General features: G+C 32.6%; 1 protein-coding gene across 11 annotated transcripts; it reads left to right on the plus strand.

Annotated features, from left to right (window-relative positions):
* The first annotated feature begins 427 nt into the window (after positions 1-427).
* LOC127725529 (protein mono-ADP-ribosyltransferase PARP14-like) lies at positions 428-55144 on the plus strand. Of its 11 annotated transcripts, none has more exons than XM_052232567.1 (25): positions 428-671; positions 14436-14545; positions 15381-16032; positions 17440-17619; positions 18094-18393; positions 26942-27178; positions 28786-29022; positions 29816-31546; positions 31902-32372; positions 32943-33025; positions 33570-33800; positions 37218-37439; positions 37822-37906; positions 40399-40587; positions 41676-41741; positions 43672-43881; positions 44719-44763; positions 44899-45033; positions 45079-45123; positions 45259-45495; positions 48510-48754; positions 49343-49757; positions 50302-50453; positions 52775-52952; positions 53704-55144. In XM_052232567.1, the coding sequence occupies exons 1-25, from the start codon at positions 482-484 to the stop codon at positions 53997-53999; spliced, it is 6942 nt and encodes a 2313-aa protein (XP_052088527.1). In that variant the 5' UTR covers positions 428-481; the 3' UTR covers positions 54000-55144. The 11 variants fall into 11 exon arrangements, with proteins under 11 accessions (XP_052088527.1, XP_052088526.1, XP_052088531.1 ...); XM_052232566.1 differs by having other exon boundaries at positions 44899-44943; positions 44989-45123; XM_052232571.1 differs by having other exon boundaries at positions 44899-44943.
* Positions 55145-72089: the final 16945 nt, after the last annotated feature.

Here is a 72089-nt window from a genome sequence, read left to right on the forward strand (position 1 = left end):
CTATTTAGTGATGTTTATTTGGGTATATGCCGATCAAAGATGAATCATAACAATAGAGACACAAGTCTGCAATGAGAGGGACACAACAAGCCTTTAATTTAATATTATAAAACAAGTCGTTGTCCATTCGTTCGATGTGTTTGTGCTTTTGATTTTGCCATTTGATTACTAGGGACTTTCCGTTTTGAATTTTCCTCGGAGTTCAGTATTTTTGTGATTTAACTTTTTTCTGTATGCATTTAGTTATTTCACATCTTATAAAACACTTTCAAGAATTTTTATTACTTGGAAAAGAAAAGGCATTGCACATATAAATCCGATTTTACTATCAGAATATTTTTGAAATCTCAGTTTTTCTCCGACTTCCAGTATCACTTTCTCCAAGTCATTTATATTATATAGTTAGTGTATAAAAACGAAAGTGAAAGTATGAAGTGCGCACCTTGGTCTGGCCTGATTTGATGTTAGTCCTGAAGCTAAGATGAGCAATGCTGAATTACGACAGAAAATATGTGAAAAGTGTATTCTGGTCAAAGGTTTCAACAGAGAAACTGCTTTTAATGATATAAGGCAGATTTTTACTAACGCCTGGAGAGGAACCAGAGCAACTCGGACAGCAAACTATGATTTCAAACATCAGGAATGGATAGTTCAGTTTTTTTCAACAGAAGGTAATGTTTCTGAGTTACATTTCATACAAAATAGAATTAATCTAAAACTTTGATTTATTCTAGATAAAAGAATATTTAATTTTTTTAATTTTTCTACTTTCGTTTTATCGTTAGATTAATTCGTTAAGGTGGCAGGTACCAGTTTTGGTGTACCAGAACATGTGTCCCACGTAAAGAAATTTGGTTATAGTTAAGCATTGAGGTATATAATTGCATCATGTGGACTGAAAAAATAAATGAATGTAAATTCTAGGCTATTGTACTACACAAGTAAGTAGTTGCATACACAGATTGGGGATTTCCTTCACAAATGGGTCCAATCAGAAGTCAAAATTGTGGTCTCCTCACTTGACGGCATCCAATCAAAGTGGGGAAAAACTTCAGTTTTATGTAATGCATTTATAAATTTTAAAATATCCATGCTGGACAGACACCCAAATTTAAAGGTTTTCTATATATTCACATAAGCACGCACACATCTTAGTTACTTGAATCCATACATTTTATTTGTATATAAGCTTGAATGAATTTTCAAGAAAATAAAATCATAAATCCATGAAATTCTAAAGATTTATTGTAAAATAACTGGTTTCTGCCACCTAACTTATATTATATATATATTAAAAATAAAGGAGAAATACAAAGTTTTACTCAAAATTAATATTTTAAATAAGAAAATATAATTTTCTCAATGCTTTCAATAAAAAATAGTCTTGTGGAACTTGAAATCTTATATTAATATCTATATATGTTGTATTGTACTTCCTGGATCTTTCATTATTGCCTCCTCCTTGATCTTTATCAGTTTTCGCTGAAATAATAATATATATACTCATACAGTCTGTCCATGCAGTTGACCATTACATTTAAAAAAAACTAATAATTAAACATTTTAATTACTTAATTCACAGCATTTTGAAGGGACTCCATTATACATGTACATGCTATAAGCACTTTTCAGAGGACCAAATAGGGATTGGAATTTAGCTTAAAAACCAGATAAATATCGTTTCATCTCGGCCTCTAGTAAGTGTTCTACAACTGATCGTTCAGTGCTTTTAACTAGTTCTTTAACTAATATCAGAGATCTTTTCATAAACTTTTTTAATAAAATATATGAAAATAGTGGAATTAACTATTTTTGAGTGTCAAAAATTCTTTGGATGTTTTAGATAAACTACATGCTTTTGATGGTCATTTTGATTCTGTTGAAAGTTTTGACTTTTCAACTCTTTACACTACACTTCCACACAATCTCATAAAAAAAATGTTTTCCTATTCAAATATAAAATGGTCTTTTGATAAATCTGAATGCAAATATATTTGCTGCAACTCATTTAAAGCCATCTTCTCTTATGAGAAAGGTAAATATACTAGATATACTTACTGGAGGTGTGATGAGATGATTGAAGCTGATATTTTTCTCCTTGGTAATATTTATATACGTTTCGGCAACAAAGTTTATCGACAGGGTGTATAGGTATTCCTATGGGCACTAATTGCGCTCCTTTAATAGCAGACTTGTTTTTGTACTGTTATGAATCACAGTTTATGACCAAACTCAGTAAAGACCCGTCTAAATTGCATTTAATTGATAAATTCAACAACACTTACCGTTATCTTGATTATATTTTTTCGTTAAATAATCAAGAAGTTTCTAAATATACTACCGAAATTTACCCAAAGGAATTAACTTTAAAAAAATCAAATGTAAACGGTAATAACAGTTACTGTCCTTTCCTATATTTAGATGTTTAAGTTTTACAAGGGAAACTCCACACGAAAATTTACGACTAGAGAGACGATTTTTTGTTCCATGTTGTTAATTTTCCCTTTTTGGATGGTGATGTTCCTTTGTCACTATCTTACGGTGTTTATATTTCACAACTCGTTCGCTATAATCGTGTCTGTTGTGACGTTTTGACATTAATGAACGTAATCTATGTATTACTGGTAAATTTTTTAGTCAGGGATTTCGTTACCACAAATTAATTAAAACCATTACTAAATTCTTCCACAGATATAAAGATTCGGTTTTGAAGTTTGGTTGTACCTGTACAAACGGGATAACACACCCTCATTTTTACAGAGATGTTGTTAACGTGCCCAGAAATTTAGAAACGATCCTGGTAAACTTATCGATCCTTTAAATAAAAAATTCTAAAAGGTTACCAATTCAACACTGTAATTAGATCTTTTAATATTGTTTTTATTGGTATTAATATTGATTTCGCTATCAGTAAATTAAATGCAAGCTAAATATTATTGTTATATACATTATTGAAGGCCGTACGGTGACCTATAGCTGTTAATTTCTGTGTAATTTGGTCTCTTGTGAAGAGTTGTCTCATAGGCAATCATACCACCAATGGCGTAATAAGGCCACTTTTAAGTGTACGTCCTAACCTTGGTGAGGGGTTCAAAGGCTCCAGCTGACCCAAGGCAGAGGACCTCCGGTTAGGGGACGAGACCCCTGGAAGCTCACGCGTTATCGTGAAAAGGATACCTTTTCAGTCACTCGAAATTCATCAATAGCAACATACTTGGTCGGTTGAGAACAAAACTTTACTATATAGAGATGATTTCAGTTTCCAAGTTGTGAACTTTCCATTTCTATGTAGCAACATTCCAGTAGAAACTGCATATGATAGATATAAGAAGATGTGGTAGGAGTGGCAATGAGACAATTCTCCATCCAAGTCACAATTTGTAAAAGTAAACCATTACAGGTCAAAGTACGGCCTTCAATACGGAGTCTTGCCTCACACGGAACAGCAAGCTATAACGGGTCCCAAAATGACTAGTGTAAAACCATTTAAACAACAAAACCAACAGTCTAATTTATATAAAACCGAGAAATAATTATGAACCACATCAACAAACGACAACCACTGAACATCAGGTTCCTGACTGACAGGTGCATGCATGAGGATATATCTCTCATTTGATACGATATTTCAGTACTTACATTTCCCATCAATAATTTCCTTTAATGAGGTTGCTACTTAGAATGAAGCTATTAAAACAACAACGCCGTGGCAAAAAAAAAAGAAATGGATGCTTCGGAAGGGTAAGCAGATCCTTTTCCACATGTGGCACTCAATGTGTTGCTCATATATAAATCCGCTATCACGAGTTGGGTGACTGTTTCACAGATGACGACGCACATATTTTATTGTTGTAACCACAATTCAAGCCTCTTTTCCTCGAATTTGACCTATCGAACTAGTTTCATCAATGATTTTTCTTACATGAGAAACACGACGGGTGCCACATTTGGAACAGGATATGCCTACCCTTCTTGAGCACACGAGTTCACCCCCGGTTTTAGGTATGGTTCGTCTTGCCTTGTCTTTAGTTTTCTATGTTGTGTGTTATGTTCTGTTATGTTCTGTTTGTTTTATCGACGTTTTACGTCTTATGAAATGGCATTGTCAGCTTGTTTTCAACTGATGAGTTTCAATATACCTTTGGTATCTTTAGCCTCTCTTTTAAAATCTTATTAGAGTTTTTGTCATGTTGATTTCATTGTATTGATTTTGAATCTAATTGTCCTTTGTTTTAGATACAAATGTCCAAACCAGTGATTTTAGAATATGTTTAAACGGAGATGTTGGGTAAACCAATCAATCGACAAAAAATCAAAACTTTATAAAAATATTTCACACCCTTTTTACGGGAAAATTTCGTTAATGGAAGCATGAAATAATTCATTTTCATATATATATATGGTGACCATCTATAAAATATAAAAATGCAAGCCACATACTAAATTGTTTTAAACAAAAGTAGTCTGAGTAGAATATTCACTGTAGGCAGTGAAGTTTGACAGAAAATGAACAAATATATAATATGATAGCATTTGATTAAAAAGTAAATTTCGTCACTTTTATGGCTTCAATTGTATTCTTTATTTTAAGTTCTATATGTTTAACATAGTCACCAAACTTTGAATTATTCATCCACAGGACATCATCTAGGCTAATGCAAGCTTCTTTTTTTGTTCTCTCTAAGAAGCTTCTGTATAAATTCAGCATCATGCAAATAAAGAAACAAATTGGAAAGAGGAGCACAGTTGGTTCTCATGGGAATGTCGATTGTTTTTTTTTCTTATATATAAAAACCCGTCTTCCAAACGTAACAACTGTGTTGTCAACTTGAAAAGCTATTTCTCAAGAATAAATTGATTGTAGAGTTGTTAATCGAAAAAAAATTATCAGGTGATTTTTTAAATGAAAAAAAAATACTTTATAAATTTCGTGTGTCCGAAGCGCTTTTCTTCGTTTACCTTCACCAGGAACGCTCAACCCTAAACACTTAAAAGCCAGAGAAGCGTAAATATTTTTCTATCATTGAGAGCTATATGAATTAATAGGGCCAAAACAAAATAGCCAAATTCATCTAACTTAAAAAGGTCAACTTAATACTATCACCTGCTGTATACATGTTCTTCACAAAATACTGAACAAACGTATGTTCGAACACCAGGCATGACATTTTCGTCAAATAAAAGAACAGATCAACTTCAGCACCGACGCCGTTACCATAGTTCAGCACCATTAACATTATCAAAAACTTGAATAAATCGCCAAATTTTTTATAGCTCTTGATACACTGACTAAATATATCTCTTTTGGGAAAAAATGGGCTGTTATATTGGTGAATGTTTAAAGAGATCAGGGCTGAATAGTGATGCTAGTAAATATATTTTTATAACGAATGCATATAATGTAGTTTTACTATGATTATTTAATTGTGCGTTCATAATTTATGTGGTTGATGGCTCTGATTCTTGACCGATGCTTATATTATATATTAAATATAATTGTACACTGTGTTGTTTATTTTTGTAATTATCAATTATGTAACTGATTTTTATTCCCTTTATGGGACCTCTAATTTGGGAAATAAACCTTGAATATTCTAATCTATTCTCATGATGTATCTTACGAATAAGTCACTTCCCATAAGGAGCACCATTGGGAGATAAAGTGTAAAGGATGACATCTAGCGCACTATATCATCACATATTTAATGTAAGTACTTACCTACCCAGTTCCCCAGCCTGGCCGTGAGAGGACTCACTAACAGAAAGTTAACTTTCCCCCGTGAAAACATGAAAATATACAAATATACGAACACACTCACTCACCTGATTCGCTCATCCTCAAAATATAAAAAGTGCAAAATATACATATATGATAAGAGACAATTAAGGCCAGACACCCAGATGCAACAGAAATGTCATCGCAACCGATTAGAACATATTTGCCCATGATTCCAAACCGATACCGCTAAATGTCAAGCTGTATTCCTGGTAGAGGAAAGTCGAAAAATGTAAATGATCCTACGACAAAGGATCTCGGAAAGAACAGCAGATCCATTACGGGAACAGCTAAAAGATTGGTCTGATAGTTTCAACTACTAATGTATCTCATCTGATTAAGGTTCATGTGGACCCTTCCTCTAAAATGGCTGCATTTTCACCTCAAAATTTGTTCTGCAAAATCCAGTTAAGTTTTAAATTTTATAAAACATAAAATATATTTGAATTTTATTTATCTGGGGCATGCTATGCCTTAAAACTTTTCAAGATGTACAGGTTTGTCTGTACTCAGAGTAAATTTTGAGGTAAAAATGCAGCCATTTTAGACGAAGGGTCCAACTAAAACCTGAAGCCGGGAAAACAACATCCTTGGCTTATTTCTTACAAACCATCAAAGTCTTGTAAAGTTATGTAACACACTACCTGGAATATCAGATCACAACATGATTGTTCTTGATACAGACTTAAAACCACAATATAATAAACCAAAACCAAGAGAAATATACGTCTACAAGAAAGCAAAATGGGAGGAGGATCAAAGCTGACATTATAAAATTGGGCTCAGACATCATCAATAGTAACGCCTCTGTCAATCTTAATGTACCAAGGAAAATAACAAATAAGAGACATAGTCTACCCTGGCTATCAAACAGCGTAAAAAAGAAAATTAGGAGAAAACACAAACTGTTTCAGAAAGCTAAACAGACAGGAAAGCCCGAAGACTGGACAAAATTTAAACAACATAAAAGAGCTACACAGAAAGCTGTACGACAAGCTCACTGGCAGTATGTCAACTTAATACTAGACGCAGCTTTGGAGGAAGGTAATAGTAAACTTTTTTGGCAATACATAAAGTCTAAACGTACTGACAACATAGGTGTAGCTGGAATTAAAAAAAAAAGGAATTTTACATCAGGACAGCAAATCTAAGGCAGAATTACTTAAATTAACGAGCAATTTAAGTCAGTCTTCACCAAGGAAAACGCATCAGACCAACTACCAAAGACCCATGAATCAAAATACCCAAGTATGAACAACATTAACATCGAAGTACAAGGAGTAGAAAAACTATCGAGAAACTTAAACATAAACAAAGCTAGTGGACCAGACGGCATCACACACAAAGTATTAAAACTATGCTCAATTGAATTAGCACCAGTAGTGAGTCACATATTCCAGCATAGTCTAGACTCAGGTACACTTCCATCTGACTGGAGAAACGCTAACATCAGTCCAATATTTAAAAAAGGAGATAGACATACAGCGGCAAATTACCGATCTGTATCACTCACCTGTGTTTGCTGCAAATTCCTTGAACACATAGTTTGCAAGCATATCCTGAAACACCTGGAAGCACACAATATACTTACCTCACTTCAACACGGCTTCCGTAGTGGCCATTCATGCGAAAGTCAACTTCTTATTACTATGCATGACATCATGAAATCTTTTGATGCCAAGAAGCAAATTGATTTAACCATACTGGACTTTAGTAAGGCATTCGACACGGTGCCTCATCGAAAACTCTTACACAAATTAAAGAACTATGGAATTGATGGTATTCTAATATAAATGCATGGATTAAATCATTCCTAATGCAACGCCACGAACGAGTTATTGTCGAAGGAGAATTTTCTTCATCTTGATCCGTCGACTCAGGGGTGCCCCAAGGAACTGTCCTCGGTCCCCTTCTTTTTTTTTATGTCATATTAATGACTTGCCGCTCTGTGAAAAATCACAAGTACGTCTGTTTGCCGACGACTGCTTCCTGTATAATACCATCAACACACCACAGGACCAACTTCAAATACAGAAGGACCTAGACTCATTAGACAACTGGGGTATGCGTTTTAATGCCAGAAAATGCTATATGTCATGTCAATTCACCGTAGCAGGTCCCCGCTTACATACAGCAAGGAATTGTATATTTAAATATACAATTCCTTGCATACAGCTATTCACTAAGTAATCACGTCTTAGAGCAAGTCAGTGAAAATCCATATACTTAGGTGTAATCATTAGCGATAATTTGAAATGGTCATCTCACATTAACAAATTCTGCAACAAAGCTAATTCTACACTGGGATTTATTAGAAGGAACCTTAAACACTGCAACACACATTTTAAGGAAACCGCCTACATCTCTCTTGTTCGCTCAGTCTTGGATTACTCAGGCACTGTATGGGACCCATATCTACAAAAACTCGGACATTAACCGCATAGAGAGCATACAACGAAGAGCAGCTAGGTTCGTTTGTAAAGACTATAGGCGTACTAGTAGTGTCACCTCCATGATGAAGGACCTTTGATGGTAACCTCTTGTAGAAAGAAGACAAGAACAACGTCTGGTACTACTGTACAAAATAGTGAACGACCTGGTAGCCATCCCCACTGAACCGTGATCACATAGAATTTAATACTAGACCATCCAGAACTTCAAACGTTAAACAAATAAAACTTTTATCAGCAAATACTGACATTTATAAACATTCTTTTTTTCCACAAACTATCATTGATTGGAACTTACTACCAAATACTGCAGTGAACTGTAAAACTGTGGAAAGTTTTAAGGCAGTTATATCATGCGACTAGTTACATCAGTGGCACACACACACTTCCTGGATAAGTTTTACCAAGGAATTGTATACTAGTAACAAGGAATTGTATAATTAAAATATACAGTTCCTTGGTTTTACTCAGCAATATTTGAGTTCATTTCCAGTTTTATACAAATACAGATACAGATACATGAACCTTATAATAAGCTGGTTCTCGACTGACTACTACACTTTGTTCATAGTTTGAGCGAAATGTTAAATACAAGGGGATTCCAGTTTACCATCTGATGAGCACATGTCTGAAACCAAGGATTTGTACAGTTAGACTATACAAATCCTTGCTGAAACAAACCTGAAAATATCTGCAGAAACTTTCCTCAACATACAAATATAATCCAAAAGTTAAACTGCATAAAATATATAACTTGACAATATAACTAATTAAAGGATAATAAGATTTATCCATGAAATCAATTTGAAAATAAAATTTCAAAGATTTTGATGGATTCCCTCTGCAAAAAGTTTTCAAGTGCGCTCTCATCGGCATACTCGAATAGGTCAAATGTTCCCTATTTGAAACTTATATACCAACTGCGCCGGGAAAATATTAGACAAGGGAAGTAACTCGAAATTTACTTTCAAGCGTTTTTCTTTCACTTTCTTCACTGAGCAAAAGAAAACTATGGACAGCTGCTTCAAAGATTGCAAAGTCATTGTTTATACATAATTACCAAAGTCATTCTCCATGAGTACCCATGACTAAGACACGGACCATTCATTGAGGAAGGTACCAGTTCTGCCAACTTTTAATAATGCAAATGTGTGAGATTTGGCCAAAATCGTAAAGATCAAAGAAAAAATACAATAGATCAAAGGAAAATGCCGCCAAATAAGCATGAAAATGCGTGAGTCTCACGCTAAAAGCGTAAGCGTGAGACTTGGCAGCCCTGACTGGTACTAGTTGACGACTTCAAAGAGCAGATTTTTCTATATCTGCTAGCTCTTTCGATAATATTCTAAATAGTTAAAAGGTGTAATACCACCATTGATTTTTCCCTATTAGTCTTTGTTAAATTTGCACTTTTCAAAAAAATGTGCAGAATTTATCTAAAAATGTTTTAAATAAAGAAGGCACTGGCTACCGTTACATTGAAATGTTACAATAATAAAAAAGTTATTGTTACATTGGAGACTGATTATACCAGAATGCAGGTTTGGGTAGGGAACTGATTAATTACGAATGTAACAATAATATTCGTGCCTACGGTTACATTTTGCATGTTATTGTAATTAAACATTTTAAAATCTTCTATAGTTTTGTTGCTTAATTCTTCAATATGTACTTGATAATGAAAATAATAATGATGATATTATTATTATAATTATTATTATTATAATTATCAGTTTTTATGCCCCCGCCGCTATTAAGTTTTACCCTTGTCCGTCTGAACGTACGTATGTACGTACGTCCCAAAATTGGTTTCCGTTCCCTAACTTGAGTTTGCCTTTACCAAATGTTATGAAACTTATACACAATGCTTCTTACCATAAAACACAGATCTAGTTTGAATTTTGGTGGCGTCACTTTAACTGTTCTAGAGTTATGCCGCTTTATAAATGGAAAAATTACAAAATTTTTATTTTCTTCTAAAATATCAAGTAATTTTTAAAATTGGAGTTATCTTCCTTTGTCCATGATTATAGTTGAATCAACTACAATCAATGCTCTATACAATGCAATGTTTAATTTTGACTTCCACTGATAAAACACAATTAGATCAAGTTGAATTTGGGTAGTGTCACTTTAACCATTATTGAGTTATGCCCCTTTATAAATCGAAAGATTGCAAAATTTTTAGTTTCCATTCTGTAACTTAAGTTTGCCCCAACCATACATTATGAAACCTATACACAATATTCATTACCACAAAACTAAGATCAAGTACAATTTTTTTGTTTCCGATTTCAAACTTTAGTTTGCCTCAACCAAATGTTATGAAATTTATACACAATGCTTATTACTACATAATACAGATTAAGTACGAAATTTGGTGGCGACACTTTTACCATTCTTGAGTTATGTCCCTTTATAAACATAAAAATTGCTGAATTTTTTCGTTTCCGTTCTATAACTTAAGTTTGTCTCAACCAAATGTTATAAAACTTATACACAAACGTTCTAGAGTTATGCGTGTTTACAGATAGAAAAATTGCTGAATTTTTAGTTTCTGTTCTCTACTTAAGTTAGCCTCAACCAAATGTTATGTGAATTACACACAATGCTTATTACCACAAAACTCAGATCAAGTTCAAATTTGGGTAGCGTCATTTTTGTCGTTCTTCAGTTATGTCCCTTTATAACTATATGATATGCAAGCGGGTGCATCATCTGTGTCCACATGTGGACACTATCCACATTTACTTAGTTTTAAGTTATATTGATTTTTAAAAATTTTTAATCAGTTATATGAAAAGTCAACATGGAACAACCACACGTTTCAAACAAAAATATTGGACAAAAATCTAAACATCGCAAAAGTAAAAAAAAAATTGCACCTCGGAAAGTTTCTATAACTTCAAAAAGGGATATTACAGAGTGTAATTTTAAAGTCTGCAAAACTGACTTGTACATTGCTGCACCACTTGTTTGTAATGACTGCCTATTGTAGAGAGGTTTCACCAAAAACGTGTTGGACAGAAACATGGTCCCAAAACAAAATACTTGATGTGTAGCAACCGCCATTGTAAATAAAAATTAAAACAGATTATAAGCAATATTGTAAAATTCAAATAAAAGTTTCAAGTGCTAATTTAAAATACAGATTACTAGTCCGTGCATACATGTACATTGAAGTGCATAAAGGGAACAATAACACAATGTAACCGTAGACACAAATATTATTGTTACATTCATAATTAATCTGTTCCTTACCCAACCGTGCATTCCGGCAATTAGTCTCCAATGTAACAATAACTTTTTCATTATTGTTACATTTCGATGTAACCGTAGCCAGTGCCAATAAAGAAATACTTGGTATGAGTCAAGTTTTATCCTGTCCAGGGGCTCTTTTCACAAAAAATCTTACGAGTAAAAATAGTCGTAAGTCATGAACATTTCAGTATAACTTACGATAAATTTTAATCGTAAGATTTTTTGTGAAAAGAGTCGCAGTACTATAGAAAAAATTTCACATAACATTTCATTGCATATAAGAAAATAACCATCACTGGAAGTTAACCAATCAAATTTTCACCTCTTTTTAACCTGTGTACAATTAAGCTTTAGTAACCATGTAACCTCAAGTTTCCCAAATATTCTATAGAAACCCCAAATAAAAAAATAATGGTGCTTTGAAATACCCAAGATATATGTTTATGACCCAGAAATGTTTTACTGTAATGAAATGTAGGATTATATATAATTACCTACAACTGTCAAATTCAAGGAATATTTTTTTTCAACCTATTTTCGTATGCAACCGGATGTGACTTGCTATGATTTGGTGGTATTACACCTAAAATACTGCATAACATGTACATAGTTTTACCAAGAAATATAACGTCACAGTACCCAAATTGCACCTATTCAACATAAATGGGGGGGGGGGGGGGGGGGGGGGGGGGGTCACTGACTGCCTTATAGGGCTACATTCATGCTTCCGTGATTCCCTATATATTCAACCACAATTTTTTCCACAAAGGGAGGGGGGGGGGGGAGCTGGGCATACTGATGTCTGATGTGGTGGAAGCTGGATTGGTTGAATGATTGTTGGTTGCTCTGACACCGGAGACTTGTTTAGCATTATATCAAAATTTATATAAATCAAGTAATTCACAGAAATCTCTAGGTAAATCTGGGAACAGTATATATCTAATATATATGTTCCTGGGTAAATGTAGAACCTTTGCCTGGTGTATGCATTTGCATACAATATTACAAAATTTGGTGAATTTAATTTCAAGTTTACATATTTATATATCACTTCAAATACTCTCACACTGGATCAAACTGAGTAACATACCATGAGAAGGAGACAATGGGAAGTAAACATTATGAAGCAATATTTGTATGCAGCCTGAAAGATGTACAAAACAGTCTATAGCTTAAGGTTAATCAACACACTTTGACAAAAATGGCTGTGTTTACACCATAACATTTTCTCTATGTATACAGACAAAACTGTACAATTTGAAAACTTTAAAAACCTGGCAGCACCTAGATAAATATATGTTACATTCATTTTATGTTTTAAAAAGTTAAAAACCTTTATGGATTTTGATGAATATTTTTCTTTCCTAATGCCACAGACATGACAGAAGATGTTGAAATAACACCTGAGTTTTATTTGATACAGTTATTTACACTATTTGAATCACTTTTGTTGTGTTGATTTCTATTGTCCATTTCAATCAATATGATACAACACAATCATTACCTGAGGGGAACATCTCAAAGATTAAACCAGACTTTGTTTATTTTTACACCACCCCAGGCACCTGCATCTGACTTAAGGAAAGAAAATGTTTAGCTAAATCCACAAAAGTTTTTATCTTTTTGAAACACAAAATGAAAACAACTTGTATATACCTAGGTGCTGCCAAGCTTTAAAACTTTTCAAGTTACACAGTTTTGTCTGTACTCTGAGAAATTTCATAGTGTAAACACAGCCATTTTTGTCAAAAGTGCATTGATGAACCTTAAGCAATTGAAGAAAATAATAAGAATTATCTGCAAACCCTCCTCCCTCAAAAATTAAAATCCCCAACAATATATTCCCCACTAACATACTAACAACAGTTAGGTGATGTTGTTTATGAAGCCAGTGGATTTAGACACGATCCATGTAAACTAATTGATCTACTGAATAAGCTTTTTCTTTAAGGTTATCAAGTTATCAAAGTAGTTAAATCTTTAAATTATTGTTTTTATAAGTACTATCATTGACTTTGTTTTTGAAAAATTAAAACGTAACTATATATAAATGATCAATTCAAGTTTTGAGGTCAGCCAATTACTTACAACTTATTTTTACAGAACTTTGGTTCTAGTATGTTGTGCTGTTACATCATTGTCCCAGCTTAGGGGAGTGTTGAGTGATTACAAATATGTTATACATGTTATATAACTACATCTTTAATTGCTTACAACAACCATGACAACTTCATTTAAACTTGGGCCCGGTTGTTCAAAAGTGTTAGGCTAACGCTGTTATTAAATTGTTGTTAGCGAGTCATTAAATTCAACAAATTTGTTAACTGGTGGATAGTTTTCTATAGAATTGTCTAAAACCTTTTGGAAGCCATAACATAAATAGCTCAGGATCTAGATATATTGTAAATGATTTTATAAGAGTCTCAAAGATCAGTCATCAACATGAAATTATTAAGTTGCATAAATAATAAGATGTCTTAAAACAACAACCTCTTTTGTCTGCAGTATATGAATCAACCTTCTGTCCCTTTTGTTCATGACTTGTCACTTATGAATTTATAAATTTGAGTTATGAAATTGACATACTGTCAATTCAGAAATTAATGCAATGTTTTCATTATTGCGAAAAATGCGACAGGGTTATAATTGCAATAATTTCAACTCACATTTTGAAATTTTTTATATGAATTAAACAGGATTTTTCTCAATATCGCAAAAAATTAAATTTGCATTTTTATTATAAATGCACGCAATAATTTCTGAATTTACAGTAATAAGTTTTAACAGTCAGTCTGTGACTCAGTCAGGAAATGAATGAAGAAATCTAAAAACACAGTTTGACAATCAGTTGGTTGACAAATTTTTTTATTGCAAGATACATGAAGAGTTACATGTAAATGATTGATAACAAATTTTAATAAAATATAAACATATCTTTCTTCTTACAGATGCACAGAAATATACAAGAAAAATTAAAGTAATAGAACATTCCCCTGAAGAGATCCTGTATATAAGTGCTTGTGAGCTGCCATGTGACATCCCAGATGAATGGTTACAGGTTTGTCACACAGATTTGCTTACATTAGTTAATTTTTTCAAACATCTTTAGTCTAAAATAAAAAATAAAAAGTGCTATTATTTTTTAATTAAGAATTTGAAAACTTAAAATAGATACTATTCACGTATATATGCTGTACTATTTAAAGAAAAAAGCCAATTTTAAATATTTCCTCATGCCTAGACTATTGTTATCCTTCCAATAAAATATTGAATTGAAAAAACAATGATTTGATTTGAATCAGTAGGTATTTGTGATAAGAATATTTGATGTGGGAATTGACTGTGAGGAGTAAATGTTAATCTGAATATTTATATTATGTGATGCTAAAATGTGAATCTCTGATATGTTTACATGCTAGGCAAGTGCTGATTCAGACGGGATGCACCGGGGCCCACCCCTAAAAAAATATTAAAAAAAATACATTCAATGTAGGAAAATTAAAGCCAATTTAATTTCCTCTACTTCTTTATTCTCAGGAGCACACCCCTTCCCCAAGGTTACATTAAATCCTTGATCTGTTTCTGGTAGGGGTGGTTCATATGGTATTGACAGTAGTGTCATGCTCTATAACAATAATAATAATAAATAAGCTTTATTTAGAGTCGGCAAGGTATACAAACAGAGACAACATAAGCTCTAATGAGCTTTTAACCGACATAAATGATATAGTTGTCATTTGATATTTTTGTAATATGTCAGACTGTTTGCCTGACAGGTTTGCGTAAATTTGGTATGTAAAATTTAATTTTTTAAAGAAAGGTATATTTTTGATTACCCTACAAGTCTGACAAAATTATCAAGTAATGTTTTAATATTTCCTTCTGTTTTATAGACACCTGACTGTGAATCATCTTATCCAATAACTGGGCCACCAAATCATCATGGTCCATTCACAGAATTGCAACACCCACCATCATATTCTTTGATATATCCCAACCAGGGACTACCAACTAATCCTTCCAATCAAGGACCAGGGACTGATCCGTCAGCACCTCCTCTACAACAACCTACTGGTCCCCAGGGATTTTCACCATATAGTCCACAGTATGATCCAAGGTACATGCAACAGCATGGGCACAATCCACAAAATCCTCATCAGCAACATTTGTATCCACATGGAATGCTATGGAACCAATATCCTCCAGGAACTCCATATACAGGATGTTCATCACCAAACCAGGAAAAAGGACCCCTCCAACCACAACAACAAAGGCAATGGGGATCACATCCATATCAAGGCTATGATATGTATAATAGTCCTTATGGTCCATATCAAGGTCAAGGTCATCCTTATGGTTTAGACCCTCATCAACAAGTGCAGCAGTTTGGCCCTCATGGAAATCCTAGTTTTAATCCAGAACAAACTGAGAAAGATGAACTTACTCAGGCACAATCATCATCACCTAATGCTGAATATTTAGAGGAAGAAATTTCAGTTCAGCAAGAAGAAAAAGATGAAAACAGTGAACAAGAAAAACCAGAAGGTAGGTCTATACATGCTATATGCCAAAATATCACATGAAAAACACCACCTTTCCATATTATAACAAATTCAATCCCTTGCCATGTTAAACGATATTGAATATTGAATTCATTTGCTTACTGCTCTTTTTAGGTTAAATTCAAATGGTAGTAGAAACTGATGACACATAAGTGTTTCAACTTACTTAGATTTAAATGATTAAAACATATGTTATGTGGAAAGTTTCTTTAATTTCACAAGAATGTGCTAAAAGTGAAAAAGTATATTATAACAAAACGCATTTGACTAGCAGGTTGAACAACAGATGTTCTTAAACCCTTTGACTGCCATTGGCAATTGACAAATAAACAGATCACCAGATGTATCAAAATGGATCTTAATTATTAATTTAATACCAAACAGAATACAATAAACTTGTGGAAAAGATGGTATAACGCAAACAAAAGGTGCAAAAATTAGTACACCATATCCGGATTTTGACAATTAATGTCTCTTCAGTGATGTTAGGAATCGAAATGGTATTTGGAAGGCCATATAATTTACCTTAATTTAGGATAGACTCTTGAATTTTGAAGAGCCAAAATAGGATGAACGGATCATATAAACCTGAAGGCAAATATAATACAAGTCCAAACGGAAAAATATAAACAAGTCTTAATTGAAAACAAGGTTCCAACCTATGATTGCGTTGGAAAAAAAAGCAATTTTTATATGTGTGCATGCAAAACAAATTTCTTGGTAGACAATGGTAGAGGGGTCTAAATACAGCATGAACAACATTTTCCAAAAGACCAAAAAAGAGAAAAAGTATATTTTAACAAAATGCATTTGACTAGACAATAACTCTTTAGTGTTTTTAAATATCAGTTGTATTTGTACGAGGCTAAGAAAGAGATGTAATGAGAGCTTCAGCGAGCTATTACTCCTGTTTCGAACAATGAGGACCCCAAATTGAACTGTGGATTAAACAGTAATTTGACATAATCGTTTGCTAACAACAGAAGCAGGATACCAGGAGACTATAAACGTCAAGTATACATTTATCGCTTCGTGTTATCTGTACACCTGGTATTAGTATAGTAGAAAGGTCGATTGCAGGATATATGATTTCAAACTTAAATCTATATTTTCTACGTGCTGTTAAACAGTCACCATTGACCAATAAGCAGAGAGAATACAAAGACAAGTGATCTTTATGAAGACACATTTATTAATGAATGTGAGGTGGGAAACAATAAGGGGAAATAACCCATCAATGATCAATACAATATACATGATATACTGGCGATTGAATATTACAATCTAAATACTCATACAGTTTGCAGAATCTATTTAACTTTGCTATCAGATTAAGGTTATTTTGTCATGATAAAAAAAATTAAGTTTATGTTTTTTTTTTTTTAATTAGAAAAACTTAAAAAAACTACAACAAACATGCTTAAAGTAACAAAGTTGCCACCAAATACTACAGCAGAGTTTTTAGAAAACTTTTTTGAGAACACGAGGAAGTTTGGTGGAGGTGATGTAGACAATGTAGAATACGATGAAGACACAGCTTCTGCTATTATTACTTTTGAAGAAGATGAAGGTATTACATACAGTTTGTGGAAAGCTGATAAAAGATGTTATATATATTATATAGGTTGCAAGAAATACCCTGATTTCCAAGTTAACTGTTAAAGAGATAATTTCAGTGGGAATTAAATCTGATAATTTCGCTTCTTAAGTTCCTTTAATTTTCAACCTTATTTCCATGAAAAAGTCCATTGTCAGTGTAATAAAAAGAATTGAAAATATAAAAAAATATTCAATTTGTGACTGAACAACACTGATAATTTACTCATGAGCTACATACATTCCTGAATTAATGTGTTCAGTCACTCATTGAGTATTTTTCTACAATAGTTCATTTCTTAGATTATTTATGATATTAATAATATATGAACAAGATGAAATGATATTGTATTAGCAAATATTTCTACACAACAATGAAGGTATATTTGCTTTCTTTAAAATCATAATTTATTAATTAACAACTTATATAAATTATAACATTTTTCAGCTGTGGAAATAGTATTAAAGAAAATACCAATACTATTCAATAAGAAGGCAATAGAAGTTTCAGCACATATAGTAAATGAAGAAGAACCAATGGAAATCACTGAAGAATATGAGAGTAACCTAAGTACCAGTGAACCAGCCCCTACCTGTACAATAGAAGTCAGAGGTATGACAGATCGTACAACACAAGATACCATCATGTATTACTTTGAATCTAAGAAGGGTGCTAATGCTGATGTAGAAAACATTGAGTATATAGAGGATAAAGACATGTATTTAGTTACATTTGAGGACGAAGAAGGTAAATGTACATTCAAGACTGGTGCCTGTTCAAACGTTTAAACCCGCTGCATTTGTTTGTACCTGTCCTAAGTCAGGAACCTGTTGTTCAGTGGTTATCGTTTGTTGATGTGGTTCATAAGTGATATTTGTTTCTTTTTCTTATTTTCATAGATTAGACTGTTGGTTTTCATGTTCAATTGTTTTACACTAGTCATTTTGGGGGCTTTATAGCTTGTTTGGTGTGAGCCAAGGCTCCATGTTGAAGGCTGTACTTTGACCTATAATGATATACTTTTTACACATTGTGACTTGGATGGAGAGTTGTCTCATTGGCACTCATACCATATCTTCTTATTTCTACATATTGTTTACTGTTGAATTCACGGGGGGTCTCTTCCTATATGAAGGTATATACATATGTGCCGCTGGAATGGGTCCTTTTTTGATACATCAAATATATCAATGGGGTGCAATTTTACTGAGGAAATATATCAATAGGTAGTAATTGACCAATTGTGATATATCAATGGGTCATAAATTTTCAGTTTGTTGTGCAATGATCTTCACTGAATTTCCCAAACTCTTAGTCATTAAAATGTTATTGTTTGAAAAGTTCAATATTTCATATAAATTAAAGTATATAATAGTATATAATTGAAAAGTGTTTTTGATATATAATAAGATTGTATATGCATATAGGTACTATTTGAGCTGATAAATATATGAATGGGTTATGATTTCACTGTGAAATATATGTATAGGTAGGGATTTCACAATTATTAAGTCTCCCAAACGAATTTTGGGAAGACTTATTGATTTTGCTCAGTTTTCTTCTTCTTCTTCCGCAGCTTTTAAATTTGAACTTGTCTGCACCCGTTCTCCAAAACCGCTTAATAGATTAACTTAGGGATCCACAATATGGTAGACTAACATGTCTAGTGGTGCAATCAGGGTTTTGTTTGTGCAATGGGGTTTATAAAGGGGTACTTTCAGGGGCAATTGAAAACCTTTTGTGATAGACACAATCTTTTTAATTGAAAATGTTCTAAATGATAAAGCACATAAAATGAAATACAGGGTTAGTCCCCAGGGGTCAACCCCACCCCCTGCCTTTTAAGAAAGTTCTAATATCTTGTAAGTGGTCAAGATCCCCACCCCTAAACTATATATATTCTGGTTTGTCATGCAAAGATTGTTTAAATGATATACAGGGTTAGTCCCCAGGGGTCATCCTGACCCCCTGCCATTTGAGAAAGTTCTAATATCTTGTAAATGGTGGAGATCCCCACCCCTAAACCATATATATTCTGGTTTGTCATGATAAAGCACATCAAATGAAATACAGGGTTAGTCACCAGGGGTCACCCCCACCCCCTGCCATTTGAGAAAGTTCTATTATCTTGTAAGTGGTCAAGATCCCCACCTCTAAACCATATATATTGCTGTTCGTCATGTCTCGAACATTTGAATGACATATAGGGTCCGTCCCAAGGGGTTCCCCCACCCCCAATGTTCTAATATCTTGTAAATGGTCGAGATACCCACCCCTAAACCATATATATTCCTGTTCCTCATGTCTCGAACATTTGAATGACGTATAGGGTCAGTCCCCAGAGGTTCCCCCCACCCCCAATGTTCTAGTATCTTGTAAGTGGTCGGGATCCTCACCCATAAACCATATATATATTCTGGTTTGTCATGCCAAGATGATTTGAATGATATACAGGGTTAGTCCCCAGGCATCACTTATGCATATAACTTTACTGGACCAAACCAATTTTCACTGGACTTTGCCCAATGTCAGGCGACCCTGGGAATTACGAATTATGGGAGCTTCGTTTGGGAGACTTCGTAACAGCATCCTGTTACAATCATTTCTTGTTCAATATATGAATGGGGGGTGTTTTTTAAATCCCAGCTGCACAACTGTACCCAAAATCCCATGTTGAGACCCCCCCCCCCCCCCCTCGTGGTTGAATTCCATGGTCCACCCCAATAAATGTATTATATAGACCCCTTTCTACCACAATTTTTTTATGCATAATTTTTTAGCATTATATTTTCGATCTGTGTGCCTGTTCCTTTGTCCATTATTCCATTCGTCTGTCCATTCGTCCGTCTGTCCCTCTTCAGGTTAAAGTTTTTGGTCAAGGTAGTTTTTGTTGATGTTGAAACTTAGTACACATGTTCCCTATGATATGATCTTTCTAATTTTAATGCCAAATTAGAGTTTAGAACCCAATTTTATGGTCTACTGAACATAGAAAATGATAGTGCGAATGGGGCATCCGTGTACTATTATAATATTCTCAGGAAAGAATATAAGGTTAGATTTTGTAAAACAATTTCACCCAGATGTTAAGGTTATGGCTTATTAGTGCCTGATGAAGAATTCAGGCTCTTAGGAGCCTCTTGTTATGTTGTTTTATTGTAGAGCCTTCGACTTTAGTCGAAAAAGCGAGACATAGCGATCCTACATTCCGTCGGCGTCGTCGTCATCGGCGGCGTCCACAAATATTCACTCTGTGGTTAAAGTTTTTGAAATTTTAATAACTTTCTTAAACAATCCTTGATTTCTACCAAACTTGGACAGAAGCTTGTTTATGATCATAAGATAGTATCCAGAAGTAAATTTTGTAAAAATAAAATTCCATTTTTTCCGTATTTTACTTATAAATGGACTTAGTTTTTCTGCCGGGAAATATTACATTCACTCTGTGGTTAAAGTTTTTAAAATTTTAATAACTTTCTAAAACTATCCTGGGTTTGTACCAAACTTGGACAGAAGCTTGTTTATGATCATAAGATAGTATCCAGAAGTAAATTTTGTAAAAAAATAAATCCATTTTTTCCTTATTTTACTTTTAAATGGACTAAGATTTTCTGCCAGGAAACAACACATTCACTCTGTGGTTAAAGTTTTTAAAATTTTAATAACTTTCTTATACTATTTTGGATTTGTACCAAACTTGGACAGACGCTTGTTTATGATCAAAAGCTAGTATCTAGAAGGAAATTTTGTTTTCTTCCAGTTAACATTACATTCAGTCTGCAGTTAAAGTTTTTAAACATTTATTAGATTCATAAACTATCCTGGATTTTTACCAAACTTGGACAGAAGCTTCTTACAATCAAAAGATAGTATCAAGAGGAATATTTTTATTGATTTACTTCCTCATTTTTGTTGAGCCTGCGTTTAACAGAAAAAGTAGGCGAGACACTGGGTTCCGTGGAACCCTTACGAATTTTTGTATTTGATTGCCTTTTTGATATTTGTGTTTTTATCACATTCAAGAAACTTATGCATACTTTACTACAAGAAATTTGAACTGGAATTATTCAGGAAAATTTTAACTTTAGGAATAAAATTTGATCTTTTCAGTGAAAATAAAACGCTTGTAAATTTTGTGGAAAAATAAAAAAAATACAGAGCTCATTTAATTCCTAGGTATATAGAGATTTAACATATATGGGAAAGATCACTGTTATTAAATCATTAGCTCTACCTATTCTAATTCAGTCATTGACAGTTTTGCCAAACCCACCGGTTGATAAAATAAAATAAATTCAAAATATTTTTTTTAATTTCTTGTGGTCAGGAAAACCAGATAAGATTAGAAGAAAAGATATGATAGGGTTATATAAAAAAGGGGGTTTGAAAATGCCAGATATAAGATCTTTTTGTTATTCACTAAAGATGACATGGATAAATAAACTTTTAGACCCCTTGAATATATCACCATGGAAAACACTGTTAATAGATCAATACAACAGATTCGGAGCAGACAAAATATGGTTGATGACCCCTGATGGTATCCAAAAGATTTCTACAAATTTTAATAATTTTAAGAAAGATATTTTACTAACTGGAATATCCTAAACACTGTCACTAATGACACTGCTGAAGGGATCATGAAACAATCCATATGGCTAAACAAGAGTTTGACAATAAATAATAAAACCGTCTTTTACCAGAGGTAGGTTGAATCTGACAGGAGTTTTCATTGTAGGTGATTTACTTGATGAAAACAGTGAATTTTTGACTTTAAAGGAATTCTGCAGAAAATATAATCTTAATGTTAATTTCTTGGAATACCATTCTATACTTCATATGATACCAAAAACCTGGAAAGATCTAATCATTACTTCAGAGAAAATTATGCACATATCTAATGAAAATTTGAATTTATTAAAAACAATAAAAAGTCCTGTCAATTAATTCTTTTATAAAAAATTCTTGTCAATGTATACAGAACGTCCTACAAAACAAGAAGACAAAATGTGTAAAGAACTAAGCACTCATATAGAAAATTGGGATTTCATTTATAGTTTACCCTTTTGTTGCACTAAAAACAACAAATTTAGTATGTTCCATTTTAAGGTTTTACATAGAACTCTCGCTACAAATGCATTATTGCAGAAATATGGGTTAATAGAAACAGACTTATGTAGTTTCTGTAATGAAACTCAAGAAACTATAAGTCACCTTTTTTGGGAATATACCCAAGTTAGAAATTTATGGTTAAAAATTGCAGTACTTTTTCAAGTTAAAAATAATCTAACTTCAATATTTAATGTGGAAAATTTTGTTCTTGGGTCAGAGTCTTGGGATGTTTCCCTAAACTTATTCACTATTCTGATTAAGTATTACATTTATACATGTCGCTTTAACACTTCATAATCGACTCTTACAGGTGCTATAGCTATGATTAAAAATGCCTACCAAATAGAAAAAATATCTACCTCCTTTTACAGATACCCTCAAGCAAGAGAGAAATTTGATAGTAAATGGGAATTGACTAAAAACTTAGTTTACATGTGAGGAGAGATCTTTCTTTTTTGTACTCACTTAAGGCTTTATAATAATTCATGTAGAATTAATAATATGTTGATGCACATCACAACTGGACAGTGATTTGTATGCATCATAAAAGTGCTATCTATGATGTTTATTGATATTGTTAAATATATATTGATATACTTGCTTTTGCTTGATTGTATTTGAATTATCTCCCCTTGACTTGGGTTGTCAAAAATTCTAGCAATTCTAACTCTTGTATATAGTAATAACTCTCCAATAAGTAGTTTGTATGTATTTTATTCGACCTCTAATTTAAAACAATCTAGCTATTCTAACTCATTAACATAGTAATCATACTCCAATAAGTAGTTTGTATGTATTTTACATGCTTGAAAAGATGTTTTGAAAATTTTACTTATTAACCATAGTATTTTGACCCCCCCCCCCCCTGCCATGGTATATTGACCCCCCCCCCCTTTTTTGCACCTCCAATTTCAAAATTCTAGCTATTCTAGCTCCTTTACATAGTTATAATACTTCAATAAGTAGATTGTATGTATTTCCATTAAAGTCGTAAAATAAGCACCTTTTTCTTGATTTTGTCACTCCACTAAGAGTGATAAATGATGAGTATGATCAAGTAGATAATTATCATATATATATAATATAAAATTAGCATATCTAACATTTTAACTTTAGACTGTTATTGAAAAATTTAATATTAATACATGTATTATAAATAATCTATGTATTTATATATCACAATGCTTGTTGGTTTTTGTCGAGCCTGCGACTTTTGTCGCAGAATTATTTAGCTCGACAGAGGGATAGTGATCCGGCGGCGGCGGCGTTAGCTAACTTTTTAAAAGCTTAATATTTTAGAAGCTAGAAGACCTGGATGCTTCATACTTTGTATATAGATTCCTTATGTTACGAAGTTTCTGTCTGTCATATGTCCATTGTCCTTGACCTCATTTTCATGGTTCAGTGACTACTTGAAAAAAAGTCAACATTTTTTGTAATGTTAATTTCTTTCTTGTTATGGGTAATAGAATAACTATATTTAGTATGTGTGTACCTTGCAAGGTCCTCATGCCCGTCAGACAATTTTCATTTGACCTCGACCTCATTTCATGGATCAGTGAACAAGGTTAAGTTTTCGTGGTCAAGTCCATATATCAGATACTATAAGCAGTAGTTCTACTATATTTGGTATATGGAATGATTGTAAGGTGAACATGTTCAACTGGTAGGTGTCATCTGACCTTGACCTCATTTTCATGGTTCAGTGGTCAAAGTTAAGTTTTTGAGTTTTGGTCTTTTTTCTAATACTATAGGCAATAGGTCAACTATATTTGGTGTATGGAAATATTTTATGATGTACATGTCAGTCTCGCAGGTTTTATATGACCTTGACCTCATTTTCACAGTTCATTTCTCAGTGTTAAGTTTTTGTGTTTTGGTCTGTTTTTCTTCAACTATAAGCAATAGATCAACTATATTTGTTGTATGGAAGGATTGTAAGGTGTATATGTCTGTCTAGCAGGTATCATCTGACCTTGACCTCATTTTCATTGTTCATTGGTCAATGTTAATTTAGTTTTCATGGTTAAGTTTGTTTCTTAGATACTATAAGCAATAGGTCAACTATATTTAATGCATACATTGATTGTAAGGTGTACAGGTCTGTCTGGCATGGTTCATCTGACCTTGACCTCATTTTCATGGTTCATTGGTCAATGTTAAGTTTTCTTGGTTAAGACTGTTTCTTAGAAACTATAAGCAATAGGTCAACTATGTTTGGTTTATTGAATGATTGTAAGGTGTACATGTATTTCTCGTTTGTTTTATCTGACCTTGACCTCATTTTCTTGGATCATGTTAAGTTTATGTGTTACTTGTATTAAAGCTTTATATTTAGGACTATCAACATAAAATCAATGGTTAGTAAAGAAGGTGAGACATTTCAGCGTGTGCACTCTTGTGTTGAGCCTGCAAAATTTTTATAGCCTGCAAAATTATAAGTTTCGCAAAAGCGAGACATAGCGATCCTAGATCCTAGCTAGTTCAGATAAAATAAAAATAAATTACAAAAAAAAAACATATGCATGGTGTTTCTAGCAGCTTCTGTAGAGGTGTCAACAGTTTTTAATAGTAATTAGGTTATCATAAGGTCTGTTTCTGAGAACTACTTGGTAAAAGTCAATGATTTTTGGTATTCAGTTACAGTAGCATAGACACAACTCTCATTTCAATGGAGGTTATTTGTCCCATCCATTTTAGTCATTGACTGAAGTTTTGTCAAGTTTTAATGTTAAAATTCATGATAAGGTTTGTTTCAGGGGAAACAATAAGTTACACATGAAAGTTTGGTATACAGTTGTATCAGTATTAGAACATCTCATGTCTATGGTGATTTTTTGGCCCTACTCTCTAAAGTCATGGTTTTGTAATGGTGGACAATTTGTTAACTTGATTATTCTATTTATTTGAGGAAATTGATTAAATTATAAGTAAGCATTATTTATAGTTCTGTAACTATTTCTCCAGAGACCATATGCACCCATTTACATATTCTTGTTTGGAAAATCCTTTTTCTTGTACATGACAGACATCTCAGTGGGCCTCATTGTCCCTTGGAATTATAAATGTGATGTCACTCACTTAATTCAGGGCACTCTACCATTTGTATTTGAAATGAGCAAGACTTCTTCGGCCTGCAGTTATGGAACATTTTATAGGGCAACAAGTATACTAGCTGCCACCGTTTTTACAGAATATTTATTGAATGTAAACTTGTGTTCAACCATAAATGTCTTTTAGATAATAATCTTGTTTATAAAGGTACATAGTTTGTCCAATATCCCAGAACTTGATGAGACAAGGGGAACAAACAACAAAGTAGTAGGAAAAACAGCTCCCTTTACAGTTCATTGACTTTGGTGTGTTCGCATAGTGGACTCCTAAATTACAATGTTTTTAATTCAAATATATTGCCAGTTATGTATTTCCGTATTTCTTAATGAAATGATATAGAGTTATTATCAGATTTATCACTGAGTGCAAATTCATTGGTTGGAAGATGAACATTGTAAAGGTTTTGTTTATTATACCCCCCCCTTTAAAAAAGGGGGGGTATACTGTTTTACCTCTGTCCGTCCATCCGTCAGTCCATCCGTCCGTCCCATGAAAATTTTTGTCACATTTTTTTCAGGAACTACTTGACAAGGATTTTTGAAATTTGGTTTCAGGGTTTATATAAGTAAGTTACACCGTGTGATGCGTTTTCAAATTCATCACTCAACAACTTCCTGTTTACCGAACACTTGTATTATTTTACACATGATAGCCAAGTTGAAAATTTTCGTCACATTTTTCTCAGGAACTACTTGACAAGGATTTCTGAAATTTGGTTTCAGGGTTTATATAAGTATGTTTCACCGTATGATGCGTTTTCAGATTCTTCACTCAACAAATTCCTGTTTACCGAACACTTGTATTATTTTCCACATGATAGCCAAGTTGAAAATTTTTGTCACATTTTTCTCAGGAACTACTTGACAAGGATTTCTGAAATTTGGTTTCAGGGTTTATATAAGTCAGCTATACCGTGTGATGTGTTTTCAGATTCATCACTCAACAACTTCCTGTTTACCGAAATATTTCGGCTGGGGGTATCATCAGTGAGCAGTAGCTCACAGTTTTACTTGTTGCTTCTTGTTTGCAAAAAATGGTTTGTGTAATATTGTATATTCTTTGCTTGAAGCTGTTAATAGAGTGCTAGGGAAATCTAACGTGGTAGATGGTACTAAGTTACAAGTAAAGAAACACATTCCACCCAAAAGATATCCAAACAAGGCATTGGTTAAAGGCTTTAATCCAAAGACAACCAAAGATGGCATAATAAACTTTCTTGAAGCCAGGACGAAACTTGATGTGGAGGAAGTAGACTTTGGTGATGAGGATTCTGGGAAGGCTATTGTTACATTTTGTGAACCAATAGGTTTGTTTGAATGATGTGTAGTTAAGCTTTAGAAACAAGATAGTTTGCTAAATTTCTTGAAATCTGTACAATTTCTGAGTTGTAAATCTTTAATTTTCATACAATGTTTGTAGGGTCTTGGTAGAAAGCTTTTTGAGGATTGCCTATACAGCCTGGTTGCTCTCCATTGAGAATGTAGCTAATATTTCACCTAAATTGGTATAAGCTACAATTGAGACAAACAGTTGAAGTAGGATTTTGTTTTCTTTCAAACATAAATTAAAGTGGAACATTGAAATGACAATTTGCTATAAGCAGCCAGACAGCAAGCCTTTTAAAAAATATGCTGACATGCAAGACAATAATGTGAACTCATTTGGGTCCTAGTGCCCATATGCAACCTTTAATTTGAGCTTTATTAGGAGATAGGTTATGCATGTGTTCAGCATGTTCATTTATTTAAATATAGAATATGTCAATAATGAATAGTGAAACATAGCTAGGAGTCACAAGGACAAAAACTACTTTGTAGAACAAATTTTCTCAGATATTTCTGTACATTTTATACAAAATTAATGTTGAACTAGTTTAAAAATGTTCATTAAATAAAACTTTACCAAGTATATAAGTTAGATAAATAAATTGTTTGATTTTCATTTATATAGTACAATATGCAAAATTTGTGTGTTTGCTGAATATTTCAAAATCTATGAAATAGCCATACTGCTCCATGACCTTAACTTATAATAACTATTTTGTATCTACCCAAATTTTCCAAAGTGAGATGTCCTTTTTCTAGGTATATATATATATATATATACAACTATTCTGAATGGTTTGAAGGCTCTGATTTGAAAAGTTTAATTAGAGTTTATTCACAATACATTAACTTCCCTTTTCAAGTCTTTTTACCCTGTCTTAATCATATGGACAATTTCTGTTAATTGGTCCAAAAAATCTTATACTTTTTGCAAGGTGAATTTCTGTTTTATTAACTGGATTTATGAAGTAAAAATCGGTTATCGATTTGGAGATGTACAGCGGGTGGTCGGTCGGCAGCCAAATGTTGTTCCGTGCATTTACTCATGAACCGTTCAACCAAAGCTTTTAAAATTTTAATATGTTGTTACTGACAACAAAATGGAGGTCAAGTTCAATAATGACGATTTTGACTTTTTTACGTTCTGGAGTTATGGTTCTTGAAAGATTGAAAAATGGCGTTTCCAGTCGCGACCGTGCATTTACTCATGAACCGTTCAAACAAAGCTTTTCAAATTTAAATATGTTGTTACTGATGACAAAATAGAGGTCAAGTTCAATAATGGCGATTTTCACTTTTCCTGTTCAGAAGTAATGGTTCTAGAAAGATTGAAAAATGGCGTTTCCATTTACTCATGAACCATTCAACCAAAGCTTTTCAAATTTTAAAATGTTGAAACTGTTGACAAAATGGAGGTCAAGTTTGATATTGATGATTGTGATTTTTGCCATTTAGGAGTTTTGGTCCTTGTGATATTGATAAATGCCAGGACACAAATAAATGTTAAAAAATCCAGTTTACTGTCATTCTGACAGCTCTTGTAAATATGAATTGTTTAGTTTCACAATTTTTTTTGGTTTTTCTTCAGATATTGGAGATATCCAGACAGCCTGTAAGAAGAAGGCATTAGATGGCAGCTACCTGACAGTTCATCCTGTGGTTGTGACAAACTGTATTGTAGTCAGAGGTTTCAGTGAGAAAACGACAGAAAGTGGATTGGAATATTACTTTGATAATAAAAGGAAATCTGGTGTAGAGGGCGTTGCTAATGTTAAGATGGATAAAGATGAGGATTACTGTGTTATATACTTTGAAAATGCTGAAGGTATTACCAGTACTATGAATAAAGAGTATTGAATATTATCTTTAGTAACATACAAAATTTGGTAGTACATATAACAGATGTACTGATTTGTGTATAAAAAAACCTTTTCTTTACATATTTTATGAATTATCACATCCTTTAACTCTTTGCTTGCCTAAGATGGATATATCTTTGGTTAATGTAATTGTTTTTTGGCTAGAGATATCTAAAGATCTGTCATATTTGTTTATTGATACGCTTGAATATGAAATATAAATGGGAGATAACTCCATGGTATTGTGAGATTTTTATAAAAAAACAATTTTGCCTCAACTATATTTTATGAAACTTATACACAATGCTTATTATCACAAAACACAGATCTAGATTGAATTTTGGTGTTGTCACTCTTACCATTCTAATGTTATGCCCCTTTACAAATGGAAAAAATGCTGAATTTTTCGTTTCCATTCTCTTACTTAAATTTGCCTCAACCAAATGGTATGAAACTTATACACAATGCTTATTACCACAAAACTTTGATCAAGTACAAATTAAGGTAGCCTCACTTCTACGGTTCTTGAGTTGTATCCCTTTATAACATTTTATGCAAGCAGGGTATCATCTGTGTCCCATGGACACATTCCCCATTTATTTGTTAATTTGAAATGAATATTGTCTGTTTGGAAAGACTTCATTGAAATGTACAGAATCTGAATAAGCATTGGCTGAGCATAATGATTTAGTATGGTTTATTTATGTATCATTCTTTCAGTTGCAAATAATCAAATAAGAAACCATTATTGTATTTTAGATGCATTATTGGCCTGTAAAAAATCCCATACCATTGACAACTGTACACTGAATGTGAAGGTCTTCTATGATTGTCTTGGTGTCCCTGCTGATACAGAAGGACCAAAGTTCAAACCATTGCCACCTTTAGTTATTACTGATATTGACAAATATAAGATTAACTTCTTGAAGCATTCAACTACAAAGAGAGATGCTATTGAAAAACAGGTTGTGCAAAATCATGCTAAAATAACTTGGCCGTCATCCATACGTAATTCTAAGATTGTTATAGAGAGCACCTTAACCAAAGAAACAGAAGACTGTAGAAAACTTGCCAAGTCCTGGGAAGATGATATCAAAAGGCATCTTAGTACACATGTTGATGCCTTGATAACAGAGAAACATTCTACATTACAGGAAGCTTGGAGTGGTGTCATGCAAAAACTACGGGAAATTATCATATCAGATCCTGAAGATGTTAGTGTCAGTGTGGAGAAACCACCTGCTTGTGAAATTATTGTTGTTGGTCTTAAAAAAGCAGTGAAAGAAGTTTCAGATATTATAAAACAAATCATTAATGAAGTTTCTGAAGATCTAGATAGAGAGAAGAAATTGGTTACAGAAAAAGTCCCCTTGAAGCATCACCAGTTGTTATATCTTGATTTTTCAAAATTTATAGACAATATCAGACAGAATTTCAACAAAATGGAAATATCTATAGATACCAGAGAGGGTGTTATAATATTTCATGGGTTGTCAGGAAATGTAAACAATGCAAAAATAAGCATGTTTGAACAAGTACAGAGCTTAGTGTCAGTAGATGTTGGTAAGAAATCACCAGGATATATCAAGTTTCTGAATAGAAAGGATGTTAAGACATTTGTTGGAAAGGAAATAAAAAGCCAGGGTTTCATTGGCATATGGGATATTCAGAAGAACACCATTACAATGTATGCTGTGTCTGATGAGGAAGCAGTAGCTGCCACCGTTGTACTGAAAGACAGTGTGATAGAAACAGAAATACCTTTGGAAACGCCACAGAGACCTCTACTGCGAACTCATAAATGGAGCCAACATGTCCAAGCAATCAATGAGGAATACCAGAGAAAACCTGTCATAATAGAGATCATTACAGATAGTAATCAGGGGGAGATAATTGTATATTGTACATCAAGAGGAGAAGCAGGACTATTGAGAGAGAAGATTCAAGACTTCTTTTATCACAACACTGAAACACAGATCAGGATTGACTTTCCACCTGCTCAATTAAAATTTCTAAATGATCATATGTCTAGTGAAGTATCAAGACTTGAGAGTGACCTAAAACGTAGACATGTCATCGTTACTGTCAAGAGTGATGATGTATTGGTCAAAGGTAATGCACAGGGAATACAAGAGGCTAAAGATGAAGTGAAGGCCTTAGTAAGCAAAATACTGAAAACCAAACACTCAATCCACCAACCAGGATTACAAGACCTAGTTAATAGTTCCCAAGGAAAGTCCAAATTAACTCAAGTCAGTAGAAGGGCTGGTGTTGTCATCAGTAGTAATGAAGATGAGATGTCATATGGTAAACACATTGGGTCAAAATCAACAGGTTTAGATGAAAGAGCAGTGTATACAGCCGCTGGAGGTCAAGAGGTCATTGTAATCAAAGGTGACATTACAGGACTGGATGTGGATGTTATAGTCAATGGAGCCAATAAAGATTTGAATCATAGTGGTGGTCTGGCCAAAGCTCTGGTTCAAAAGGGTAAGTTCTTTTTCATTCAACAACAATACTTATTAACTAAGATTCTAACGTAGGCTTCGAGGAAAAAGAAAGGCCACTTCAATATTCCCAAATACAGAAAGTGTTTAAATTTCTCTTTGGAATAAGATTAAAGTTTTTGGTCAAGGTAGTTTTTGATGAAGTTGAAGTCCAATCAACTTGAAACTTTGTACACATGTTCCCTATGATATGATCTTTCTAATTTAACGCCAAATTAGAGTTTTTACCCCAATTTCACAGTCCACTGAACATAGAAAATGATAACTTGCTAGTGGGGATCTGTGGACACATTCTTGTTTTATTTCAATTTTGATAATGCAATTCTGTAATGTTATAGGTGGCTATAGTATACAGGAGGAATGTAACAAGTTCTTTAAGTATAAAGGTGCATTATCAGAAGGTGAATGTTACTGTTCTAAACCTGGAACATTAAAATGTCAGATGATTGTCCATGCTGTTGGTCCGTCATGGCAAGGTGGTTCTAATAGAGAAGAAGACCTACTACAGAAATGTGTTGAAAGAGCAATAGTTGAGACGGAAAAAAAGAAGTATACTACAATTGCAATCCCAGCTCTGTGTACTGGGATTTTTGGTTACCCGGCACACCAGGCAACTAGAGCAATTGTTCAGGCAGTTAGGGACTATTTCAAGAGGAGCAAGACATGCAAGACAAGCATAGTTGAGACTGTTTACCTATGTGATGTCAATGAGAGCTCTGTAGACCTGTTTGTGAAGGCAGGGGACAAGTTGTTTAATCAGAGAACGGATGGAGGAAGAACCCCATCTGGTGGTGGAAACAGGCATTCAGGTTTCATATCTGATAGTTGTTGAAATTTTTCATAAATTGGAAAAATATACAATTTCATATTGGTTAAATCTTTGAGAAAATACTTTCATCTGTACTGGTTGTTGTTAGCTACAATGTTCAGGCCTGACATATCAATTTGAGTGGTCATGCATATGCAATTAGATAATAATAAACAGAGATTGATTGAATGATTGATATTGATTGATTGATGTTTAAAGCCACTTTCAGCACTATTATGCTATTTCATTGTGTTCAGTTTTTATTAGTGGAGAAAGCAGGAGTGCTCATAGAAAACTAAAAACAGAGAAAAAATATTTGAATTTACAGTTATTCAGTCATTTGCAATTAATTTCACAACAGAACTTAAGAGAAAAAATACTCTCAAGTCATGAACATATCGGGAAAAATACACTAGTATGTGTAATATCAATTTTTGTTGTAAAATTTTTTTTTTTAAGAAAAAAACACATATTGCAGTTATTACTTAAAAAATGCAATATGACCACTTTAGAGAGAACTCCCTTACCATTAGTTACCTGTATATACATACAGCTGTACCTATTTTTTCAGGTAAAGGGTCAGATCCCTCTGGATCTATTCCCAAAGGAAATATACGAATTAGAATTGAAAAAGGAGAATTAGCAAAGATGGAAGTAAGCCTGATTTTATAAGTATAAAATTTATATTGCATTGAACCTTATATAGAAACAGTGTTGTTAAGTAGCCACTAATATAATATAAGTTTCTAAAAAGCAACCGTATTTAAAGGACAAGAGACATGAAATTCCATCTAGTGTCAAGGGTATGTAAAGTGTGAAAGAAAAAGGAACATGGAAAAGAAATTCATTTTTTTTAATTTAGTTTTTTTCTTCAGCATTTTCAGATTTTGATGTTTAAACATTTTTCATATTTCCTATATTTCTGTACCACAGTAAATCTTTAATTTGTTGTTTTCTAACCATCTTGTGGCAAATTTTTCCCCACTAAATGATAAATAGTGACCCCAATGATCATTATCCTTTGAAAAGTACTCTAAAACAAGCTCAACAAAAAATACTTGTGAATTTTTTACTGTTATGAGCCTGTGAAATATTAAATTTGAGCTTACAATCAATTATATAAACTATGCATTTATTTGCAAAATTTTGTCAAGAATGATAGATATATAGTGAATCTTAACTCTTATTTATATTACAGACTGATGCAATTGTGAATACAACATCTGCAGACTTAAACCTCTCTGCTGGACTTGTATCACAGTCTTTATTGAGAGCTGGAGGCTCTGGTCTTCAGGATGAATGTAAACAGAAATATCCAAAGGGAATTAACTCTGGGGAAGTTGCTGTAACAAAGGGTGGCAAATTAAAATGCAAAATTGTTCTTCATGGCTGTTTAGAACCATGGCGTCCAGACGGATCAACCATTAAGGTATATTATAAGTATTTAGAATAGGACTTATTTTGTTTACAATAAATCAGGTTGCCTGTTGGTTTTGTTATTTAAGGAATGACTGTAATATTTTTTCTGTCTATGAAGAAATAACATCAAAAATGTGGTGCACACTGAATAACCCGCGTAGCGGGTTATTTTAAAGTGTGCACCACATTTTTTATGTTATTTTGAATAGACAGAAAAAATGTTACAGTCATTTCTTATAATTTAATTCTAAATTCCATTTTAAACCGGAGTAAACCATGAAAAAACGTTGATGACGTCACGGTCACATGACAAAATTGTGTCTATGAGCTGATAAACAAAACAACGTCAGCCAATCAGAAGACGCGTTACATCCAAAATTAAATTATATGTGATTGGATGCAAAGGGAAACATATATGAAAATGAAAATAAGGGCTATAATATTTTCAGATTGTTATAATCTGATGCATAATAAAATTGCTCTGATTATTGTAAATTTAGAAATTAGTGTGTGCATTTATGATATGATTTTTGAAGACTGAACAAAAATATGAGATAATTATTGTGATCTTGGGAAAAACTTAATTAAAGCCCTGCCGAATGGCGGACGCCCTATAGTGATCAGTCTGTCCGTCCGTCCGTCTGTCTGTCCGTCTGACCGACTGTCCGACCGTCTGTCCGACCGTCTGTCTGTCCATCCGTCCGTAACAAATTGTGTCCGCTCTATATCTAGAGAACCGTTATGATTTCAAAGTTTATTAGGGCCCCGTCGAATGGCGGATGCCCTATAGTGATCAGTCTGTCCATCCGTCTGTCCGTCCGTCCGTAACAAATTGTGTCCGCTCTATATCTAGAGAACCGTTATGATTTCAAAGTTTATACTTGACATGTATATTAACCAACACCAGAGGGTGTGTCATAATGTATGTACAACTTCCTAGGTCAAAGGTCAAGGTCAAAAACTTTGGTTTTAGTTGACAACCCCATGTCCTATGGTAAAGATCGTGCCAGCTCTATATCTTGAGAACTGTTATGATTTCAAAGTTTATACTTGACATGTATATAAACCAACACCAGAGGGTGTGTCATAATGTATGTACAACTTCCTAGGTCAAAGGTCAAGGTCATAAACTTCGGTTTCAGTTGACAACCCCATGTTCAATGATAAAGATACAAATTTTTTACCACACATTATTCACAGCGGGGCCCACAGAGATGGCTCCTTTCTCAATGATATCTAGTTCATTCAGATAATGTATCAGATATCAGAATGGGAGTTCTTATTATTGAGATACTTACACAGTTGCATTATTCACATTAATAATTACCCCACAATAACAAATGAATTTATAGTAGTTGCCTTTCAGTATCATATATAGTTTGTTTTTTAAAAGAGAAAAAAATCTTCTTTTTTCATAAGTCAGTCTTTTATTTTAACTTCCAATAAAAATTATTGGATTTTATTAATTATTTTATGTATGAAAGCAGATCTTTAATTAGCAATAATGATGAGCAAGACAAGATGTTCGAATAAGTCAACAGCATTGAAATCTTCAGTCGACTCATAATTGGAGTTTTTGTTCTTTAATGATGATTTTTACCATATTTTAGTGTTTTTGCCTAATATCTTGAAAACTATAATAGATAGACTAGTTATTGGAGTTATTGTCATTTAATGATGATTTTTACCAATCTATTAAAAATTTTGCCATCAATCTTCAAAACTATAAAAGACAGACAGAAACTTAAAAGAAAAGAATAACTAGCAAGACAAGATCTAAAAACAAGATAAAATTTTCCAAAATAGCTAGTAGATTCTTTATAGGAGTGATTGCTGTAAAATGGCAATTTTTTATACCCTCTTTTGTGTTTTGATAAAGAAAAACTTATGAAGATAGAGAGAAACTGTAAACAGAAAAAATAATCAGCAATACAAGATCAACAATGTAGAGATTTTTGTCAAAAATTCTATGTTTGCCTTTGATGTTGAAGAGGCAACTTGGTGACCTAGGTGAGCGACACAGGCTCTTCATTTAGCATTTCTATTTTTTTTCAATATAATTAGCACTCCATTTTATATATGTTACAGGCATTTTCTAAATTTAGGCATTTTGTAAAATGACTGAATTTTCAGGCAATTTATACCTAGTCATTTTGTAAAAATGACTGAAATTTTGAAACAAAATTTAACAAATTGCCTGTTCAGTTTCAGGCAATTTATACAAAAATGGTATCATTGAGATGCATATGACAAAAGGTGAACAAAAACACAAAGTTTTGCAAAAAAAAATAACTAATGTTTCGGTAGAATTAATTTATTCTTCAAAAACCAGCTGGGAATGTATGTAAGTCATATGATATGTGCTTTTTAGTGAAACTAAGTTAAGTTTGTGCTCACTCTGTATTTGTAGATAGTAAATTTATGATTATTTTGTCAAAATGGCAGAAGGACAAATTGTTCTTTCATAAGAACAAAATTTACAAACAAATTTTTCAGAAAATCCAGATTCAAAACAGTGAAGTGAAACATATGAAGAAGAGAAAAAGAAGTTTGTTTTTAAGAATTGAGTGATTGGTTTGTTTGCTTTCAGCAGCATATATTTTATGCATTTTTAAGACGAGAACAATTTAGATATAATTCATATATATATATGGGTTGTGTCTGCAGTGGATCAACCTGGATAAAGAACAGGAATTTTGACTGCCGCTTGAAATGAAATTATTTCGGATAGGGACAGACAGTTCAAGATAATGTACTTTGAATCTTTTGGGAAAATATGAAACAGAAGATATTCAAGTGTGACGTGTGTACATATTGCGAAACCCAATGTTGTCAAACGTTAAGTTACTTAAGTATTTTATCAGAAAAGGTAATAAATGAGCTAAATGTGTCATGATCCAGGTTTTTTAAATGTGGTGGAATAATGTATTTGTAAAAAATCAGGACAAATATTGTGTGACAGTTCTGTCATTCAAACATTTTAAGAAATAACAAATAATTGTCGAGTTCTGTACTGTGCTTGTGTGAATTTGGAATAGTTCAGTAAAACTTATTTTTGATTATTAAAACTTAAAATGCAAGCTTTGACATTCAGTAATTATCATAAATAAAACTGCTTGGTTGTTCAAAGCTTTCAACTGATATTTTGTTATTTCATTCTTTAAAAAATTTCAGGCATTTTATAAAATGCCTTTCAATTTTTCCAGGCATTTTGTAAAATACCTAGAAGAATTAGTCATTATGTTAAATGTCTGAATCTTGCAAGCATTTTAGAAAATGCCTAAAGTTTTAAGGCATTTTACAAAATGACTAAATTTAGAAAATGCCAGTAACATATACCGGGTATATTTAATCAAAAGTATTGCAGTGCTTATATACACATATATTTCCTTTGTATCTATAACAGAGTTTATGAATTAATTTTTAGGTTCTTGAGACATTTGTAAATGGTTGTCTAACCATGGCTGATAGTAAGCATTGCAGCTCTGTAGCATTTCCAGCCTTGGGGACTGGCAACTTAGGGTACCCAAAAGATCTTGTTGCCAAGCATATGATTAGCTGTGTAGAGAATTTCTCTGGACAGAATCCAAAGTCTAGTATTAAGGAGGTTAAGTTTGTGCTGTACTTTAAAGATGATGAAGTAGTAAAGGTAAACTTGATTTAGTTATGCAGAGATTACAAAATAGGATATTATTCTATTATATGGCAATGTATATGAACAGAATTAGAAGTATAATCCATTATATACAAACCTGGTAAAAATGAATATATAGTTAATATGGAATTTAAATATTATATTGTTAACCAACTAATTTGTGCATGCAATTAATTAAAGAGATTCTTTAGAAGAAAAAATAGGGAGAATAGAATTGTACTAAACACATTAAAATTTGGTTTTCACTATTAAATGAAATAAATACATATTTTTTTTAGAAAGTTTAATCTTTGTGAAGTCAACTGAAGAGTTCTAAATATCCTTAAAAATAAGTTGTTTTACAGATATTAAACTAAAAGAATATTTGATGTTTTAGGCATTTGAAGATGAGGAAAGACGGAGACAAGGACATGACAGACAGGATTCTAGACATCAACAGCCAGAAGGATTTCACCACAGAAGTATGGGTGTAGTGTTGACTTTAAGGAATCCTTGCTAAATAGGGTCATGATGGGGTCCTTCATTCTTTATTTTTTCAGACCATTTTTCTTTATTTCTTTTTTATTTTTAGGCAGTTAAGCTGCCTTATGCTACCACCCTAGATTTGTGTTCCTCCCAACGAATGCTGAAAAAGTGCCATTGTTATTATCTAGCAGGCCAATATGTTATTTATAACTAATTGGACACTTTTTTGATACTTTTAATTCTGGAATACAAAAAATATGACTAGAATAACCTTAAATAATCGTTGAATGACGTAAAATATTTGAAGTTGCACATAGGAAATAGTGCTCAATAGAATTCTGTATGTATTTTATTATCCCCTGTGCTATTGGCTAAGATGTTAAAAAACAATTGTATGAAATATTTCATTGCCGAAAATCTCTAATTACAAGTAGTTTACATTTCCCAAATGGCAAAAGGTGCAGGAATATTGTTTGGCATCAAGTATAGTAGTCTAAGTTGGGGTAGTTTTAACTTGCACGAAACGTAAGTTAGTAAGATCTAGTATACATTGCCCGATTAAAAGTAAGCATTGTTAATCATGATATTCTTTTTGTTAAAGAAGATTATGATTATTTAATTGCTTTCAATTAAATGTATGCACATTTAAATTCCTTATTTTTACTATATTATTCCGTTTATCACTGACCTTGCAAAATAAAGTTGTTGTTATTTTATGAAAGAAATGGAACCGGAAATCAATGATATATTTTAATGAATGCGGGACAACTTGTCCCAGAGACAAGTTAGACTGGGTCCACTTCTGACACTTTAAAGATGAACTTATCTGCAGCGGTTCTCCAAAACCGCTTGTCAGATTTACTTAGGGTTTCATAAAATTTTAGACTAACATGTCTAGGAGAGCCATCAATCTTTCTTTTGTGAATTGTGGTCTATTTAGGGGTATTTTGAGGGACCTAAAGAAATGAGGGGTTTACTATAGAACCCTATGGGATTTTATTATTTATAATTTCTAAAGACTATAACTTAAAAACAGTAAGTAATAGACACACACAGTCTTTAGTTATAATAACAGGACAATAAAAATAAAACAAATAAAATAAGATATAGAGTGAGTCTATTGGGGTTACCCCACCCCACTTCAATTTGAGAATGTGCTTTTATCTTGTAAACGGTCGCGATCCCCCTCTTTGAGACCTTGTAAACAGTTGAGATCCCCACCCCTACACCATAAATATTCCTGTATGGGACATCAAAACAAATCAAATGAAATATAGGGGAAGTTCCCAGGGGTCACCTCTACCCTCTTCTTTTTGATAATTTGCAAATGGTGGAGATCCCCACCCCGAAACCATATATATTCTTGTATGGGACATTAAAACAAATCAAATGAAATAAAGGGCGAGTCCCCTGGGGATCAACCCTACATTTTGAGAACTTGTAAGCGTACAGGGTCAATCTCCTAGGCATCACATATGCATATCACTTTACTAGACCAAACCAATTTGTACTGGACTCTGCCCAATGTCAGGCGACCATGGGAATGACAAATTATAGGAGCTTTGATGGGGAGACTTCGTTACAGCATCCTGTTACAATTATTTCTTGTTTATTATAAAATTTAATTGAGGCAAAAAAAAAAGGTCTAGGTTAAATTTACTTGAATTATTTTTTGAGATATTTCTGGGCCTATAAAAATTTTCATTTAGGAAAGGTATATTTAAAATAAATTAAAAATAACTTTTGAAAATGGTAGGATTAGATAGCAGAAACATTAAGGTACAAACATTTTTTGATACTTGAAATAGCTGAGATAAATAATAAAACCAATTTTTCCACAATATTCATCTTAACTTCTGCCTCGTTTGCCTTGTTTTTTTCTTTAATTAACTGCCTATAGCGCCCTTGGTGCTTTGATTATTCAGCCTATTATTCTCTTATTTTTATTTTTTTGCCTATTTTTCACAATTCTATTTTGTTTGCCCTCTGTTCTGAACAATTTGTTCATCATTCTATGTTCTGTAAACCACATACAGAATCTCATATAAAACTACTGTATTAAGCCTGACACTGAAACAAAACCTAGTCTTTTCTGAAGGTAAAATGTTGATAGTGTTCCCTTAGGTTAAACCACCACCCTTTGGAAACTGCAGTTTTTTGGCGATATGCGACATAGGGAGGGTGTATATCCAGGAAAGACATTTTAGAAATGACAAAGAAGCTGTAAATGATTGATTTTTTTGTAAGAAAATTGCTACAAAGTCTGTTATTTAGCACATTTCATTAATTTGTAATAAAAATGATAGAAAAATGAAAGATTGTTTTGGCTATTTTTAGGCTAGTTGGATATATTTTGTTTTAATCACAACTATAACTAAGACATAGGTTGATATTGGTTTGATTTAGGTCAATTACATAGCAGTTTTTGATTTTCATGACATGAAATACAGTATTCACTTTGTATGGTTTATGAATTTATATTTTACAGATAAAGCTGGAAATCAGAAGCCAAAAAAAGAACCAATACAGCCATCACAAAAACATGCTGTAGATGCCAATACAATGTATAGTGTTGACATAGGAAATCTGGTATTAAAAATCTACCAAGGGGACATAACTGCTGTCAAAGTGGATGTTATAGTTAATGGAACTAATATTGATTTGGATTTAACTAAGGGTAGGTAGAATAAGTTGTAATATGTTCGACATTGTAAGTTACAAAATGGTAATTAATTTATATCATTTTCTAGTACAGATTTAGAGAAGGAAGGAAGCTAATGTTCTCTATTATTGATAATGGAAGATAACTTCAAATCAAAATATTTCCTATTTTAAAAATGTGTATCATTGCTTGATAGTCATTAATATTGTCATATTCAATTTTGATATCAAAATAAGAAAATGTAGTATGATTTCCAATGAGACAACTATCTTCAAGAGAGCAAATTATATTAGCAACTAAAAGCCACCTTATAGTCTTCAACAATGAGTAAATCACACACCATATACAAAGCTATACAAGGCCCTGATATGACAAAATGTAGAACAATTCATACCAGAAAAGTAATGACTTAATTTATCTAGAACAAATCAGTAAATTAACAACAACTATGACAGATCAGACAGCCAGCAAGAAAAACCACTGAATTAAATACTCCTGACTTGGGACAGGCACATGCAGAATATGTCAGAGTTGAACATGGTTTTGAGTGCCTATCCCTTCTCTTAACCTAGAACAGTGGTGTAACTGCAAGATTTGAACAGACTGTAGAAATGGGTTGGAAGGGGCTGACTCCTCAGAAAAATAAGAAAGTAGATTACAGAAACAAAGTACTGATCTAAGAGTACTTCAACAGTATAATGTATATCCAAGTATAAACTGTTCAAATCAGAATATAGTAATAGAACTATCAACAATAGAATGTGTAAAAAATCCAAATGTTATAGAAATATTGTTTACATCTATTTTTATTATTATTAAAAGTTAAATAATTTACACAATCAAGGTGCTCCCAAGTATGAAGGGTAAAGATAGCTTTCTTTTTTGCAATGTGAACTGACTGATTCTAAATCAGGATTTAAAAAATAAGAAAATTACCTTTTTATGAAATATCTGACAGAATCTGAACACCAAAATTTCTACATGTACTTCATATTTTGGGAAACTTGACATAATTATTTGCAGCCAGGTTAAGATTCTCATAGTTTTTCTTTCCAAGGGTTTATATTATTAGAATTGAACGCAAAGTGTGATTGTTTTTATAGGTGCAGTGGCTAATGCAATCAGAAACAAAGGTGGAAAAGAACTAGAAGGCCAGCTGAAAAGTCAGAGTAAGTTCATGGTTGTAGTCTATTTTTTGCAATTTAGTGAACTTTTGTTTGAACATAAAGATCATAAAATACAAATACTGTGAAAGTACTTTTATTCATGGGGTTTCAATTTCCATGGTTTTTGTCGAGCCTGCGACTTTTGTCGCAGAAAGCTCGACATAGGGATAGTGATCCGGCGGCGGCTACGGCGGCGGCGGCGTTAGCTAACTTCTTAAAAGCTTTATATTTTAGAAGCTAGAAGACCTGGATGCTTCATACTTTGTATATAGATGCCTTATGTTACGAAGTTTCCGTCTGTCATATGTCCAATGTCCTTGACCTCATTTTCATGGTTCAGTGACCACTTGAAAAAAAAGTCAACATTTTTTGTAATGTTAATTTCTTTCTTATTATGAGTAATAGGATAACTATATTTAGTATGTGCGTACCTTGCAAGGTCCTCATGCCCGTCAGACAATTTTCATTTGACCTCGACCTCATTTCATGGATCAGTGAACCAGGTTAAGTTTTCGTGGTCAAGTCCATATATCAGATACTATAAGCAGTAGGTCTACTATATTTGGTATATGGAATGATTGTAAGGTGTACATGTCCAACTGGTAGGTGTCATCTGACCTTGACCTCATTTTCATGGTTCAGTGGTCAAAGTTAAGTTTTTGAGTTTTGGTCTTTTTTTCTAATACTATATGCAATAGGTCAACTATAAATGGTGTATGGAATGATTGTAAGGTGTACATGTCTAGCTGGCAGGTGTCATCTGACCTTGACCTCATTTTCATGGTTCAGTGGTCAAAGTTAAGTTTTTGAGTTTTGGTCTTTTTTTCTAATACTATATGTAATAGTTCAACTATATTTGGTGTATGGAAATATTTTATGATCTATATGTCAGTCACACAGGTTTTATTTGACCTTGACCTCATTTTCAAGGTTCATTGCTCAGTGTTAAGTTTTTGTGTTTTGGTCTGTTTTTCTTATACTGTATGCAATAGGTCTACTATATTTGTTGTATGGAATGATTGTAAGGTGTACATGTCTAGCTGGCAGGTGTCATCTGACCTTGACCTCATTTTCATGGATCAGTGGTCAAAATTAAGTTTTTGAGTTTTGGTCTTTTTTTCTAATACTATATGCAATAGTTCAACTATATTTGGTGTATGGAAATATTTTATGATCTATATGTCAGTCAGGCAGGTTTTATTTGACCTTGACCTCATTCTCAAGGTTCATTGCTCAGTGTTAAGTTTTTGTGTTTTGGTCTGTTTTTCTAAACTATAAATAATAGGTCAACTATATTTGTTGTATGGAAGAATTGTTAGCTGTACATGCCTGCCTAGCATGGTTCATCTGACCTTGACCTCATTTTCATGGTTCATTGGTCAATGTTTAGTTTACTTGGTTAATGTTAAGTTTATGTGACAGTTGTAATAAAGCTTTATATTTAGGACTATCAACATAATATAAATGATTAGTAAAGAAGGCGAGACATTTCAGTGTGTGCACTCTTGTTATAGAAGGCTTTATCCACGAATGTATGTGCTCAAAGGACTATGTAAAAGCTTTTTCAGAAAACTAAATCCCACTTATTTAAAAACCCACAAAAATGTCATGAAAATTGGTATACCCATAAATAAAAGTATTTTTACAGTAGACAAAACATTAAGGGTATTTGTTTTAATACTCTGAACTCTATTACTTATATAATGTTACAGAGGTAATAATGATGCATCATTAAAGTTAAGATCTATATTGTTTGTAAAAGAAACATGGTTTTTGGTTCTGATGTTGAAAGCTGTAGAGTCTAGCTACTGAAAATTAATGTTAATTATAGTAATTGTACACACTGGGGTTTCAGGACATGCATGTAGATAATCCCTTACAGCTGGGTATTAATATAAGCTCCCAATGATATAATTCTAATTTTTATTATTAGGAAAAGCAATGGGAAAAGACGGTATAGCAGTAACAACAAACACATCATCAAAATCCTTGCCATGTGGTGCTGTGATACATATAGATATGACTGATCTTAATCCAAGTGGCCATGCTGCTCCCAATCCTGTCACTTTGAAAGACAAAGTCAAAAAAGCACTGAAAAAAACAGAGGAATTAAAGAAAGCAATTGTAGCATTTCCAGCTTTAGGTATACAAGATATATTTAATGTTAGCTTCTTTCATGTGTACTTTGATCTGTACTCATTCAATTCAGATTCAGTAGTAAAAGAAAAGGTACGTCCGCTAGGTTGCAAAATTATGAAAGAAAATAGATATGAAGCTTAACCTGTCAATAAGAGAATTTTGATAAAAGTTTATAGGTAAACAAACAGTGATTTGCAAATGTCTTGTTAAAGGGGAGATAATCGATTTTTTTTTTTAATTCAATATTTCAATATCATATGTAGTAATAGTCTCGTAAGATGGAAGCATTTTTGTGGGTTATTTATATACATATATATAAAGTCTCTGATTGATTGTATAATAAAAACTATAACACAATTTTTCTATACGTTTCGGCCATTATGTAATTGTTGGTTCAATGTTGTAATTTAATCCAATGAAGACGGCCATAATGGCAGAAACGATATAACTCACAAAAAATGCTTCAATATATATATAGTTCTAGTGACTGTTGGATTGTTATCCTGCATATCTTTTTACTTAGAAATTTTTACTAGACTGTCAGATCTTCATAAATATTTTTAATATCAGTAAATTAATAAGATGAAGTGATGCATATAAATATGCTATTATACATTAAATGAAAATCAAATACTCTGAATGGTTACTATTTCAGATTTATTGTTGAAAAACAATAAAAAATTGTTCTAAAAGTATTTCGATAAGATGATTTTACAAGTAATTTTATAGTTCTGAAAATCACATTGTTAATGTTATTCATGTAATGAAATCTTTAACCAAAATATTACATACTCAGGTACATCAAACAGCAATATAACTGTTAAATGTATTACATACTCAGGTACATCAAACAGCAATGTAACTGTTAAAGATATTACATACTCAGGTACATCAAACAATAATGTAACTGTTAAAGGTATTACATACTCAGGTACATCAAACAGCAATGTAATTGTTAAAGATATTACATACTCAGGTACATCAAACAGTAATGTAACTGTTAAAAATATTACATACTCAGGTACATCAAACAGCAATGTAACTGTTAAAGATATTACATACTCAGGTACATCAAACAGCAATGTAACTGTTAAAGATATTACATACACAGGTACATCAAACAGCAATGTAACTGTTAAAGATATTACATACTCAGGTACATCAAACAGCAATGTAACTGTTAAAGGTATTACATACTCAGGTACATCAAACAGCAATGTAACTGTTAAAGATATTACATACTCAGGTACATCAAACAATAATGTAACTGTTAAAGGTATTACATACTCAGGTACATCAAACAATAATGTAACTGTTAAAGATATTACATACTCAGGTACATCAAACAGCAATGTAACTGTTAAAGATATTACACACTCAGGTACATCAAACAGCAATGTAACTGTTAAAGAAGCAGCAGAACAGATGTTTAAAGCAGTGGAAAAATTCAACAGTAAACCAATCAACCATGTCAAAGAAGTTCATGTGGTTATTTACCAACAGAAAATGATGACAGATTTCATGGCAGCCATTAAGGAGTGTGTTGACCACAGTACTAGTAACAATAAAGGTTATGTTGGAAAGTTTCTCAACTGGGTTTCTGGAGGATACATTTCAGGTACTGTATGTACTAGTAACATTAAAGGTTATGTTGGAAGGTTTCTAAACTGGGTTTCTTGAGGATACATTGCAGGTACTTTATGTACTACCGTGTATATCAATTTCACACAGCCCGTCTTTTGTCAACTGGGGGCCTCAGTGGCCAAGTAGATACTACTGTAATCACTAGCCAGTCAACACTGAGGTTGTGAGTTCGAACCCCAGGTGCACTCGACTCCAATCTTAATTGACAAGGATTGTCAGTTTTCCTATCGAGGGTCAGTGGTTTTCATTGGGCACTCTGGCATCCTCCACCAATAAAAACTGACCACCACGAAATAGCCCAAAAGCAGCGCTTAAAAGTGGCGTTAAAACACCAAAAATCAAATCAAATCTTTTGTCAACTTTAAAAATAAAAATTTAGAAAACTGGATAGTATTGGGCTATCAGTCCATCATTCTGTGTATATTTATTTATCTGTTTAGACCCCCGAACTTGTTTATTTTTATACGACCGCAAAAATTAAAAATTTTTTGGTCGTATATTGGTATGACGTTGGTGTCGTCGTCGTCGTCGTCTGGCGTCGTCCGGCGTCGTCCGAAGACACATTGGTTTTCGCACTCTAACTTTAGTTTAAGTGAATGGATCTCCATGAAATTTTACCATAAGGTTCAATACCACGAAAGGAAGGTTGGGATTGATTTTGGGGGTTATGGTACCAACAGTTAAGGAATTAGGGGCCAAAAAGGGGCCAAAAATAAGCATTTTTGTAACTTCCAGACAATAACTTGTGTGTAAGTGTATGGATCTCTCTGTCATTGTACCACAAGGTTCCATATCACAAAGGGAAGGCTGTAATTGATTTTGGGGGTAATTGCCTCAAAATTTTAGGAATTAGGGGCCAAAAAAGGGGCAAAAAACAAGCTTTTTTCTAGTTTCATGACAATAACTTGTGTGTAAGTGTTTGGATATTTCTGAAATTGTACTACAAGGCTCCATATCACAAAGGGAAAGCTGGAATTGAGTTTGGGGGTAATTGCCCGAAACGTTTAGGAATTGGGGGCCAAAAAGAGACCAAAAATAAGCATTTTTCTAGTTTCCAGACAATAACTTGTGTTCAAGAGTATGGATCTCTCTGAAATTGTACTGCAAGGTACCATACCACAAAGGGAAGGCTGGGATTGAGTTTCGGGGTGATGAATCATAAGGGGGTTCAAAAAATTTGGGGGGGGGGGGATTTTTTTTTTTCTTTTTTTTCTTTTTTTCCTTTTTTTTTTCTTTTAAAATTTTCCATTTTAAGTTGGTTATTTCTGATTAATATTTAAAAGCAAATAATAATGATATGGTAGGAGATACACACCAAACAGGATGTGTAAATTATTATATAATAAGTATTGTGCAATAGCAAGAAATTTTCAATTGCACAGTATTGCACAATAGCAAGAAATCTTCAATTGCACAGTATTGCGCAATAGCAAGAAATCTTCAATTGCACAGTATTGCGCAATAGCAAGAAATATCCAATAGCACAATATTGCGCAATAGCAAGAAATTGTCAATTGTACAGTATTGCACAATAGCAAGAAATATTCAATTGCACAGTATTGTGCAAAAGAAGATACTTCGTATAAATTGCTTATTTCTTGATCAATTTCAATAGGGTTTTATTCTTGAATTCTTGGGGTTCTTAAATATGCTGAATCTAACCGTGTATTTAGTTTTTGGATTTTGGGCCCCGTTTTTAAATTGGTCCACATTGAGGTCCAAAGGGTCCAAAATTTAACTTTGTTTGATTTCATCAAAAAATTGAATTATTGGGGTTCTTTGATATGCAGAATCTAACCGTGTATTTAAATTCTTAATTTTTGGTTCCGTTTTCAAATTGGTCTACATTAAGGTCCAAAGGGTCCAAAATTAAACTTAGTTTGATTTTAACAAAAATTGAATTTTTAGGGTTCTTTGATATGCTGAATCTAAACATGTATTTAGATTTTTGATTATGGGCCCAGTTTTCAAGTTGGTCCAAATCGGGGTCCAAAATTAAACTTGATTTCAACAAAAATTGAATATATGGGGTTCTTTGATATGCTGAATCTAACCATGTATTTAGATTTTTGATTTTTGGGCCCCGTTATCAACTTTGTCCACATTGAGGTCAAAAGGGTCCAAAATTAAACTTTGTTTGATTTCATCAAAAATTTAATTCCTGGGGTTCTTTGATATGCTGAATTTAACCATGTATTTAGATTTTGGATATTGGACCATAATAGGTGAATGTCCAATTTAAAATTTTTAAGTTCTTAGACCACATTCATTCTGTGTCAGAAACCTATGCTGTGTCAAATATTTAATCACAATCCAAATTCAGAGCTGTATCAAGCTTGAATGTTGTGTCCATACTTGCCCCAACTGTTCAGGGTTCGACCTCTGCGGTCGTATCAAGCTGCGCCCTGCAGAGCATTTTATTTATCCTGTATCTAAAATTTTGTTCCTAGCCATATGTAGATTTTACTAGGCTGTTGAATTTTGATTATGGTGTACATATGATCAATGAAATGAACAAAGGAAGATAACTCTAATTCAAAAGTATTGCCTATGATCATGATGATAGTTATAATGAATTTCAATGTGTAATTTAAAGTTCACATTGCAAAATGAAAGCAGTTTGGCCACAAACACTTATTTTCTGTCATCTTTATTTTTAATTTTTATTTATTATTGAGTATTGTTGCCTATCGTCTCAAGGTATGTGTTTATTCTAATAATTTCTATGTGGTGTGATTAATTAGATATTGCCTATCGAAAAATTTATATTATTAAAATCTTTATTTATTCGTCTTCCTCTTTATTACTGCATAACAGAAAATAGAAAAAAACTAGCTGGTTGAATATAAGCAAATGGAACAAGTTGTTAGATATTTTTCAGAATTTAAGATGTGCTTTAGATACATTTGTCTTTTCATCTGATAAACTGAAGATTTTATTTTAAATATATTATATCTTGAAATTAATATATCATTAAATGTTCAACAGGCGAAAAGGAGATAAAAGTTTCTACAGAAGAAAGACTTTCCAGTGCTCAGGCATTAGGTCAAAGACATTCTGCTGCTCAGGCATTAGTAGATAGAAAGATTGATGACAAGGTGACCTTTGTTATCTACTCTAAAGATCAGAGGGCTGCTGATGGTGCCATTAAATTGTTAGAAACAGCAATAGTAGAGGATCATATTGAAAAATCTGTTCCTGCCAAAATCATCAAAGAATTTACTAATGATCAGGTAAAGAATTGAACATTTATCCCTTTTCAGAGGAGCCGCTTAACTGAACAAAATTAAGGTTCCTAGCTATATAGATAGCCTACAGTTAGTTATAGATATTTCTCCTTGTAAACAGCTTCTATATTATTAGTATACATCAGTTGACAGATTACAGTATTCATTATTTAAGAAATATTTCATGCAAGCCACATGTGCTTGTAGTCAATTAACACCTGTTCTGTCTACATTAAGACTGTTCAGTAGTTGTTATTTACCTGTACATGTGCTTGTAGTCAATTAACACCTGTTCAGTCTACATTAAGACTGTTCAGTAGTTGTTATTTACCTGTACATGTTGAATTGTTTTAAAAGCAACCGAAACACACTGATTTGACTGCAAGCAAATTGTTTGCAAACTTTATTAATTGTTTTTATTCATACAAAGGGAAACAGTGAGCCTTAGCTCTTTTGCGGTCCTTTTAACAGAAAAGAAATAAACCAAATTTGACAATCTGTAATAATAACTAAAATGTAAATAGAACGTTTGTGTATTTCTTGATACATTGCTATATCACATTATTTAAGTAAAAAAATATTGATAAATTTCAGATTGCAGAAGTGAAGAAACTAGAACAAACAGATAAAGTAACAGTTAATGTTGACAAATTTAATGAAAAAATAACAATAAAAGGAATGACCAAGTTTGTAGCTACAGCAATGGATAAGATTAATGATATTATTAGAAAAGCAGAACTAGGCAAACAAAATATTCAGAAAGCTACCCTGGTTAAAGATATCGCACAGTGGTACTTTATGGACGACGATAATGGAAAGACAGAATTGAAGGAATATCCTGATGATGTTACTGTACTACTAGAGACAGCATTGATGAAACAAGAGCCACAAGCTTTCTTCCTTGATAGTGATGGAAACAAATACATTGTTGACTTTGATTCTTATGAAGAGTATCCTGCTGCTGATCCAACTGATACAGTTAAAGTTCTGAGGAAATCAAAACTTGTCGGTGAGTCATATATCTATTTTGAATTCTGAAGGTATATGTTTTCTTAATTCATGTACTCATACATGGCCTTATTTAGATGTAAAAACAAGTCCTTATACAAAAGTCTGTCATCAAACCTGCTGTTTGAAAGTATTTTCATAAAAGTTCCCTGCAATTTGTTAGGAGTCAAGGATTTAATTGCTAGGGTTTTTAGTTTAAACTTTTTGTGAGGGAACATAGTATAAAACCTCAAAATTATTGTTTTAATTATATGAAATAGTCAGCATAGTATGTTTCAGTGAATATCTATCTATCAGTCAACAATTATCTAAAATGACGTACAAAGTTAGTCTGGAAAATGTTATTGCTTTTTAACACTGCTAATGATAGGAGAATAGATGAAAAGTTATAGATTTAATAAACAGTATGTATTGAAAATTATCATGAAATATTAATAATTATTGGTATACAAATTCTTTTGATCATCAATAACTAAAAATAAGGAATCACCACTCATCATTAATAGTAATCATAAGAGAGCTATAAATTTGAAATTTTATGTCAGATAAAACATTTGAGCCACCGTCAACATGGACACATATGGACGAGAAAGAAAACTTAAAAGTTGTACCACTGGTATCTACAGATCAAGAATACAAAGATGTTGTTAAGAAATTTACAGACACTGCACGTGGAGTAAACGTAGAGTTTGTGAAGGTAATTCTTATATGAAAATTGACTCATGTTAACATAATCTGTGAGCATATATTATTCTTTAAGTGATATTAAAGGGCTTACATGTATTTAAAATCATTAGAAGTGACTTTTTGTTCTGAATCTGACAAGAACAGTGCAGTTAAAAAAACAATGTAGCGTAAATCTTAAGAATACCGGACACTAGGAATGAGGGCTATTTATAGTTGCTGTGTCAATCTGTCAGCTAGTCAAATAACTCAGGAACCACATAAGAGAATGACAACATATATATTGCTTTAGAGTAAGAGGTAACCGTTGTAACATAAAAATCTCTTTCTGATCTATCAGACACCTACTTCATGTTTGCAGATACTTTGAATTTTTTCAATGTTTAAAATGAAAACAAATATTTTGGTCACAATTTGCTAATGAATTTCTTAATAATGTTGAAAATTAAGGAAGCTGAAAGAAGGTGTTCGACAGATTAGAAAAGCCCTCACACATTTACAGTTAGATATTTAAGAAATAATTCATGGAAGCCATAGATTTGTTGTAAATTTACACATGGCCTGGGCCGTGATATTCGAATTTAATTCTGAGCGTTAGCGAGGGATAAAATTAATGAATATCACGGCCCAGGCCATGTGTAAATTTACAACAAATCTATGGCTTCCATGAATTTTTCGATTCTTATAGGACAAATACTGTCATTAAAAAACTGAAGCAAGGGTGGGTATGCCGTGTGTGTGGCTGTTCTATTTTACCCACTGTTAGATAAATGTACAAAATCTAATAAATTTTGTAGCTTGCATGAATAATTTCTTAAATAACCACTAGAAAAAATCGGATTGATTATTTTAATTCTCAAACCCAACATTTGCCATTTTTAATTTACATTTTTTTCGCGTAAGGTACTGTCAAATTCACTGTTGACATTTTGTAACGAAGGAGCCGCTATGTTGACTTGCTGAAATCAGTAAATGTGTGAATAATGCAATAAAATAGAAAAAAAGTAACACCTACCTCAAAATTTTATTTTAATGCAATATTATTCGAGTTTAGAAGGTAAATGCAATTGAAAAACCTTCAGCTTTGTCGTTTTCAGTCATATGACGTCATGTTTTGAAATGACGTTAATGCGCCAATGGAATTTCGCGAAATTTTGATTTATTTTGATTTTGTACATTTTTCCGATCTCTAATGCATTAATTCTTTTTGTTATGCATCAGAATTAGAATTAAGGTTATGTAGGTTTTTTTTAATTGTAATTTTTAACACAGCGAAATCAACATAGCGTTAATACACATAGGTTACAATACATGTGGATTTACGTGGGAGGTATATTTTAACAGTCATTATTATGTACATCTCTGAGTCTGCGCTAAGTATAGATATATTGAGAATTTTATCACGGTGTTGATTACCAAGCGAAAGAAGCACGTCATATTAGAATTGCTCATATAACCATGCATGAACGAAATAAGTAAACATTATTTAAACAAACTGATTTAAAAAAAAAAATACATATATTTAATCTTCATACATTTTTATAAGAATCAAAATGAACAATTATTTACCTTTGAATTTCTCAACATCAAAATGTAAAATTGCCAATGGCAAATATTTGATATCCTGGGTAACCTCATATTAAGGTCAAGGAACCGTAAATGGGCTAAGTCACAGAGTTTGGTATAATTTTGCATACAACTTTGGCTCGTTGAAATATAACTGAAAATCAAAAAAAGAAGGCATTTATCTCTTTTATTGTCTGAAATATTGCTGAGTGAATTCTTTCAAAATAGGTGAATATTTGTATAGAAAGCATATAAAATAAGCTAAAAACATTCTTTATTTTTGTCTTAAATCATAAAATCTTAAATTTCTACTCCATAGATTTTTCTTTAAAAAACTGAATGTTGTTGGTTCATGAATTTCCGTTTTAATGATATAAAATAATCATGGGGTCACCAAGTTCATTTTTATGTTATTCACCATTCCGTTATCTAGTTGTAGATAAAAACGTCAAAAATCGACGTTTTGTGGCCTATAACGCGATGACGTTATGCTCATTTCAATGTTTTGTGGTATTTTTTCACTGAGAACAATACTTTGAATGATATATACTGTTAAAGCAAAGTCTGTGACCCCATGATTATTTTACTGTAACTTAACCAAAGCCCGTTTTCTGCATGTAACTTAACCTTAAGCCTTTGTATTACAAAGAAAATTAAAGAGAAAGGTCTTCCCATTTCTCTCATATGTATGAAACCTGATGTTTATGTATATTACACATTTTATTAGAAGGAATTTTGTGACTTGTTATAACACATTTTGTATTTTAGATTGAAAGAGTGCAAAATAAAACCCTATATCAACAATATATAGCAAAGAAGAAATCTGTTGATGCTACAAATAAACCAGGAAATCAGAATGAAAGATTTTTATGGCATGGATTTTCTAAGGATGCCATGGATAGCATAAATAGATATGGATTTAACAGAAGCTATTGTGGTAAAAATTGTAAGTAACAATATACTATATAAAAGACCAAATTGTCCCACCCTTTTAACTTGGCATTCCCAAGGTCGCCAGACATTGGACAAAGGCCAGTAAAAGTTGGGTTGGTCCTGTTAAGTGCTATATGCATTACTGGACAAAATGACCAGTAACATTCGAAATTTTGTCTAAATTATATATATGTAAATGTCTGGGAAAAAATGGTTGACTTGACCAAATGTTAAGTTGATTTATCAAAGCCTTGGAAACCACAGTGATTGTGCCTAAATTTTTTATCAAGGTTTTGTTGTACCTTACTTTACGTTATCAATGATTCATTAGACAGACATTTTCACATAAAATATATTCTGTACACCAAATTTATTTGACCTATTGCTAATAGTTTTTTAGAAAGAAACCTAATCAAGGAAATTGGGATACCACATTTTTGGATTTCATAGGTATAGATGTACCAAAAATTTAAATGTTAAACTAAATACATATTTTCTATAACCTTCTATGCAGACTTTGGCAAAACCACAATATCAAATATCCATGAAAACAAAATATTCTCTCAATCCAAAAAAAAAATTTTGTACTCGCGAAATTAGGTGAATCCTTAGTAGTTCTTTTTTTTTTTTGTAATTCTAAAAGATTAACACTGGGAAATGTCATATTCCAAGTTGCTGATACTTCAACATAATACATGACCCAATACAAAATCTTACTTCATAGATTCACCATGTTTATGATATGTTTTCCTTTTTATCTACAGTAACAGCGTATGGACTTGGAGTATACTTTGCAGTGGAATCAGCTTATTCTGTGCAAGACACCTACTCTGTACCAGACAAAGATGCAAATAAACACAAGAGAATGTATTTATGTCGTGTTTTAGTAGGAGAGTATGCAGTGGGAAATAAAGACACCAAAGTTCCTCCTCCAAAAGCTGCAGGAAGTCATATCCTGTATGATACTGTCACTAATAATGTTGCAAATCCTGCAATGTTTATTATATTCCATGATTCACAAGCATTTCCTGAGTATCTGGTTACCTTCAAGAGACTTTAGCGTCCTACCTTTCTGTCTCATAAACAAAGTGTTTTATTCCATCAGAACATATTTTAAGTTGTAGTTTTGGTGTAATTATAACATGCAGGACTGTATTATTTATGGTTGTGTTACAGTTATACATATTTGAATATAAAGAGAGAGAGAGAGAGAGAGAGAGTCAGAATAGTTATGTAAACTTGACAGGATAATTTTTAGCCTGGTATTTATCATGAGTTTATTTACAATCCTATAAAATTATAAAAAGTAGCAATCTATCTTATTACTTTTAAATGCTAAACAAAGTTTACTGAAGTCAATTTGGAATATGGTTTGAAAGTGTATGTTTCAAATATTAAACTTGAAAGAAATTCCATAGATTAATTTTGATTTCTGAGATTGGAACTAAATTCAATTCATACATAATTTCTTTAAACAAGACAAAATCCATTTTATTTCTATGATAAACAATATAAATTTTTATTTTAATTCTGTAGAAAAGTTTTTTTTATATTATTTTTGCAGGCTGACAGAACTTGTTCAGATGTATTTTTTAACAGCAAAAAAGTTTCAGGCAAAAAATTATGTTTTTTTCCATGTACATTGTTTTTGTGATTGTAAACAAGAATCATACTCTCAGAATAGTTTGAATATAAAATAAGTCATATATGTATATAATATTATTAGTTTGATATTTTTAAGGATTTGTGATTCATTTAAACTAGATCACATGTGCATTTGTATTTACTCAGTTTGCACACCTATAATGTTGTGTTTAGATTTTCATCTGTCAAAAACAGCATATTTCACAGGGCATACATTATGTTACTAAGAATACATTCTAGAAATCCCAAATTGTACATTGTTCTTTTTATAGTTGTTGATAAATAATATAACAATTGTAGACTTTGTCTTTAGGGTAATAAGATTTTTGTCTGTTTTACTTTTTCACACAAGTCCAGAGTTGTGTCTCTTGATATTCTGTTTTGTGATATATATAGATTATGATTGAATGGATACATTAGATAATGATAATTGGTACATTTGAAAACATATGAAGGGAGTCAACCATTTGTTGATCTTATATCTGTTATTATGAGTTATGATTTAAATAGTTGTATTTACTCAGAGAACTTCACAATTTAATAAATTTTAGTAAGATCCAACATACTGGTGAATAATTTTCAACATATATATAGTTTGAAATTTGTCCTTTGATGAGTTTGATTTCAGTTAACTTGATAATACTAAACTTGTAAAGTTTATAATTTCTATTTCTAGCTGAAAATGAATTTAAATGTAATTTTATATACAATACCTTTGACCACATTCCCTATATCTATAATTCTGGTGTTATTGTGTTTCTGTTTTATTATACCCCACGCAACGAGTTGCGGAGGGTATAATGTTTTTGACCCGTCCGTCCGTCTGTCTGTCCGTCCGTCAGTCCGTCAGTCCTATTTCTTGTTATCGCAACTCCTCTCAAACCACACAACAGAATTTCACGAAACCTTTTTAGATAATAAGGACATACTATGTAGTTGTGCATATCGACAGGAAATTACGATTCAATTTTTTTTCTAGGAGTTACGTCCCTTTGAACTTATTTACTTTAATGTACTACTGCAACCTTTTGTCATCGCAACTCCTCTCAAACCACACAACAGAATTTCACGAAACCTTTTTAGATAATAAGGACATACTATGTAGTTGTGCATATCGACAGGAAATTACGATTCAATTTTTTTTCCAGGAGTTACGTCCCTTTGAACTTATTTGCCAAATATACTACTGCAACTTTTTGTCATCGCAACTCCTCTCAAACCACACAACAGAATTTCACGAAACCTTTTTAGATAATAAGGACATACTATGTAGTTGTGCATATCGACAGGAAATAACGATTTAATTTTTTTTCCAGGAGTTACGCCCCTTTGAACTTATTTGCCAAATATACTACTGCAACTTTTTGTCATCGCAACTCCTCTCAAACCTCACAACAGAATTTCATGAAACCTTTTCAGATAATAAGGACATACTACGAAGATGTGCATATCGACAGGAAATAACGATTCAATTTTTTTTCCAAGAGTTACGCCCCTTTGAACTTATTTGCCCAATATACTACTGCAACCTTTTGTCATCGCAACTCCTCTCAAACCACACAACAGAATTTCATGAAACTGTGTAGATAATAAGGACATACTATGTAGATGTGCAGGAAATTATGATTCAATTTTTTTTTTTTTGATACAATTTTTTTTTCTTACACTTATTTTATTTCTCCAATGACAATGTGGGGACGTGGGGTATGTGAGCGCGCTCACTAAGGTTCTTTAATTTTGAAATAGCAAATAAAAAAGAAGGTTATAACAGAAATACTTTTGAGGTTTTAGAAAAAGCAATTTGTGTTACAACTAAAACTTTGGTTTCTGGTTTTCTGAGAAATACATAACTCAAAAAGTTGGCTTTGGTACTCACAAATTGTTTTAAGGTAAAGATTGCATGAAATGCAGTCAAAAATCTTATGCTGCTGGGTTTTTCTCTATATAGATATAGGAAGATGTGGTATGAGTGCCAATGAGACAACTCTCCATCTAAGTTACAATTTATAAAAGTAAACCATTATAGGTCAAGGTACGGCCTTCAACACGGGGCATTGGCTCACACCGAACAGTAAGCTATAAAGGGCCCCAAAAAATTACTAGTGTAAAACCATTCAAACGGAAAAACCAACGGTCTAATTTATATAAAAACGAGATACGAGAAACACGTATGAACTACATAAATATACGACTACTACTGTAATCATATTCCTGACTTAGGACAGGTGCCAACATTTGCAGCAGGATTAAACGTTTTAATGGTACCAAACCTTCTCCCTTTTCTGAAACAATAGTATAACATCACAACATAGAAAAACACACTATAAAATATCAATTGGAAGGCTAAACTCAATCAAAAAACGTAAATTAACACACAATGTACGAATAAATTTGACCTGTGACACCTGAATGCAAATACACAGTTAATAAAAAATTACAAGGGATAAATAATTAAAGTCAAACATAAATAAACAGGTTTAAACAAGTTAAAGTATGATATCGCTGTGAAATATCAAACAGTTTTTAGAAAATCATCACTTTTGAAGAAACCTGCGTCATATCATACACAGGTAAATGAAAATAATTTTGTTATTAAGTATACTTCTTCTTCTGTGTGTAAAAAATTTTCCGTTTAGGAATACCAAGAAATTTCTTTAATATCAATAAAACTAATCTAACACTTGGTACATATGGGGTGAATATCAACAATAAAACTATACAATTAGTGTTAGATAAAACTTCCTGCAAGAACAGCATCTAAGGAATAATGAAATAATTTTGATATCTATGTCTTCTAGGTTTTATCACTGCTTTTGATAATAAAACACTATAGTGGAGTGAGGTGAACATTCTTTAGATTATAAATATATTATACTCAGATATTCAAGTTGTAAGATTTTGTGTATTTGAATAATCATACTTGTAAAGAAAACTTTTTTATTCAGAATTACAGAAATTGTTCATGTCGTACAGTACGAGTCTGTTTTAAAAGTAGGTTGCAATTCAAAATGTGTACGGTAATTCACATCAATGTGTTTTATTGCTAAATACAGCTAAATGTTTAATTTTAATTTTGCATTGCAAAATGAAAGCAATCTTTATTTTTTATTAGCTCACCTGGCCCAAAGGGCCAAGTGAGCTTTTCTCATCACTTGGCGTCCGTCGTCCTGCCTCCTGTGTTCGTAGTCCGTAAACTTTTACAAAAATCTTCTCCTCTGAAACAACTAGGCCAAATTTGACCAAACTTGGCCACAATCATCATTGGGGTATCTAGTTTAAAAAATGTGTCCAGTGACCTGGCCAACCAACCAAGATAGCCGCCAAGGCTAAAAATAGAACATAGGGGTAAAATGTAGATTTTGGCTTATATCTCTGAAACCAAAGCATTTAGAGCAAATCTGACATGGGTAAAATTGTTTATCAGGTCAAGATCTATCTGCCCTGAAATTTTCAGATGAATCTGACAATCCGTTGTTGGGTTGCTGCCCCTGAATTGGTAATTTTAAGGAAATTTTGCAGTTTTTGGTTATTATCTTGAATATTATTATAGATAGAGATAAACTGTAAACAGCTATAATGTTCAGCAAAGTAAGATCTACAAATAAGTCAACTTGACCAAAATGGTCAGTTGACCCCTTAAGGAGTTATTGCCCTTTATAGTCAATTTTTAACCATTTTTCGTAAATTTTTGTAATCTTTTACAAAAATCTTCTCCTGAAACTACTAAGACAAATTTAACCAAACTTGTCCACAATCATCATTAGGGTATCTAGTTTAAAAAATGTGTCCGATGACCCCGCCCGCAGAAACAAGATGGCCGACATGGCTAAAAAATAGTACATAGGGTAAAATGCAGTTTTTGGCTCATATCTCTGAAACCAAAACATTTAGAGCAAATATGACAGGTTAAAATTGTTCATTAGGTCAAGATCTATCTGCTCTGAAATTTTCAGACCAATCAGGCAACACGTTGTTGGGTTGCTGCCCCTGAATTGGTAATTTTAAGAAAATTTTGCAGCTTTTGGTTATTATCTTGAATATTATTATAGATAGAGATAAACTGTAAACAGCAATAATGTACAGCAAAGTAAGATCTACAAATAAGTCAACATGACCAAAATTGTCAATTGATTCCTTAAGGAGTTACTGCCCTTTAATGGCTTTATAGTCAAATTTTTACAATTTTCATAAATTTCGTAAATTTTTGTAAATTTTTACAAATATTTTCCACTGTAACTACTGGGCCAAGTTCATTATAGATAGAGATAATTGTAAGCAGCAAGAATGTTCAGTAAAGTAAGATCTACAAACACATCACCATCACCAAAACACAATTTTGTCATGAATCCATCTGTGTCCTTTGTTTAATATGCACATAGACCAAGGTGAGCGACACAGGCTCTTTTAGACCCTCTAGTTTCCCTTTTGACAGAGAAATATTTATTTGAAATGAAAATATATATCAATAATAATTGTCTTCTTGATTTGTATATCATTTTAATATATATGTTGTTTGTGCTGTATTTAGACCACTCTAACAAGAAAGGAGTAGGTTCAGTAAGACCCCTTTTTGGCCCCAAAATATAGCAGTTTTACAAAATTGTTAAAATGTAAACTTTTAGCTATTCATTGGAAAGTAGAATACTTCTGTTACATACATATGGGCTGTTTCTGATAATACAATGCATATTTATCGGGTACTAGCATCATTAAGTCATGCTAAATTACTGAAATCTTCATAATTTTAGCATTTGAGTTAATTTTTAGACGGTTTCCGTCTTAAATGGATGTGGCCGCATTTGTGTTCATTCTTAATATTTAAATATAAGTTGTATTTGATGATAATACATAACATATATAAAGGTTGAGGATGAACACGGATGCGGCCACTTTCATTTTTGACAAAAACCATCTGAAAAGTGACATATTATGGCATATTTGATAGATTTATAACATTTAAGCTTGAATATGAGCGTCTTTAATGACTAAATCAGTTCAAATCTTTCACATAAATAAATTGATTCTACTAAAGTAGACACTTAAGTGTTTAAAAAGTGTCCAAAATCTTTCATCAGATGAACCTGAAATTTGGGGCCAAAATCGGCCCTTACCGGACCTACTCCTTTGTTTTGCATGCACACTTATAAAATTTGCGGTTTTTTTTTTGGCGAAGTTTATTGTTTTCTGTTTGGTATTAAATTTAAAGTTAAGATCCATTTATTACACCTTGTGATCCGTTTATTTGGCAATCCCCAATGGCAGTCAGCAGGATTTAAGAACATTTGTTGTTCGACCTGTTAGTCAAATGCGTTTTGTTAAAATATACTTTTTCACTTTTTTGATCTTTTGGAAAATGTTGTTTGTGCTGTATTTAGACCCCTCTAACAAGAAATTTGTTTTGCATGCACACGTGTAAAAATTGCGGTTTTTATCCAACGCAATCATAGGTTTGAACGTTGTTTTCAATTTAGACTTGTTTATATATATATATATATATATATTATTTTTTATAGATAATCTTAGCTTTGTATTAGTGGTTATATTTAAATAAAATGTCTGCAAAAATTAAAATATATCTGTTACTAGTATATATATATGCCATATATTGTCATGCCGTTCAGATACAGAAGCAACAAACTACCTATGACACTATTGGATACCATTTGAAAAAAAAGTCAATACAATGTGAAACGATTCCTGTTGAGGAGAAGAGATGTATATAGATTTTAAATATTCCTGTAAGTAAATAATCAATTACCGGGGAATTGTCTTTTGTTCTTCATATTTTACTTAGTGATAGGAATTTTAATAATCATTAGATTATCTATGAATATAAAAAAAGACAATCTGTTAAACAATCAGGTACTGGAGTAATGATGCTTGATTTACAAGTTGACCCATGCTGTGTGGGTGTATACAGTAAACACACTTTAATATCAGCATTCATTAGACATGCTTAATCAAACCTGTAATTTATCATATTTATTATGTTATGTAATATTCTATATTTTGTTAACGTTTTGCTTAAACTACATTTCAGGGAAATATGGGTAATTCAGTAGCTTCAAATTTTAATTGTTTCATTTTATACAGTATAAATGGACATTATTTCTTCAAAATGTCATAAAATCTCTCAACCCTTCAGGAGTAACTATCTCAATATTGTTCAATGTTCATAGTAACTCCCATTTTGTTGATTAGCTTGACCTAGGATGCTGGGTTGCCATGTGTTGTAAGGGGACAGAGTGTGCCAGTTGATAGTGGAAAGGTGTATTGCTATTCACACCTATTTTGTTTGATTTACAACTTTATAATGTTGAGTCATAGCGAGTTAGCAATTTTACATCTGATGTGCATTTACTCCATATATGTTGATTGTTTGAAATTTTACAACACTCATTGTACAAGGAAATTTTTTGTCAAACTTTTCAGGACTCCTACTGGAGTAATTGCTAAGTGTTTGGTCTGCAGCTTCATATTGAGTAAATGAGCAATTTTACATCAACATTTACTCCCTGTATGTCGATCATTTTAAATTTTCAATACTCATTGTACCAGGAACATTTTCATCAATCTTCTCTCAACGATTAGAGGGAATGCTTTAAGATTTTGTCAGCATCTTTATAATGTTGAGTTGTAGCGATTAAGCAATTTTTCCATCCACCGTCCTTAAGCTTTTTATCCATAGTTTGAAATTTTATAGCACTGATTGTACATTGAAATTTCCAAACTTTTCTTGGTACGTACTGAAAGGAATACTTTATTTTTTTGTTTGTAGCTTGATTATGTTCAGTTGGGACGAAAAATCGTTTTTTTTTGTGAAGTGAAGCTGCCCTATACTAGCACTCAAGATTTGTTTTTTCCCCCAGGATTACCGAAATAGATGCCATTGCCTTTATCTAGAGTGCTTGTATGTTATTTATAACTAATTGGACATTTTTTTTCTTGCTTTTAATTCTGGAAAAAAAACATATGCATACAAATACAATATTATTTGAAGCGTTGTCTGCAGGAACCTTCACATATTTGTCATGACGAGATGATAGTCATTTTACAGCTTCTAGGTGATAGTAATTTAACAGCTTCTTTGTCTCTAAAACCGGACTTTGGTTGATCATTCACACAGTTTTGTCAAAGAACTGATTGTTAAGTACAATCTGCTTAATTGTCCAGTTCAACTTCTTTTCGTATAGCCAATGCTCTGGCATAGAACTCAATGGCATCCATTATTATTTTGAAGTTATTGTTCCAATTGATGTGTTTGTGTTCTCTCTACTTAGGACCACGAGACATCACCTTTCGGAGACGTTCATGTTGAATTATGTGTAGATCCCCAGTAATAAAATGGCCAGAGGGGCTGTAAATATAAGGCGAGTGAGAACAGTCACATGTTAGATTTTTATAACTTGATATTCTTCTAAATCAAGGTCCTGCAATGCTTGTTTATAGTTAAATACTGTGGATTCATTTATTTTCGTGGGTATCAATTTTCGTGGATTGAGGAAAACCATCATTTTCGTGGACATTTGATTTCGTGGTTTTGCCAATCTCGGCATACAAAGCCTATAGTAATTCGTTGAACATTTGAATTCGTGGTTGACCTGTACCCACGAAAACCACGAAAATTGGTATGCAATGAATAGTAATGAATCCACAGTACTTTAGGTGCAATGGTTTTGTGTTACTAGGATGCAATAGGAACAGACTGATTTTGAAATAAAGTGGAATTTTAATGTTACCTCTTTGTGAAGAAGAACGTTGCTAATGTTGATAGCATCAATTACTTTATTGGAAAAACGATAACGAACTGGAAGGAATTTCCTCTTTTCATCATCTAAAGGTTTCAATCTTAATGGTTTAAAAAGACGGAAAATAACTAGATAACAAACAATACTGACCAGTCTGTATATTGGAGAAAATGTGTAAGCATCCCTTACCAAGTGCATAATCTTTTATACATTTTAGAAGATTTGTTCTAATGTAATGTAATCCTAGTGGATGATGAATTTGAGAACGAAGGTCAATAAACTCCCAGATGACTATCTAGATTCGGAAGACTTATTTTTACATTGGGTCGATAGTAATGTTTTTGCCATTGACTACGCTGGGGTCATATGGGGTAGATCAATTACATTTATTCACTGAAGGCTGGATTTGACAATTGTCCTACTCCTTATGTGTCATCATTGCATCCATATGGCAGTGCTGAAGCTATAGTTCCCTTTATCTAGAAATAAATTCTCTCTATCTTTCCGAAGATCGAGTATCTACGACATTGTATACGGATATTGGTGTGATGATAAATGTCCTCGACGACGTGTACTTTCATGAATTCAGAAGGGTTGTGGTCCGGATGATTAAAATGTTTATTAAAAACGCTGCAATGCTTACCGTTAATATAAGACCGATTTTCATTCATCCTTTTACGCAAAGTATGTCGAGTGTCACCAACAATGGCATCATAAAGTACAAAAATGTAGCGTACACAAAGTACATTCAATTCCGTAAACGGCAATGTTTGTTAAACAGTCCTGAGGTTCAAAAGATTTGTGTAATAAGTTTCTTGTGAAATCTAGAGCAGTGATTAACATATTATTTGTCTTACATGTGCTCATCTTTCCTACTGTATGTTTAAAAGTAATAATGATGGGAGTTGATTCAATAGCAGCGGGTGTTTTTTTTTTCAACAGTCGTAAATATTAACGGTTGATGGTTTTAATTTTTCAAAAGTATCTGAATTAAAAAAAAATATTATCTTCTGACTGTACATTGATTAGTAAATTTGGCTGTACCTGTAGAAAACTTATTAAAAATGGTATTTCACATCCTAAATTTTATGGTAATATTGTACTTTAAGCGTGGAAATCATTATGTGATCCGTGTAAACTCATCGAACCTTTAAACAAACTTATTAGTAAGGGTTATCGTACCAATGTTGTAAATAGATCTCTGAATATAGTTTACATTGGCACTAATATCGATTTTGTCATTAGCAAATTAAAACATAACTAAATTTGTATTTTCTTTTCAAACGGGATGTATAGAGACACACACACGTTCATTTTTATCTATAAAGAAGTCACTCCTAACTATCCTACTACCAGTCGATACATTTATTTTTGGTATTGCACAAGTCATGTCTTCTTTGACTGTTCATGACGTTAAAATACTAAATCCCTGGGATGTATTTTAGTTGATTTTAGTCTCTGATGCATGATTTTTTATCATTAATTGTTTTGGCTTTTAACTAGCTGTCAGTAACTGCGAGTACTCTCAAATCGTACTTTCTTTTTAATTTGACCCGTTGATATTATTTGTAATGCTTTTTTGTTATTTAATGTTAACATTGATCTTGTCTATATACCAGCTTTGATTATATGGTATTACTACAAATTTTCACTTCTTCGTACTGTGAACATCAAAATTATTTCATTTTTCCTTAGATGCTGTTCTTGGACCTGTACAGGAAGTTTTATCTAGCACTATTTGTATAGTTTTATTGTTGATATTCACCCCATATGTACCAAGTGTTAGATTAGTTTTATTGATATTAAAGAAATTTCTTGGTATTCCTAAACGGAAGATTTTATACACACAAAAGAAGAAGTATACTTAACAACAAAATTATTTTCATTTACCTGTGTAAAATATGACGCAGGTTTCTTCAAAAGTAAAGATTTTCTAAAAATTGTTTGACATTTCACAGTGATATCATACTTTAACTTTGTTTAAACCTGTTTATTTACTTTTGACTTTAATTATTTATCCCTTGTAATATTTTATTAACTGTGTATTTGCATTCAGGGGTCACAGGTCAAATTTATTCGTTCATTGTGTGTTAATTTACGTTTTTGTCGAGCCTTCGACTTTAGTCGAAAAAGCGAGACATAGCGATCCTACATTCCGTCGGCGTCGTTGTCGTCTTCGTCGTCGTTGTCGTCGGCGGCGTCCACAAATATTCACTCTGTGGTTAAAGTTTTTGAAATTTTAATAACTTTCTTAAACTATCCTGGATTTCTACCAAACTTGGACAGAAGCTTGTTTATGATCATAAGATAGTACCCAGAAGTAAATTTTGTAAAAATAAAATTCCATTTTTTCCGTATTTTACTTATAAATGGACTTAGTTTTTCTGCCGAGAAATATTACATTCACTCTGTGGTTAAAGTTTTTAAAATTTTAATAACTTTCTTAAACTATCCTGGGTTTCTACCAAACTTGGACAGAAGCTTGTTTATGATCATAAGATAGTATCTAGAAGGAAATTTTGTTAAAAAAATAAATCCATTTTTTCCGTATTTTACTTTTAAATGGACTTAGATTTTCGGCCAGGAAACAACACATTCACTCTGTGGTTAAAGTTTTTAAAATTTTAATAACTTTCTTATACTATTTTGGATTTGTACCAAACTTGGACAGAAGCTTGTTTATGATCAAATGCTAGTATCTAGAAGGAAATTTTGTTTTCGTCCAGTCAACATTACATTCAGTCTGCAGTTAAAGTTTTTAAACATTTATTAGATTCATAAACTATCCTGGATTTTTACCAAACTTGGACAGAAGCTTCTTACAATCAAAAGATAGTATCAAGAGGAATATTTTTATTGATTTACTTCCTTATTTTTGTTGAGCCTGTGATTAACAGAAAAAGTAGGCGAGACACTGGGTTTCGCGGAACCCTTACGAATTTTTTTATTGAGTTAAGCCTTCCAATTGATATTTTATAGTGTGTTTTTCTATGTTGTGATGTTATACTATTGTTTCAGAAAAGGGAGAAGGTTTGGTACCATTAAAACGTTTAATCTCGCTGTAAATGTTTGCACCTGTCCTAAGTCAGGAATCTGATTACAGTAGTTGTCGTCTGTTTATGTAGTTCATACGTGTTTCTCGTTTCTCGTTTTTATATAGATTAGACCGTTGGTTTTTCCGTTTAAATGGTTTTACACTAGTAATTTTTTGGGGCCCTCTATAGCTTGCTGTTCGGTGTGAGCCAATGCTCCGTGTTGAAGGCCGTATCTTGACCTATAATGGTTTACATTTATAAATTGTAACTTAGATGGAGAGTTGTCTCATTGGCACTCATACAACATCTTCTTATATCTATAAGTCGAATCAGGAATATCTCGAAGGATGTTCCGTGGAACACCCAAAAAATGCAACAGTATTCCGTGTAGCAGAAGAGGTCATTGGTAATCCGGGCGACGTCCTAGACGTTTTTTTTCTATATTGCTATTATTCACCATGCAGAAAGCTACCAAGTTAATTACGGCCTCGGGGAATGATTCAACAGCAATAGAGTTTCTTTTAGACAATAGGTAACATATGCCTACTGACAGCTTTGGTATGTCCAAAGGTAGAGTTTAATCAAATCTTCCATAATTATCCATGAAAAATAAGCAAAATAACAAACAACACTATATCTAACATATATATAAGAACACTCGACGAATGATTCAATATTGACTTATTCAGGTTGCAGCATACTAAAGCATATTCAACTGATATTTTGTTTGTTGAAACGTCAACTCAAAGGTTGCATCTTATTGTGTCTAAGGTAATGATCATAATGCCTATTTTAGAAGAAAAAAATATCATTGTATAAGTGTGAGCCATATTCACAAATGCCTTATATTTCGAGCGGTGAAAATTATACTGTTATATGTCCAATTTCTTTAACATATGAGTTTAAGATTTGAAAGACTTGTAAATACAATGATCTATCTCATATATCTTGCATATTGTCATAAAAGCATCTTAAAGAAGTTTTATCAACAATATTATACTCTTATATGTCCAATGTATGCATGTACAAAACCAATCATATTGGAGCTAGCATACAATGGGATAAAGCATGGAGGGCTAAATGAGCAGCATTGCTTATATGTATGTACACTAGTGTAGCATTTTAGTTTAGAAAGTGAGTTTTTAGAACCAATCTATTGAATTTTATAGATTCATGCTCATGCTTTTACTTTATTTAACCATGTAGTTTTTGCAAATGACAAATGACAAATAAATCCTAGATATTAATTAAAAGTCACACATGATCGAGATAGGACAGTAATATTCTGAAAAGAATCTGACCATGTGATCTTCATGTGGTCATTTATCATGGCATACAACAAGATTGAAAGAAAAATACATCCCGTGTGATGCATCTGTAGTTTGTTGGAAAAGACCATATAATATCATTAAATAAACATGAAGTCTTTGGAGAAATTTCAACTTCTTTAATCCAATTCATGTGCATGAAAAGGATCTAGAGTACATTTTCCGATTTTCACAAGAGTTTCGAAAATTCGAGTTCGCCTATGGTCTTTTAACAACAGAACACAGTGAGTCGAGAGGTAGAAAAAGAGTCAGAAAAACTGAAATTTGGAAATAAAATATAAGAAATAAGGAGACAGTCTGGAAAAGAGAACAAAGATGTTAAGGAGAAAAAGGTTCAAAGTAAAACTATCAAAGGTGATTGTAAAGGCCAGTGCCGATTTAAAAGTAAAACACATATTTCTAAAAAAGGGAGGAAGGACATTTTTAGGCAGTTAGGCTGCCTTATGCGAGCACCCTAGATTTGAGTTCTACCCAATAAATGCTGAAATACGTGCCATTGCTATTATCTAGCTGGCTATTATGTTATTTATAACTAATTGGAAATTTTTTTAATACTTTTATTTCTGGAATACAAAAAATATGACCAGAAAAACCTTAATTGATCGTCGAACTACCCAAAACTTTTGAAGTTGCACATAGGAAGTAGTGCTCAATAGAAATCCGTACGTAGTTTGGTTTATTATCCCCTGTGCTTTTGGCTACGATGTCAAAGAACAATTTGTATGAAATATTTCATCGCCGAAAATCGGTTATTACAAGTCGTTTATATTTCCCAAATGGCAAAATGCGCAGGAATATTGTTCATGTACAACAAATCTCTATGATAGAGGAAATAAAGTTATATAAGTGGGCGGTAATTTTTAACTTATTTTGCCAAATAAGGTTGTTGTTATTTTATGAATGAAACGAGGTCATGAAACAGATGCTGAAATCGACGTTGATTGGATGTTTAAAGTAATATGGACAACTCGTCCCCGAGACAAGTCGGACCGAATCCACTCAAACCGTCTAAGAAGACAACTTTGACCGTTTGTCTGATTTACTTAGGGTTTCATAAAATATTAGACTAACATGTCTAGCGGAGCCATTAATCTTTTGTTTGTGCATTGGGGTCTATTTAGGGGTATTTGGAGGGGCCTGAAGAAGGGAGGGGTTTACTATAGAACCCTATGGGATTTTATTTTTTTAAATTTTCAAATGACTATTTCTCGAAAACAGTAAGTGATAGACACATGCAGTCTTCAGTAATGAGAACAGGACAATAAAAAAAATCAACAAAATATAGGTGAGTCCTTTAGGGTCATCCCAATCCTCTTCAATTTGAAAATGTACTTTTATCTTGTAAACCGTCGCGATCCCCACCCCTTAACAATATATATACTTGTATGGAACAAAAAAAGAAATCAAATGAAAATAATTTTGGGGAGTCCCCGGTGTCGTCCCACCCCCTCCTGTTTGAAAACTTTGAAATGGTCGAGATCCCCCACCCCTAAACCATATATATTAATGTATGGGACAATAAAACGAATCAAATGAAATATAGGGGGAGTCCCTGGGGTCACCCCACCCCCTCCTGTTAAAGAACTTTTAAACGGTCGAGGTCCCCACCCCTAAACCATATATATTCATGTATGGGACAATATAACAAATCAAATGAAATATATGGGCAGTACCTGGGGTCACCCCAACCCCTCCTGTTTGAGAACTTGGAAATGGTTGAGATCCCCACCCCTAAACCATATTCATTCATGTATGGGACAATAAAACAAATCAAATGAAATATAGGGGAGTCCCTTGGGACACCCCACCCCCTCTTGTTTGAGAACTTGTAAACAGTCAAGATCCCCACCCCTAAACCATATATATTCATGTATGGGACAATATAACAAATCAAATGAAATATTTGGGGAGTCCCTGGGGTCACCCCACTTCCTCCTGTTTGAGAACTTGGAAATGGTCGAGATCCCCACCCCTAAACCATATGTATTCATGTATGGGACAATATAACAAATCAAATGAAATATAGGGGAGTCCCTGGGGTCACCCCACCCCCTCCTGTTTGAGAACTTGTAAACGGGCAAGATACCCACACCTAAACCATATTTATTCCTGTTCATCATTTCAAAAAGATTTGAATGACATACCGGGTCAATCTCCTAGGTGTCACATATGCATATCACTTTACTAGACCAAACCAATATGAACTGGACTTTGCCCAATGTCAGGAGACCATGGAAATGACGAATTATGGGGGGCTTTGTTTGGGGGACTTCGTAACGGCACCCTGTTACAATTATTTCTTGTTTATTATAAAATTTTATTGATGCAAAAAATGAGTCTAGGTTAATTGAATTTACTTTAATTATCTATTAAATTATTTCTGTGCCTATAATAATTTTCATTTATGGCTCATTTTAAAGAAAACATATAAATCTTTCAAGCAGTGTAAAGCCCGAGAATGTTTGAACAACTGTTTTATAATAACCTGTCATTTTATTCCAAACTTGGTATGGAGTAACATCATGCACTTGGGGTGAAGATGGGGTCATCTACATTGATGTATGAGTTGCTTTTGAAAACCTTGATGAAATATATTAATTAATTTGCCTTAATAATCAATCCATTTAATATACGAATGTTAAATGTTTGTTCTTTCAAATCTTAAAAAAAATTGAAGCAACACTGCCACAGTTTTCGTAATTACGTTCGCCTTGGTTTTTGGTTAACTACCTACAGCGCTTACAGTGCTTTGATTGATAATTGTTGGTCTTTAGATGATGGACAGAAGATGATGATATATTCTACAACAATTGTAAAAAAAAACAAAGAAAAAGTAAAAAATATTCTTTTGAGTATCATTTAACTGCATCTTTAAAATATATAAGGGTTTTTAAAGAATTATTCTAAGGTTCTTTGGATATAAGTAGTAGGCGTATTCAATGTTTTTTTTTTCAGTCTGATAAATCATTTAATGACAGGAGGGGTAAACATACCAAAAAGATAATTTCATTGGAGACATAGAAAATAAATAAGTGATCGCATTAAATCTTTTCCAAAAATGCCTTTACACTATTATAGGTCGAAAACAAAGAAGGAATATTTAGAAACTAATCTATGAATAAATAAAATGTATGAACTGTATAAGAAACTTTGCAGTAGTCTCAAAATACATACAGAGAAGTATCATTTATGCAGAAATATATTCAACACTGAATTTAATTTTTTGATTCCATGTCCAACATGCGAAGAGCATAAAGCTCCCAAGTCAATATACATCATTGATGTAGATGAGAAATGCCAAAAGCATGTGAAAGATAAAATAGAAACTAAAACTGAAAGGAACAAAGACAGAGGTGATAAATCAAATGTATTTTGTTTTGACTTGAAAATGTAGTTGCTTGTCCTCCGGCTGCAGTGTCAAACTTTTTATATAAAAGAAAAATCATTGCATACAATTTAACAGCCCATTTTTCATTAAATAAAAAAGGTTACAATGCCGTTTGGACTGAAATGGATGCTGGTAGAGAAGGAAATGAGATTGCAAGTGCAAACATTTCGATTTTAAGGATAATGATTTTGGAAAATGCAAACATTAAAAAAGTCTGTCTTTGGTCAGACTCTTGTGTGCCACAAAATAAAAATTCTTTCATGGTAACTATTCTGAAGATCTTCTTTTTTGAGCATCTAAAATTCAAGTAATCGGTCATAAATTTTGATCTCCTTGTCACTCCTCAATACAAAAACTTGACAATATTCATAGAAATATAGAGAAGTCTCTTAAAGTGTGAGAAGTTTTTAGCCCCCACCCCCGGATTGTTAAGAGCTTAATCAAAAGTTCGACCAAGCTACATGAACGTGTTAAAATTGAATTCTGGAATGTCTCATAATTATCAGAGAGCTAGTAAATCATTTAAATGTTTGAATGTGCAATTTACAAAAGTTATAGACATCAAATTCTATAGAAATCCCAAATAAAAATACTATGGTGCTTTGAAATACCCAAGATTACGTTTATGACCAAGAAATGTTTCACTGCAATGAAATGTAGAATTAATAACCTACAACTGTCAAAATTAAGGAAATATTTTTTTTCGACCTATTTTCGAATGCATCCGGATGTGACGTACTATGATTTGGTGGTATTACACCCAAATGGACTCACTTTTTACGTCAACATTACACTTTTACACTGATAGCAGCAATCGTAGGCGAGACACATGGTTCCGCGGAGCCCCTTATGATTTTTTTTCGAAAAATGTCCAGTACCTTGTCAGGAATATGGCAGTTGTTATCAAAAATCCCGTTTCTATGTATGTTGACGTTTGTTTTTGTAGCAGTTCAACATTTCTGTTGTTCCGTTGTTTTCCTCTTATAGTTGATGTGTTTCCCTCGGTATTGGTTAGTGACCTGGATTTGTTGTCACTTAATCGATTTATAACTATCAAACCGCGGTACACTCCTGTTGCCTTTATTTGTGGAGTCGTCAGCAAACAGTCGTAATTCATACTTTTGCAAACAGTAAATTTATAAAAATTACCATATAATTGAAATACCTGTCAACACCGAAGTGGTGACTAATCACAGAATAAAAACGAACACGTAAAACACCCTAGGTCAGCACATTAAAACAGCACAGCCGAACCACGCATTGTATGTCACTCGACAAGATCGACGAACAAAATGTGACGTCACAGGTTAAGTTTCTGAACAATTCCTAAAAATAGGATATAGTTCAAGATTAGGTTTGTAATAATGATATTTGATGTATTTAATAACAATGAAAATTCCAATACTATTAATAAAGAATTGTGTTAGTAATTAGATAATTAATTGTATTATCTAGCTATGTCGGTATTTCTTCTAAATCAAACTGTTAACCAAATACATCGTGTAAGTTTAGTTGCCCCAAACTAAAATCTTATAAATGAACTGGTTTATTACCTAGATATATAATAAACTAGTACATAGCGATATAGAATCATCTATGTCATTGATGTATAACAAGAAATATATGGCTCCAAGGACCGCCCCTCCGGAGTACACTAGAACGTACTGTTTTTATCTCACTCATTTCACCATCTACAAACACTCGTTGATTTCGCCGGATAAGCCAAGCATTGATCAAGCTGAAACATTTCCTTGAATACCAAAGTAGCTTCTTTTCTGTAAAAGCCGCTTGACATGTGTGGACTTTGTTAAATGCCTTTGAGAATCTAGGATAAAAAAATTGAGAATCGAAATGGGGAATATGTCAAAGAGACAACAACCCGACCAAAGAGCAGACAACAGCCAAGCATATTTTCTTGTTATCTCATATCTAAAGATCGTACGACTGATTCTATAGTGTTCACCAGTTGAGTTTCACAGGAGCGATGTTGTCTGAAATCATGTTGAT

This window comes from Mytilus californianus, unplaced genomic scaffold (genome assembly GCF_021869535.1).
Source record: "Mytilus californianus isolate M0D057914Y unplaced genomic scaffold, xbMytCali1.0.p SCAF_15, whole genome shotgun sequence".
In the NCBI taxonomy this organism is placed as follows: Eukaryota; Metazoa; Mollusca; class Bivalvia; order Mytilida; family Mytilidae; genus Mytilus; species Mytilus californianus.

Bases quoted from the DNA above. Each gene is read 5' to 3' on its own strand.
- LOC127725529 (XM_052232567.1), top strand. From the start codon at position 482: ATGAGCAATGCTGAATTACGACAGAAAATATGTGAAAAGTGTATTCTG. The intron at 45,124-45,258 runs GTACATCAAACA...TTACACACTCAG, and splicing joins TAAAGATATTACATACTCAG to GTACATCAAACAGCAATGTA. The intron at 45,496-48,509 runs GTACTGTATGTA...AATGTTCAACAG, and splicing joins TTCTGGAGGATACATTTCAG to GCGAAAAGGAGATAAAAGTT.